Here is a 53,223-nt window from a genome sequence, read left to right on the forward strand (position 1 = left end):
AATTTTTTCCCCAACATTTTAGCCCTGCAAGGGCCTTTTATTGAGTCAAATAATATCAAAGATACACAAGCAAACATTATTACTCAATCAATAAATGAATTCAAACAATAATAATACGTAAACATTTCTCTCAAGTGAGGGAGAAAATAACCGTTGCTGCATTTTCCCCAATAAGTTTAGTTGAGTTGAGTAATCAAGAAATAAACTTGTCCTGGTTTGGCACCTTTTGCGATACACACCAAAGAGTTGAAATGCGGTGTAAGTTTGATCTTAGGTCAAAGGCAAAAGATGTATATGTTTTATATGATTTGTGTATATTTTTGGTGTGTCCGAGGGTGCGTCTGCATGTGCTTCACTGCATTCTAATATGTTGTTTTTGCGCGAATACATGATCTATGAATGAGTTTGTTCGGGCATTCAGAACCTATACGAGTGTCAATGACGCGAAAAAAGTGATCTTTGTTTTGTTGTTCTTCGTTTTGTTGTAAGTTGTTTTCTACCATGAAACCTGAAAAAGTGTATGACCCTTTTTCCCTTTTTTCTGTCGCAAATGTTTTTGTAAATATATTGCCACAAATGCCAATTTATCTTTAATGATTTATTATGTTTGTCGGAGAGCGGGGAGGGGGGTAATTTCTCATCAAATTAGTTTGCTTTCATGTGAGATAGTAGGGCCTATATCATATATTGTTTAGAGATGGGTGTAGTATAATTGACATATTGATATTTTCTGTAAAAAAGTAAAAAAAAAACTGTGGTTGCTTTCATTTTTGTGTTCTTTGTTAACTTTTGTCGACATGGCCAGTGGTTAGGGGTTGCACTGGGTTCATTGTCTATTGAAAAGTAAAATTGATTCATAGGAATATATACTACCTTGCTGTTTTATATATCATATACATCATATATATACATCATTGGCCGCATCGGCCAATCACAGCGCACGGTGCACGCTCCAGCGGGCACCAAGCACCAGCGCGAACCCTGATTGGCCAGCGGCTTCGGCCAATCACAGCGCGGCTCACGCCCGAGTGGAGCCAGACAATAGCTCCCGACGCTATATAACCCGTGCGCAGCAGCGTCTTTGCTCATTGCCTGACGAAGTCTAGCAGCTTGCAGACGAAACGTCGCTTTCACACTACGTTTGCTACATCGTGAGACAACTGGTTAATTTCTTCTACTCAATATACATCATGTATGGGTTTACATGTCAGTATTTGATAAATGCCTGAATTTTGTGAACGGGTTTGTTTAAAGAAATGTATGCTTGAAAACTGCCTTGCTGTTATAAACCATATACTCCATATTTGCTTTTACTCGTCAGTATTTGAAGAATGTCAAATTTTGCGAAGGGGTTTGTTTAAAAAAAAATACATGAATGTTTTAATTTTAACACGATTTATATACACTGTAAATTGTATGATAAGGCCGGGCCATAAATAACTTCATAAATCTTCTTATATTTTGCCCCGGTTTACATTAACCAAATTCATTAAGTGACAACCCGATTTATAACATTACTATACATCTATCAGTAGTATTGACTTTTTTAATCGGTGTCTCTGTAGAGTCCAGTGTAGAAAAAAATAAAGAAATTAACCTCTGTGATCGTTTTTTCGTTTCGCGAAGTTGTATTTTTTTATCGAGTATTACCTTGAGTGAATGAGATAGCATCTTTGTGATGAAACTACACATTATATTCATTATTTTGTGATGTAATATATTCCAATAAATTCTGATAAAATGTGCACTATGACACATGGCCCTGTGAAGCAGGGATGCTAGAGGTGATGAAACATCCCACGTTTTGCCTCAGGGGTGCTGCGTGTATTATTCTCCATAGGCAGCATCCCCCTGGAATTCTGGTTGGTGTTAGAAAAAGGAGAAATACGACCAAAATTGCCCTTATTTTTTAGTTTAACTTTTTTTTTTGCTGAAATTCATCTTGACCAGATGAAACCGTCATTGATCTGTTTTGAAAACTGTTTTTTTTTTCCTTTTCAAATTTACTTCGGCACCCCCAAGTAAAAAAATATTTCCTAGGGCACTGCTATGACACGTTATTCATCGTTTCCTCTCTCTCCGAATAGGGCATAACCGTGCTTTATGTTTGTTACAGTAAGAGGTTTACCTTTCGATATATTGCTCAAATTTGTTTAAAGGGAGGAAAAATTTTGTCATATTTTGTCTCAAATCGTTGTTGAAATTACAACTCCAATTGCTAACTTTTTGCCACATGAATCTCTACAGATATTGCCTTGTACGTCACACATTGAAAATAACATCAATCATTCTTTCATATTTCTTTAAGTGACGCATTACTTACTCCATCATGCAATGACTCACGACAGTTCGCCAAGAGTTTACTTTTGATAATTAATTCTCGGTAATTTCAGTGTTGATGAGGGCCGACAAGGTTTTTTAAGGTTCATTTAGGTCGACGGTATATTGTCTTTTGTTTGATACCGGCTACTGTACAGCAGGTAGAGGGAGGGTTATATGGTAGGGTGTCTTTAGTGCAAAACAACATGTGAAGTGTTTTGTCCCAAAATCCACTATTGATATTTTTCTGTAAATCAAGTTTTTTTTTAATTCACCACTTTCCCTTAACCACTGCTGTTTTATTTTGATATAGATGATATTACTACCATCTTAAATTAATCAAATCATGATTTCACAAATCTAGCATTCATTATCAATTTTTAAAGAATTTTTGAAATTTTATTTTTCATGGATTAAGCTCCTTTGTGAACAAAACCCTAGTAAAATGTCAATTTTTGCCAATTTATACATGCTTCATATTTGAAATTGTACTCGAAACACATAAATTTGGCTAGCAGAGTACATTTCACATCTTTTTTATGTTTATCCATTGAAAATTACAAAAATAAAAAAATACGATATTTTGTCAATTTTTCTATAAAGGACGGTGACTTTTCGATTTCTAATTTCAAAAGGAGCTAAATACAAAAATATTGATAAAAATTGTAAAATTCTATCATTTTTAACAGAATGTGCACGGATGGTGTGAACTTGTATCCAAAACATGTAAGTAAAAAATTGAATGCTTAACTTTATGTAAAATTTGAAAAAATAACCAACTTTAAGTAACCGCATAGTAGATTTAGCTCATTTTGGAACAAAACTCAAATTTGCAATCAATTTTTACCAAACTTTCCATTTTTTTTCTTCAAATGCGATATTTTGCATTTGATTCCCACGTCTATATTTGTATCAAAATATCAATTTTGGTCAAAAGTGGATTTAGCTCCTTTTGGAATCCAGCATTTCATGTATTATATATTAAACACAAATAAAATTCAAATCACGTACAACCAAATTCAATACTTTCCTATCTTTATATCGATTGATATTGCAAACAAAAATGCATGATTTTCAAATAATCATAACTAATTATTAATAACATTCCCTTGGGAAAACTGTGCACAGTATTGCAGTGCACAAGATACATGCTCATTAAAGGGAGACTTTGTGAATAAAATGCACAGAATCCTCGCTCTCTCTATTATCCCAATACATCATTCACGCTGATATATAAGCCTACTGCTGGTATGTCATTGAAAATACCTAATACATTATCTTGGTGGTGTGGGGCCCGTACTCAAAGCCTAACAAACGTCTCAGAATGAGCGTAATACAAAGTCATATGTAAGTGTTAAACACACACACACACACACACACACACACCATCACACACACACCCTCTCACACTCACCCTAACCTACACACAGGCACACAACCCCGGCCACACCATGAAGACATGAACGCACAATTCAACAGTTGAGTATGCTGTCACGTTGCGTGTATCGTTATGGGAAATGTGCAAATGTGTAATCAGATGTACATTTTGCATTTTTTGTTTTGATGTGAAAATGACTTTTTTCTAAATCGGTCTCTCTCACGCTTGTAAAAAAACTTAAAAAAACGATAGGACGTGAATGTTATTCCGTTAATCGTTCTGTGTTATATTTATCGAATATTGAAAACAAAATTGAAAAAACGTGACCCCCCAGTAACTAGTGTGAAAATTTGCTGAGCCCGGTAGATCTAGTTTGACGAGAATTTATTTTTATTTGAAATGACAATACATGCTTTAGGTCGAATAATCTTATGTAATTTTGGCGACGAGTCGAGGGTAGGGGGATCAATGGTTATGTGGATACGCCATTCGAATCGCGTGTGTTATGATTGCCCATTCTACATGTTTTAAACTAATGTCCAACCATACATATATATAAGTGACATGAAAAACGACTACCCCTATTTTGTACTCCAATTGGTTTGGAGGTAATGTCCATACTCGCTTAGGTTGTTATCTTCAATGAAACCTTCACTCTAAAGACACGCTTTTCGACCTACCATGTTAAAGATTTATTATAATAGGTGTATAAATGTGTATATATATATATATAGATTTATATATATGTTTATATTCTTTGGGGATGCAATTTTGAAATGAATCATTCAGCCTGGAATACAGAATAGGATACATTAAGGGCGCATCGACTTACTGTTAGCAGTAATATATATCATCAATTAACAGTATGAATCGACATGTCCATACATATCTGACGAAAACAATATTTTATAACCGCGTAAGCATAGACAATGTCATTTGATTAAACATCATTTTAGGAGTTAATTTGTATGACTGTTATACATGAAACATGCAACGTGATGTCAATAAAATATGAGAAAATAAATTATTAACTTTTATCTCTCCTGGGCCGGCGTGGGTATTAAGTTCAAGTGTCTATATAAATAATAGTGAGTCACAATGATAACGAACTATGATAACAACGATTGGAGTTTTGCATTTCACACATTTTAGTTTCTTTACATAAGAAAATATGAAATTATAATGTATTTATTTATTTCAGTTTTTTTACGAAGGGTAGCTCTTTCAGTTATACAGTGCGTATAAAAATAAAGTTTACACTTTGAAAAAGCCCTGGGAATAAAAAAATATACAATAGATGGGTAATTTATTCACATATAATCTTGGGTTGGGTCTCATCTATCCAATATAACATGAAAGTAAAAGTTTTGAAAGAATGTTACACTTGAGTGAGCACCATCCATTTTTGTAAAGCTCGCAGAAATCTGTTTGTGCAGAAATGCTGGTTTTCACGCTGTGTCAAGGGGAAAGGGTGAAATCAAACTTACCCTGCGAAACATTTCTCATAAAATTCCCTTGCACTTTTAGTCAATTGAAAGAAAACGGATACATTCAAGCATTTTGTAACAATTTTGCCACCCAAATTGAAATTTCAACACTAAGTAAGCACAACCTTTACCCTTTTTGTGCCAGCTGGATCTGAGGACTTAACTGAATCTGAACAAAACCTTATATCAGACATCTCCAGCATTTTATCACTAAGTTTTTATCATTTAGAATGGGTTTACATTTAATTTTTAATTTAATACTTGTTTCTCCACACTTCTCCCAAGCTTGACAATGATTAACAAAATGAAAATCAAGCCCAAGTCCTTTCATGTAAATCACAGCTCAGTGTAAAGCAAATATCGTCACGATGGCCTCGGTGGTTGGGGGAGTGGGATGGGGTGCAATGCACTCTTCGAAGTGTTTTGGGCAAGGAAACAAGTTAAAAAAGGTAAAAAGATATCTTCAAATCAATTTTACTAGCTAAATTCCACGTGTTCTTCATGATTAAGGTTACTTTTATTTGCATAACTATTTCAAAGTTCTGCGCAAATCATTTTTCACTAACTTTTCAAAAGTAAGTGGTGCTCACTCAAGCGGAAATATTTTTCGACAGTTATATCGTCATTTGCTTAAATGGATCTGTACTAATGTTAGAATGTGGAAAAATCTTCAGGATATTACAAGTGTAAAATTTTACAGGATTTTTTCTAAGTGTAAACTTTTTTTTGATACTCACTGTAGAACTGATTGACAAAGAGGCCCTGCAACGATAAAAAGAACATATACATATTCTACAATGGACATATAAATAAGATACAATCATACGATGAAATTAACATTAGGAAATGTATGCATGTAAAGTAAAAAAAAAACATTTTATAACAAAAAGTGGGATGTAAAATAAAGCTTGAACAGCGGAAAGAATTTACACTTAGTTTTGAATACTTGAAGGGATGTTGAATTTCTAAGATTAGGGGAAAACTTATTCCAGAGGATTTGATATTGAAAGGACTTTTTCATGATTTCAGTTTTGGGTTTGGGAATAAGTAGAGGAGACTTTAGGACGTATCTGGTTAGTATCAGGGGAGAACGAAATGATATAAGATTCAAAGGATATAATCATGACGATTGACGAATGCCTACCTAACCTAAAAAATCTAAACAGGGACTAGCATATATACCCTGGTTTATTTTTTAATACACCACCCCTTTTGGCGAATCATTTACTGCTAGTTTACAATAAAAAATAATGATAATGGACGAAAATTTAAAAAAGGTTTAGATTCCGATAGCCCCGAATGTACAGGGTATGCCTCTACATGTATTTTTTCCCCGTAGGGGATTGGTAAGGGTGTTGAACATTTTGTTATTTTTCATTTGTCTGCGAAGAAATATGTATTTTGAAAAAAGTCATACTGGAATATCTGTCCTAAATAATTATCTTCCTAGTCTTCGTGTTGAAAAAAAAAATCACAAATTGAAGTAAATGGGTTCGTCTTCCTTACATTATTACATTAAGTATAGGCCTACTGTTATTTTGAAGCGGTCTCGATATCATTACCCCCCCCCCCCACCCCCTTTCGACACACATCGCCCGAGGCCGGAATTGTGTGTCTACACCCATGGAGGCTTCACGTCCCATAGTCACGTAATAGGAGGCATACCTTTACCAGATGTATAGGCCAATATTTTATATACATTGTTCAATTGCAACATGCGCGCAGTGAATTAGCTCTAACTATTGTTCGCTATTTCACTTTCAGTGGTCAAGCCGGCCTAAGTTAGCCTCTTGTCGAGGCCCTGGCGGCTGCTTCCCGAGCGAAGCGAGGGATTCCCTAATTCGCGAAGCGAATTAGGCCTGGCGTGAGCCAGGGCCTCTTGACATCTGAACTGAATTATATATTCATGAGGAACGTCTTCCTAATGAATATACATGAGTCATGATATTACTGGTCACCTAGTAAACCAATGAAATGTCAGAGCTGTTTCGTTTTGGGTTCGGAATACTATATAGTATAGTAGTCCATTATTCTGCAGGGGATTCATTTAATTGCGGGACACTAAAGGGGATATAACCTGCAAAATGCTACAAGTAGTGGTACTACTACTACTCACTACTACTACTACTACTGGCCGTAACAGACCCATCACCGCCCCGAAACTTCCTGGGAGATACTGCTCAGCCGCTGGTCAGACTCGAGTCAACTCCCAGCAACTCCACCCCAGCTTCCCTCACTGCACTGCACAGCGGAGATCGATAACCGACGCCCCGGTTCGACCGGTGGAATCGCATGAAAGATAACATTTTTTTCCATATCCTGTGGGTAGATTTACAAAATCATCTCGTCCTTTCAGTGCAGAGTTAATTTTATCGACTTGCAAATCCTTAAATCGGTCAATATTCAGCATTTTAGAGTCATATTCAGCGCTCTTTGATATTTCGTCGTCACTTTTCGCCAAGAATCCAAGGGTCGCCATTCAAGATGAGCTCATGAATATTCAATATGACGTCATAGCAGCCCGCACTCTCATTGGATGATTTTCACCGACCAGTTTTTGGTCGGTGAATTGGTAAAAACAATAAAAAACAAAAGAAAGTCGGTGAAATTCGGGTCAGATGTCCAGAGGCCCTGTCTCGCGCCGCTCTGCTTCGCTCTCTCCCTTGCTTTGCCATGTTCGCTCGGAAAGCAGCCGACAGGGCCTCGACAAGAGGCTAGCCTAAGTCCACTCGGGGGTATGCACAAAGCAGTTTTCGGACTGAAGCCGGCTTGATGCCGGTGTCATAGGCAATTTGGACCGGGCAGGTGATCGGGGCCGGATGTACTAATCGACGGCTCTTTTACCCGCCGATTAGTTCCGAATTTTGTTGTGTGATGCTATTGTCATAGTCCATTTGTTCCGACCAGGCGATTTGTTCTGATACGCTGTTCATGCACCATTATCACCCCTACAGCAATAATGTGATATTCCAGTCGTCCTTTTCAACCAATTGGCTCCTCCATGTAAACCACACCCACAGAACAGATACAGTTGCCGATTTGAGAATCTCAAGTTAGTTAGGGAGTCGTATTTTTTTGCACTCTTCCAATTAATGAAACATCCGCGGACAGCTGCTGTGTGGAGCCATGAAGCCCTATTCAAGTAGAAATCAAAATGAATGTATCAATACAAGAAAACTAAGTCCAACAATAAGGCTGCCAAAAACACAGGGAACTCTCAGTGACACATCATTGAGACACACTACGCGCAATTTTTTTTTTTTTTTTGGGGGGGGGGTGGGGGCACGGGACCCGGGTAGTCGAAAAAGGAGGAAATATATGAAAATTAAAGGGAGAGAAAAAAACGTATGAAGAAGAGATCGCAAAACAATGGGGAAAAGTATATGAGAAAGGAAAAAAGGAAGAGGGAACAAGGGGGGAAGGAAAATGAAGGGGAAAAAGAGGGGGAGATGAAATAATAATATTAATAAAAGAGCGTGCATGGGCGCGCCCGCGATTTGAACTTTGACCTAGCTAGGAGCAGAAATGATGCTCGACCTTTGGGGTGCTAATTTGATGTTTGACCGGGAGCGCATTCATGTGTCACATGGGGGAGGGGGTGGGCAAATTGAACTTAAACTTAGGGGGCATCAACTTGACCCGTTATGAGGGGGCACCAAACTGACCTTAAGCTCGAGGGAGGGGGTGCTTTGGCGCGGATCCAGGGGGGTGGGCACACCCGGCTCATGCCTCCCACCCTTTTGAGAGCCACAAAAAGTGGTCGAAAGTACCGTATATGTGCAAGTGCTAAGCCTCTTTTTAATTTTTGCCTGTCAATTTTTTCTGGACAAAAGTGCCCCCCTGGAAATTCCTGGATCCGCACCTGGCTGGCATTTAATAACACACATGTAGGCCCTATATATATATTTTATTTAGAAGTGAATGAATGACTCAAACTTGGTCGTATAGCTTCTCATTGGCGGCTGAAGCCAAAAGAATTAGGGGGGGGTCTATACCTGGAATTTATGGTTGGACATAGGAAACAAAATTGACAAGCAAAACAAAAAAAAGGTGAACAAACAAAATTTTAGGGGGACCATAACGATTTTAAACAAATTTAGGGCGGTCCGCCTGAATTTAGGGGGGACGCAGGCTTTCAGCCTCTCCAAAGCGGACTTAGTCCGAGCCAGGATAAACACAAGGCAGGGGGTGAACACACAAATCGAGCCACTTTCGACGCCAGCTTCAGTATTACCACCCTATTTTTTTTAGGATTCTGTCTAGAGCTGGCGGCAGGAAGCAAGAGAACCTTTAATCAACGATTGCCAACACAACCTTCATTCCTTGCCTGATAAACTAAACACAAATATTATACTTAGATATACCGGCCGACACACATATTATGCAAACAATATGTTAACAAGATAAAAATTAAATCGACAGAGGATTGCCACTTCTGTATAAACAAGTACATCCATAGAAATGGCGGTTAGAATAATACACCTCACTTTGTGGATCATATCTGCATTTGTTCTCCACTTCTTTTCAGGTATGTAGTGATTTCTTTAGTTTTAGTATTCATACTATGAGCTTTGGGATGTCTGGTACAATGCTACGTATAAATCTGTAGTTTGGTTGGATTACCTTGTCAGGCTTACACCTACCCTTACCGATATAGCTTCAGGATGACTTATCAACATGTATCAAGGTGTATGTATTTAATTTTGCTTTTGGTTTTTTATTCGCCTTATATACCCTCGATTTGTTTTATTTAGTCCAAACTATTCAACAGATGGAGGAATAAGCTCATGGAATAGTGTGATTTGAAGAGCACACCATGTTAGCGTGTAGTAGCACAGTACACTGTTTTTCTTTATCCTGTGCCTTTAAAATGGAAGTTCACCCTGAAAATAGTTTGTTGTAAAAATATCAGAAAAAAAAATTGGTGAAGATTTGAGAAAAACAAATGAAAGATTAATAAAGTTATTAGAATTTAGAGTTTTTGATTTGTGACTTCATATACGAGCAGCTGTCCCATATTTCATGTGATCTAAAATGCATAAATTTCAATTCTCCGTAGATCATGATCACAATTTTTTTTCTTTCGGGCACGATAAGAATTAATTTGTTGATATAAGTAAATGTGCATTAAAAACCATTTTCATGTTTGAGAAGAGAGAATTTCATTGATTTTGTTTTTCTACAAGATATATGGGGAAGCTCCTCGCAAATGACGTCACAAATGAAAATACAAAATTCTAATAATTTTGGTAATCTTTGATAGACATTCTTTAAACCTTCACCAATATATTTTATTATTTTTGTCTGTCTTTCTACATTAAAATTTATTTGATATTTTCCTTTATTAATTGTTACCCGAAGCTTTGGTATAGTATAGATATATGAACTGCCATAAGAGGCACGGTTGTTTCCACAAGCTCAAATAGTCCAGGATAGAAGGGGTCGAACCTTGTTTTTTTTATATATACAATGTTTTTTTATGGTTTCTTGTCAATTCGAGGGTGCTGATTCCGAATCTGAATGATGCCACTCGTGTAACCTTGAGCATTTTCTGCAAATTGGCAAAATCCAATATGGCCGCCAAAATATTCAAATTACCCATGAAAATCATAAAATTGTCCACACATTGGCTTTAAAGTACATACAATTGTGCTGCCGGAGTGAAATAATATCTGAAAAAATGATTTTTGTCAAAATATTTATTTTCTTGATATCAAAATGGCCGCCATCATAGACCCCTGTACAATATGAATGGGGAAAATTAATTTTTACAAAATTGAGCACTGAAATGCAAGTAATTATGATCTATGAGTGAAGCAATGTCTGTAAACATGATTGCTAACGATATATATCATTTGTTATGTCAGTTATGTGATAAATCATGTATATATTCAAAATGGTCTTCAAAAGCCCTAACACTATTATGAACAATGTGAATGGTGACACAAAAAAATCACAAGAGTGAGCACTAGAATGCATTTTGTTGAGATAAACGAGTGGAATACTGACTAAAAACATTATTGTTAACGAAATTTATTATTTAACATGCCATGTATGTGATAAACCCTGTATTTTGATATTTAATATGACCGCCAAAGGCCCTAAAATTATGATCTACGATGTGAGAGAGGACAAAAACAATCACAAGGTGAGCACTAAAACGTATTTTTTTGTGGTAAATTAGTGGAATACTGTCTTCAAATATAATTTGCAACGAAATATATTATTCGGGTTTCATATTTGTGTTAAATATTGTATTTTGACTTTCAAAATGGCCGCCAAAAGACATTAACTGTATTATGTACAATCGATCTGGGAAACCAATTTTCACATGAGTCAGCACCATAACATGCATATAATTGTGATTTAAGAGTAAAATATTGTCTGAAAACATAATTCCTAACAAGATATATCATTCATTCTGCCAGGTAGGTGATAAATAATGTATTTTGAAAGTCAAAATGGCCGCTACAGGCCCTAACGGTAGGCCTATTATGTACTTTGTGAATGGGAACATATAATTTTAACAGAATTTGGCTTTGCTTGACTAAATGGTGTTGCATGTATGAGTGAAATATCGTCTGAAAATATGATTTTGTAACCAAATAGATCATTTCTTATGTTATTTAGGTGATAAATGCTATATTTAAATTTCAAAATGGCTGCAATATGTTTCTTTGTAGAAATTATATTTCCCCATTCAAATTTTACATATTAAGATAAGGCACTATGGCGGCCATTTTTCATTTTTAAAAGGCTGCATTCATCACCTTTATGACACAAGTTATGATATATTTCGTTAGAAATCATTGGGTTTAGACAATACTTAACACTTACATCAAAATTAAGCCATTTTCATAGTAAAAATTTTGTCAAAATTATCTGTCCCCAGTAACAATGTACTTTGGGCTATGGCAGCAATTTTGAATTTCAAAGTAAGGCCTTTCTTACCTTCTCAACCATTATATGATGTATTTAGTCAGAAATCATGTTCAAGACCAAATTTTACCTATACATCACATAGTTACGTGCGTTTTTGGTTCTCATTCTGGTGATGATTAGTTTCCCTATACGCATGTTACAGAATTTGTAGGGGCTTGTGCGGCCGTTTTGAAAGTCAAAATACAGTATTTATCACCTATGGGAGAGGAAATGTTATATTTCATTAAAAAAATCACGTTTTCAAACAATATTTTCCTTATACAACATAATTATATGGAGTTCATAGTCAGGCAAATTCTAATTCTTTCAAAAGTATTTGTCCCCATTTACATTGTAGATAATACTGTAAGGGCCCATAGGGGCCATTTTGAATTTTACAATACAGCATTTATCTCATGCATGAAAAATGAAATGATATGTTTCGCCAGAAATCATGTGTTTAGACAATATTTCACTCGTATAGATTACAATTACATTCATTTTATTGTTTTTACTCTTGTGAAAATTAGTTTCTTAATTCGCTTTGTTCATAATACAGATAGGGCCTATGGCAGCCATTTTGAATGTCAACATGCAGCATAATTACCGAAATTGCAAGGGAAATGATATGTTTCGTTAGAAATCCTTGTTGTCAGACAGTGTTACACCAATATTTCGCAGTTATTGGCATTTTAAAGTCAAACAAATTCAAAGGTTGTGAAAATTATTTGTCCCCTTTTATATATTGTACACAGTATAAGGGGTATATGACAGCCATTTTGAATATCATAATACAGCATTTATCACATTAGAAAGTATACAAATGACATAGTTTTGTTAATAGTCATGTTTTCAGACAGTAGTCCACTCGTAGGTCACAATCACATGCAATAATAGTGCTCTTGTTTGAAAAAAATATTTTCCCCATTCATATTCTACATAATAAAGAATACAGGGGTTATGGCGGCCATTTTCAATATATATCAAATAAATATTTTGTCAAATATCGCTTTTCCAATTGGTATTTCACTTCTGCACAACAACTACATGCATTTTATAGCTAATGTGTTGGCAATTTTATGATTTTCATGGGTAATTTGCATATTATGGCGGCCATATTGGATTTTGCCAATTTGCGGAAAATGCTCAAGGTAACAAGAGTGGCATCATTCAGATTCGGAATCAGCACCCTCGAATTGACAAGAAACCATCAAAAAACATTGTATATCTAAAAAAACAAGGTTCGACCCCTTGTCTATGGGGCCTATCCTGGACTAAAAGGGACTGTTGCGCAACTAAACCTTTTACCATTAATACAGGGGTCAAACGATAGAGCGAAATGAAATAAAACACATAATACTAAAACAAATTAGTGGCTTATAACAGTATAAACGTCTTCTGTGTCACTAAGGGATATATGGTGAGGTTCCTGATGACACTGTCTACACCGAGTTACACGAAGATGTTAGAATAGGAGAGAGTGTAGTCCTGACATGCCGGTTTCGAGGTTCACCATTGGCTGTCTATTGGAAGAAAGGTGATGACCCAAGAAGGGCACCAAACCTTATATCATGGATACCTACTGATAACGTCACTGGTAAATGTGAAGGTCAAAGGCCATGTGAGATCATGGAGATGAATGAGAATCGTTCCTTGGTCATTAAAGAGGTCAGTATGGCCGAACAAGGTCGATATATCTGCAGAGTTTCCAACTACAAGGGGTACTTAATACACAACTTCACAGACATCAGACTGTTTTGTAAGTACTTTGATTTCCAAGCTGATCGCTGATCATGTCCTCTGCGTTTTACTGTGTAGTAATAGATTAAAAAGTTTTATAAGTGCTTATAAATATAAGCGTAAACAGCCCCGTATTCAGAACCCTTCATTAGACCTCCACCAAGGACTAAACCTGAGGGGGGGGGGGGTATTCAGGGCTGGAAATCAAATGATTCGACCACATATAGTTGAATAACAAAAATGGGTTAAGAAGGTTAGGATATTTTGAACTCAAGCTGTGTTATTTGGATGAAACAGCCCTATGCATTTTTTATTTAAATAATTTTCACTCAAATGGTGTCATGTAGCAATATGAAAAAAGGATTGACTATACTAATTTAACATGTAAAATAACCATTGCGGCAATTTATTGTTGCATGGGAGATATTTCATATACACGTGTATGAAAATATGAAGTAATCAAGATTTAATGCAATAACATAGTAAAAGTTTAGAGGGGACACGGCATCATGGGCCTTTCTATTGCATATGAAGATATGAAATGAAATAAATAAATTCAATCCAATTCATATCCATGACAACGTGAATAAAACGGTTTTAACAAAAGATTACTAACCTTTAAAATTCAATGACTCTGCTATTAATTTCCATCAGATTTATTTTATATATGTATAGCTGAGCAATGAATAATACATTACAATCTCTTATATTGTAGCTCCTCCTATGGAACCCTACCCAATCATCAACCAGTGTCAGAGAAAGGAAAGTTCTATGAATTCTACTTCTCCTCCAAAGGGTTGCAGGATTGCAACCGACACGATTGTAAACATCACATGCTCAGTCTTCGGATTCTACCCATATATCAACCTCTTCTTCCTTCATGGGTTTTCAAAGGTAACCAACTTTAAGAGTATTGAGTGGGAAAATGAAGACGGTTCAAAGAATAAGACCATATTAATTGAAGCTAGAGTCAGTGACCTGCCATATGTATGCATTGCGTCAGATATACCTGGTTCAAAAGAGGAGAGAGCTGGTGAGATATTCATAGATCCAGTCCCTTCAGATGAGACAACCGCCGCCAATCCCGAGAAGGGTGATGAGAAAATTGGCACCAATCCCGCGAAGATTGGTAAGCATTAACTAATCAATATGGAAATGCATTATCATGTCTTATTCAATACAAAAACGTATGGTTTTTCTTCGAATCTCCAGGCACGTGCGTAACAAGTTGAGACAACATTATGACATCGTCAGAAACTATGCTCTCACAATCTCTAAAATGTTGATTGAATTCTGACTGCCTGTTCCAGCTATTAGCAAACATGACCATTATAGAGTTCGAATTTATTGAACATGTGAATGAAATAAAATGCAAATCATTGGCAAGTTTAATTGGCCGTTATATCACATTCATTGCACTGATTCTTACAAAAAATAAAGACCTGATGTTTAACTTATAATCTAGAACTCCTCGTGATTTTACCATTTTGAACGAGTATGACTGTGAATTCAAGTTTTTGAAGCATGATATTTAGATATACCGTACTAAATAAGGGCTAGTTATAAATATTATTATGTCCGAAACCTTTTTCCCATAGTGGTACCAATCCTACTGATACTTGCAGTCGCCACGATAGGCATGGTACTCTTGTGGCGGAGATCAAGGAAACGGCAGGCCAGACGTAACATTGGTATGCACTGTCATTTATTCTGCAAATTGCTGTAATCTCGGTTTATTACCACAATCTTTTAGTAGTCACGACTGTCATACGGATGGGAGGAGGGGATTCTGGCTTCCAAAATGCTCCATAACTTGGGGGGGGGGGGTAAGAAGGAAAGAAATGAAAGGAAATGGGTGAAATATGATTTGATCTGTTGAATATTATGTTAAAATATATCACAAGATTCGATTCCCATGTAAAAGAGGCAAATATTTCGCTTGCTGTTTTCACTCGACGTCTTAGAAAAATTTCTAACATTCAAGGTGTTGTGCCCAATGAAAATAATTGTCTCATGCCACCGGTAATCACTACATCATTGTGACATATTGGCTTGATACTGACGGGCTAGACTTTCCAAATAATACCAAAACATGAAAATGAATTTCATTATCTGAAAGTAATTCCATTCATCCATTATAATTTCACGACCACCGAATAATTTGTAGCAGTCAGAATAAATCAATTTGCAATTTTCTTCACTGTAGGTAAAAGTGATGTCGAGGAGTCAGAGCTATTGGTGCAAATAATGAAAGTACAAGGTTAGTGTAGCACGAAAACACATTCGCTATTTGAAGGAACCTCTTTTAATCACGATTCCACATCTCCATTATCTAAATAGATGGCACCACGCCGACACACTTGTTGTAAAGCACACATCGTAGTCCAAGAATTGTATAATTTCAAGAGGATATAACTTTAAATCGAAAAAAGTGTATCAAATTCACCACAATATTGCTCAAAGGTGACACATCTAACATGGCTTCCAAAAACGTAAAAAAAATACTTCTTTATCAAGTGTTCCGTAATGTACTGCGATACAAGAAACGAAAATGCACGTATTATCTTAATTGATGGGGGAAAAACGGTATTTAAAAACAAGCGCAGTGTAAATCATAACAAGTTTACAAGGTAGTAGTACATCATGTCTTTATTAAAGATCAAGCATAACAAAAACCAGGCCCGGCAACCTATCAGGTTGGCCGGCAGGTTAAATTTACATTATTACATGATACATAAATCAGAGTACATTATACATTACAATCATAATACATTATTATTACTGTTTGATACAGTAACATAACGATTATAACATTAACTATCTAAAATACAATACAAATAAATTCAAACAACGATGAATGCATTCACATGGTATACAGTAAGATAGAGAGATAGTGAGAGATAGAGAAAAATAGAGGGGAAAAGAAGTAACAGAGGGGAAGAGTGAGAGAAAGAAACAAAAAAGGCATTATATAGACGGGATCGAGGGAGAGAGAGGGGGAGAAGGGGAGGGAGTGGAAGAAATAGAAGAAAAAGCGGTAAAGGGAAAGAGAAGAGAGATCGGAATAATATATCATTTACTGATCAGTACAGTATACAACATTGTCATGAAATGGCAAAAATATGTGGATGTAGATCCAAACGGTCGTAACAATAAAGATTCAAACACGTGGCACTGGGGAGGTAGCATAAAGGGAGATCGGGAGGGGGAGAGAGATAGAGAGGGAGGGAAAGAGAGTGATACCCCTTTCATAAACTCAATAATACCCCTTTCATAAACCCAATAAAACACAATTATGCGGCTAATAGCAGCATAATTTGGTCGTAAAATCAGAGGAGGACAAGAGTTATCCGCATTATTCTGATGCTGCTATTATCCGCATAATAGCGGCATCGGGACAAGATTTTGAGTTTATGAACGTATTTCCAAATAATGCGGATAATTGCCATGGTGCGGTCACAAGGTCACCCTTTTCCAACACAACCGCATTGGAGGGGGCGTGTCCAGTTGTCATGACGATTATCCGCCTTTTTCAGGACGGGCACTCGTAAAAAATAATTTATGGAGTTTGTGAACGCAATTTTTATTGAATTATCCGCATTACTCTTAGGCGGCTAATTGGAGGATATGTTTTATTGGGTTTATGAAAGGGGTATAAAACACAATTATGCGGCTAATAGCAGCATAATTTGGTCGTAAAATAAGAGGAGGACAAGAGTTATCCGCATTATTCTGATGCTGCTATTATCCGCATAATAGCGGCATCGGGACAAGATTTTGAGTTTATGAACGTATTTCCAAATAATGCGGATAATTGCCATGGTGCGGTCACAAGGTCACCCTTTTCCAACACAACCGCATTGGAGGGGGCGTGTCCAGTTGTCATGACGATTATCCGCCTTTTTCAGGACGGGCGCTCGTAAAAATAATTTATGGAGTTTGTGAACGCAATTTTTATTGAATTATCCGCATTACTCTTAGGCGGCTAATTGGAGGATATGTTTTATTGGGTTTATGAAAGGGGTATGAGACTGAGTTTGGGTAGAAGTAAGGGGGGGGGGGGTAGAAAATGGAACAATACCACCGTAACTTGTATACGAACATGATGGTATGTTGGATTGAATAACAGATTTAAATATGCGTTTATATAATCAGATTGGCAAATTAAGAAACAGTAGATATATATTTAACTTTAAGTTATATAAAAATATATTATACTTTCATGTATTGGTCAATCTGCCATGTTGGCTCACGCCTGCCTTGAAATATTACGTAAGAATAAAAAAAAAACAGTCTTGTCTAATTGGTCCCTAAAATCTGGATATCTTTCTGAGTGGGTACTGAGATTGAGTATTTATTTTGGGGGGTTATTATACCACGTGAACCAATTTCAATGCATATGAGATTGCTCTTCTAACCTGTTGCCGTGATGTCGTGTACGAGTCCTGCGTAACTGTCTTCTTTACGTTGATGTGCGTTTTCAATATTTGTTTCGAATGGTACAGTAAGTTCGATGATGGTGATGGTTTTATTATTGTTGTCAAAGTAGCAAATATCAGGTTTTTGTTGGGTTGGTATTATGTGTGGTGGTACGGTGCCCCCGTTGATACTTTCCCCTTCGATGTCTGCATAAACTCTGTTGGTATTGCTTGTGGTGGGTTTTATGTTTTTAGTACGATGTGTATTATGTTGTTATGGCGCCAGGTATATCGGTCGAGCATCTTTTCGCAATTGTTGAGAACATGGTGTAAAGTACCAGTAGAGTTACAAAGATTAAATTTGTCTGAGATTCTTTTCCCCCAACGGTACAGATTTTTGTTTGTAGGGAGACTATCAATTGCTGCATTAACCATGAATTTCATAATACCCTGTGGTACATTATATATAATCGATTTCCATGTCACATCGGTAGTTTCCATATGAACAACCTTCATGAATTCTCCCTGTACCAGAAGTGGTTCGATCAACTTTATCCACTCTTCTCTACAGTCTTCTCTAATTGATTTTTTTATATGGGTCTTTGCCTGGTTCCAATTCAAAGAGTACGATACTTTAAGGTGAGTTTCATGTGCATCTACCGTGAAGGACATTTGCCTTGACCATTCACTTTCCCTCTCTAGTCTGCGGTCGAGGGCGTGGTTTACGATCTCATCACCTTTCATCCTGGATCTGCTATAAGCCAGGCAATGGCATATTCGGTAGAGGTCGGAAATGGTAGGTATGTTCAGTCCATCAGGATCGTGTACCACAGCTATATTTGCACCGCGATGAGGTATTCCGAACCATAATTTAAGATACTTATCTAATATTACATCGAGCGATTTAGATGTGTGGCATTAATGCCATGAACACTAAGCATATACCGAAGTGAGGGGAGTGCATATCTGGTAAGTATACAAACTTTATATTCGTTTCTGATATTACTTTTGCTAATGCTCTCAAGCATAACTTCTAGATTTTCCTTCATATAATCATATACTTCAGAAGCTTTCATCGAGAATATAATAAGCGAACCCAGGAATTTAACTCGTTGGCCATGAACCGATGATATTACTTCGGTTCCAATAGTAAAGTTTACAATATTTGGTTTACCGCTTGTTAGGGAAAGAGATGAACACTTTCTGGGCTTCAGTGTCAACCCCATACTTTCCAATCGTTCGTTAATGCCATTCATGAGCTTTTGATGTTGTAGCTTGTTCCCGGTTATTAAGTTAAAGTCATCCGCGAATGGTGTTGTGATAATTCTTCTGTCCCCCTTGCGTACCCGAACTGATCATGCTGATTCTGTTGTTCCGCGAGGTACTCCAAAATAGGGTTGAAGCATATAAGGAAGATTGTGGGCGAGAGGGGATCCTCCTGAAAAACCCCGCGTCTGAAAACAAAAGGAGTTGTTTGCCATCCGGGACCTCGTACGCTGCCGTTGAGCCGTGAGTATAGCGTTGCTATGTATCGTGCAACTGGCGTGGGTATTACGTAACGCTCCATTGAAGATGCAATCAGCTGGTGGCTTACGCTGCCAAAAGCGTCTGCCAAATCCAAAAATGTAACATGGAGCGATATTTTCTTACATTTTGCGTCCCTTAGTATTTCATGAAGAACAATATTATGTTCGATGCATCCGTTTACCCCGTCGATAAAGGCTTTCTGAATTGTTTTGTCGATTAGATTATTTTCGCTGAGATAGGACGTTGTTCTTTCGGCAATAATCTGATGGAATATTTTGCTGATACAGGAGGTTAACGAAATCATACGAAAGTTTTCTGGCTTACTAGTATCCCCAGACTTGTGGACCAGCTTTCGGGTGGGTCTCCAGAGTCGAGAATTTTATTATATAGGGTTGCCAAAAAGTGGTGCACAGAGTCCAAGTGTTTCAACATTCCATACATCAGACAATCATTCCCGGGGGCCGATGTAGCTTTTTTGCGTTTTAAAATTGCTTTTACGTCTCTCGGTGTAATTGGACTCATGTCGAAATCATAACGACCTGGGGAGTTAATATTCACAAATGGGAACCATTGCAGTGAACCTATGTCAATAACGTTGGGCGTACTATATTTGTCTCCAAAATATTTGTTGGCGATTTCTTCAGAAAATGTTGGCTTAAGTGTTGCCTCATGGAGCGATCCAGTGCAGGCAGCTTTCGAAAATTTGTAAAAGTTATTTCGACATCTCTTTTCCACGTGCGCTCTAGATTTATCATATTTATTCTGTTTATCCTATTTTCTCAAATATGATACCGTCTTAACAGCCTCTCTAAATGCTTTTCTGTCCTCGGCTGTTCCATTTTTTCCGAATGCCCTTTTCCGAAGGACATTCTTACACTTTCGGGCTTGGGTTAATGATTTCGGTTCATGCTCTATATACGTTTCGCTCAAATTCTTCTCAATGAATTCATCTTGATCGCTAAAGTAATCGGTCAGGGTACTTGTTAGGGATTCTGCTGCGGACTTAGGGGTAACAATGCCGGCGCCAAGATCATGATGTAGCGATGTTAAACGGTTTTTTTTATCTCAGCATTGTGGGGTTGCCATTCCGTGGGGCTCATTTGTGGGATGTTGAATCTCAAGCAATTTGCCCGGAATGGAAAGCATAGTAGTAACGCTCCAATAACCACGTACGAATGCATTACGATAGTAACTTGATTCGCCGCCGGTAGAAGTAGGGTAGGAAAAACGAGAGTTCCGATAAAGTACAGATGAATATACTTGCAAGAGACGTACCTTTTTTTCTAATTTGAATCCCTGTTTACGGAAAAAGTCCACGAAACGTATGATGAGTAACCACAATAACTACAGATGCCAGATGATACACATATGAAAAATAACACAAATAACGATGTTGTAGACATAATGTATTGAACTACTATTTTACACATTTCCTATTGACAGGGGTTGTCTCTTTTTATGAACTGTGGCTACTGGCCTATGACACTCCGAAAGATAAGATGGCGAATGTATATACTGCTCTTGTTAAGCTGGGTATTACCAATATCAAGAGACAACTGGATAGCGGACTTGTGTATGATGCTCTTTGTGAATGGAAAGAGAGATCATATGTACGTGACCAACCACAGATGTTAAGAGATGCCTTAGAGGTCGTGGGCCTTGAGACTAGATGGCAAGAGATTTATGGTATGTATTTACCTTTCTTCCATTCAATATTAACAAAAAACATTTTAATTTTCCAAACAACATGCCCTTTACCAAGGGGTTTTACACCCGGACAAGTAAGGGGTGTCCAAATATTCCCTTTACTTCGACGCATTTTCATCGTTTCATCATTTAAATGCATTATTTGGGCTTCAACAATGTTCTATGTATTACTTTCGATATTTCCCCCTATATAGACCAAGTACGACATGTCAGTGATTCTAACAAAGTACCAGAAGGAACATTCGAACAAATCCTGCTTGACTTGAAAGGCAAAAAAGCAATAAAAAAGTTCATAAATAACTTGTTTCCACGAGAAAGTATAGTTACAGAAACTGTGACAACCATTTCAACTCATGACAGTGAAGAGGACAAGGAAAAGACTGCGAGTCAAGAGGACAAGATGGACATGGAAGACTCAGCTTCCGCCAAAGAAATCACGCAAGGAGAAGTCGCCAAGACAACGTTAGGTGCTGAATACATTGAAGGCATGCGAAAGTTGAAGGAATTGAATAAATGCCCTTTCAAACAGAATCCGTTTGTTCTAGTTAGTCGTGCTCTCGAGAGAGCAGGGTATCTCCATATTTCAAAGAGCTTTTTTGATGGTGAGTCGCTATTTCACATATCTGATACAACTAAAACGGTGCACTGAAACTGTGATGTGATGAACTGAGTTTTCGTTTGCGATCATAAAGAATACCCCCCAAAGATAATATTTTGTGATTTGGGGGAAACGCTTCCCTTAACAAAAAGAAATAAGCTAGGTTTAACTTCAACAGTAGCGTCTTCGTGATTATAGTGGTTTCAGGACTACACTTTGTAGTGTCTTCATGTTTTATTCCTCTTTAATAGTAAGAGGGGTTTATTGTATATGGTGATTTTAGGGGAGCAACATTTAATATAGTGGATTGTATTGATTTGAAGGTTCAACAGAATAGTACGTTGTGATGATTGATAAGTACACATACAACCTAACTGACAGAACAAGCCTACATAATCTACCGTTTTAATAATACTTTATGGGTCATATTGTACATAGGCATAATAAAGGGGTGTCTAAGGAAGGCATTATTTTATTACCCCTTGTTTGCCAATATAAGACATAAATAAAATATATTTCGTAATGTTGTCCTTCAATATGAATGTACTTATAACCCATTCCAATGCAGGCCCTGTATCATATTATGAGCTTAGATCATTAATGTACGATGTAAACACAGCTAGCCTAGAGAAGTTAAGACAAACAATTTGCAAGCTGGGACCCGATGAGACGAATACACTTGAATTTGGACCACAACAAATCTATGACTCACTATGTCAATGGAAAGAGGGCCACCCTCATGTAGACCAAGGAAAGATATTACATGATGCGCTTTTAAGAGCCGGGCATGATAAGGCATGGTTGAAAATCCTTGGTAAGTTATCTTTTTCTGGGGAATTTTTTTTTTTCAAATTAAATACCTGTACTTTCGGAAACGACCCATACACATTCTTTTAATGCTTTAATTTCCATGTATATTAAAGCCCAACAATAAAGAAGTATTATTCCATCGACTCCAAAATAACCCTATACTCCAAATAAACGAAATGAAAATATTGAAAGTGATAAATCAGGAAAAAAGAAAGAAATATAATATAAAAAGAAGCTCCATGAAATGGAACAACCAGATGGACCGTAGCCCCATGTGTGATTTTAATGATTGAAATTTTTAACAGCCCGTAGTCCTCCTAAAATATATTATTATTTCTACCATGAAAAAAATCTTTAGTGCAGATTTTGTGCATATTTTGAAATTTCTTTTCGCATTTAATACAACAGCAATGAATTGAACAATAAAAATTGTTGGATATGTACATATCTCGTTTTACCCTAATAGAGCAGATAACGCAATTAACTTCTCATAAATTTTCCCTTATAAGAGCAAAGAAAGGATAATTCAGATGTATCTGAAAGTACATTCAAGCAGATACTCCGTGATGTCAAAGATCCAGCAAAGATCAAACAGCTCCTGCAAAAGCTAGACCCAGACTTAGCTAAAGATGTTGTTCCCTCCAATAGAATTATATTGCTAAGCCGTGCCTTGGAGAATGCTAACTGCAAGCCAGTTGACAGGACATTTTTCTACGGTAAGAAGTGTTTGACCCAACATTCTTTCAACCATTGTTCTCTAAAAGTATACGTGGGAAATTAAAATAAGTTTTCTATATAATACCTTACGGGTATGCAAGTCTTTCTCTGGATAACTAAAAAAAACATGACACTGGGCGACTGGCTAATAAATATGAACATTCATTATTCCATCAATTTCACATAAATTTCATATTTTTAATTTATATTCCATTTCATATTCCGCATTAGTTTATACAAAAAAAGATTAATCTCTGCAATATTCATTTTTATTCAAATCAGAAAAAATTTCCTACTTAGAACTATGGTCAATAGTTCATTTCGACTATGATACTGGTGCGATAACGTTACCATTACGTGAGGCTTTAAAGGCAATGGGAATACTAGGTATCGGAGAGACAATTAGCCAGTATGAGCTTTATCATCTTCTTTGCAAATGGAAGGAAGAACACTCTAATTGCGACCAACGTCTGGTGTTCAAAGTTCATTTGCTTAACGAAGGACTTCAAAAAGAATGGGAAAATCTCAGTGGTAAGTGAAATGGATCTATTGTAGTTCGAATAAAAAAACATAAATATATATAATATATATATATATATATATATATATATATATATTTACATTTTTAAAGGAATGTATTCTAATAACGGCACGGAAGAGGGTAGGGGAATGACAGATAAGAAATTATAGGTAAAAAGTTAATTCTCCCACCACGCACATCGTCGGTTCTCTAATTAGTAATAAAAGCCAGGTCTAAGTGGAATTTGCGTAACGCGCGTGTGTGTGTATGTTGATTATGTGGAAGGTTCCATGACATTTGCTCAGGCGACAATTTCTCCGCTTTATATTCCCCATACTATTCAAATGGCCAATTTCAACCCTATGTTTAACACTTTCCCCTACCCTAACCCTAACCGTAAACATAACATAATACCATATTGCAAACCTAACCCTATAACTTTAACTAAAATAATTTGAAGCCTTGAGCAATTGTCGCATAAACAAATGTCGTGTCACCGTGCGGAAAGGGGATAGGCGGTACAGTTTTTAATTAGACTACTTTTGTAATTTTGTCAACTCTGTAATGAAATAGGCTGAATATTTATGCATGACATGGAGACCCCCTCCTCAATATTACAGATCTAAGGTGTGGAACAGACCGGATCATTGCTAATGATACACTGGAACAAATATTGTGGCACTTGAAATCTCCAGGAAAGATCAACGACTTTCTTTATAAGCTGACTAATACCGACCAAGAAACAATACCTGAAGATTCAAATCCTTTCGATAACATCAGGATTGCTCTAGCTAGATTAGAGCTATGGAAGAAGGGCCCCATTACTAAACATCCTGTGATTTTGTTGAGCGACGCGCTGGAATCAGCAGAGTGCTCTAACCTTGCCATGGCTTTCTTTCAGGGTAATTATATGAAGAACGAAGGATCAGTCTTGTCTATTTATTCAACCATATAATGATATCAGATATTGAAGTGAATTTATTACCAAATATCGCTGTCAGGTACAATTAGAAGGAATAGTACATCACATATAAACAAAACATTTGGTAATTGGGGCTAACATAATATCAAGATGCTAATCGAGGTTAGCCCCAAATAATGTCATTTTCATAGTTTAAACAATAAATTTAACTAAATCTCAATATTGTACATCAAATTCAGTACTAATTCTACTTATTACTGTTGCAGAAAATATCGCATTCGTAAATTAAAAAAAATACAAAAAACGCCTACAGGAGGAGTGTTCCAAAAAATATTACATATGAAAAGATTTCAGAAAGTTAAATGAGCAACAAATTCCTTTTTCTTTCACCATTCCAAAAATAAAGAGAGAAGTAACTGAAAAATAACAATTGATCGTTATAACATCAATAACATGAGAGAGAGAGAGAGAGAAAAAGAAACTTTACACCTCACCTGTTCAGAGAGTTTTCTTAAAAACACATTAAATGAATTTACAGTTTATTTCGTTAAATGGGGCGAGGGTGTCAATAGTTGAGTTAACCAGGTAAATCAAATAAAAGGTAAAAATATAACAAATAGAGCCAATAGAGACACAACACGAGAATTGTATATAGTGAGTCGGTGAAAATGGTTTTGTGCTTGTGTACAGTCTTGCAAGCAGTATATTTAATATATATATAAGACGTTTGTCTTAAAATCACCTTAGAATCTTAGAGTATCAGTAGAAAATATTTTTATCTGACATCTTATTAAACAATTGCAAAGTGACCTTTCCACTTTAGAACATTCACTGGTAGATCCAGGGGTTTGGGGCAAAGCCCAGGGACCTATCCACGGAGGATTAGTCTATTGTTACCGGGGGTGCTGAGCATTGTCACAGCACCCCCAGTAACAATAGATTATCATCCGTGGATAGGTCTTGGCAAAGCCGGCCCGTGCCCCCCCCCCCTTTGAGAGCCATAATTAAAATCTGCAATGTAAAAATGCCGTTAAATTAGGCATGTATCTCCCCCCCCCCCCCTTTGTGGAAGTGAAGACTTTACAAAGTAAAGTAAAGTAAATTTACAACTTTTACATGAACAGATGGACCGATGGACTTTCACGGGCAAGGCTTTTATTGTAATATCTTTACATTGACATTATCGAAATAAACTATATATTAAGTCCTTATCCCCCTTTAGTACCAGTTCATCTCCAAAAGTCTATTGGGGATGAAGAAGTAAGTGAATTCGTCCGCAGACTTACAGGCAGGCATCGCAAGCGATTGGCAAACGAGACACCACTGACTGAAGACAAGAAAATATCAAACTTTGCAGAGGAAAACAATGAACAGTTGTTTGATGCAAAATCTATGGTTCGAGACTGGATTGAAAGTGAACAATGCAGTAATTATGACAGGAGATGTAAACTGGATGACATGCTGATCAAAATTGGTCGACATGATATGACAGGTAAAGATACCATCAGAAATATTGTGATTGACCTATCACATCTATATTTGTATTACTTTTGAATAGTCTGTACTTAAAAAAGAAGGGCCATAATTTCATTCAACAGTAGCTATTTCTCACCGCGATTGCATATATATTAATAAATATAATATAAAAAATAAATAATGATGATGCCAATGACGATGACGACGACGATCATAATAATAATAGTGATAATAATGATAGTAATATTATTTGAAAATATAGCGCAACTATTTGCATATATTTTATTGCGCTGTAAGAGTTCCCTTGATGCTATACAATAAATAGGTTTTAATTTAGAGTACATGGATAATTTATCGCCCTCATTTCATGATATGAAAATGAAATGCAAATTGCTGTTTGTATTTCTGAAAACTCTTGTTATCGGTAGATTTTTTCGGCACAATTCAGTTTCGGCGAAATACAGATCCCGAACTATCGGCAAAAGTGCATCCGGAGTCAAAAGTATTCCGTAAGTGTTTATTCAATATCTTTCTTTATAATAATTATATTCAGTTTTAGATAAGGCAACTGTAGGACGATAAACATTTGAAAGACTTTAATCAGAACTGTTATCATGTCTAAGATATATTATATATATATATTTTTTTAATCGTGATGCAGGATTCTCTCTTTATTAGTTTTATAACAGAAAGGGCTACCCTAAGTAAAATTGAAAGGAATAAATACATATTATTGTTTAATTACTCAACCTTCTTACTCACTTTGTAGAACATATATATCACGTCTATGACAATAATGCAGTATGTCTAACAATCTTATACTTTGTCTTTTGAAATGGCTGCAAAAAGAAAGATGAAACATGATTTTGGGGAGAAAGTTTTAATGTTTGAGAAACCAATTGAACTCACTTCATACGACGTCAAGTGGATATTAAAGTAATGAAAATTAGGTTTTGCAGGAATTAATTAGGGTTTCAGCATGGACTATATTTCCGACCTTTTGGGTGACAGGCTGAAATTATAAAGTCATTGAGCTATCAATATATTTAAACCTCCTCTCCAAGAATCATGAGTTTGTTATGTAACACCCCGTTAAAACTTTTAATTTCTTAATTATAATGTTAAAACTTTTGATTTCTTAATTATAATGTGGAAACAACTGTGGATCTAATATATCTGCATTATTATAGATCTTGCGACGATTTTTGACGATGATTTGATCCGATTAAGAATGCTAATGACTTGCCTTGACGAAGACATGATGGAAAGGATGTGCGAGAAAGTAGGTTTACCTCCAGATGTAGAAGGATCGAACAAGCATAGTTTCGACATTATGTATATTCGACGATGGAGAGACAGTCACCTGCAGTATACAGTAAGAGAAGTCTTCTCAGAAATAACTGGATTCATGACGAATAAAACGAAAGGTAACGACCGAAGGGAGTCAGGTGGATGGCAGCTCCAGACTCTTTTTTGTGTGTGGATAAGTCTGTTTCAAGATATCAAAATTGAGTGGTGTGTACAAGCAGCCAAGTAAACATATGTATTTTATGCTTAAGGAGGCAAAACATGTTTAAATTATTAATGGTATCCATAGTCTAAATTGTTGGAACATTTTTTTTATTGTATATATATAAATGTGAAGAACTGTGCTTATAACCTTCATTCGCAGATAAATACCTGATTAGATGAACCCTCTTTTAATACGATTAAGATAAGAAAATAAAAATGAAAACAATACAAATCACATTGCACATCTATTGTACAAGTGATACAATTAGCTTTCTTAACGACCTAAATATGAAAATTGAAAAGATAGTAATATCGCATATCAATCAAAATTCACATTTTCAGTAAACTTTGTAACGGATGAAGAACTTGATTGGCTGGCGTTTCAAGTGACAACCGACGTCAAGGTGGAGAAATGTGCCTGGAAAAGATCAAAGATGTTTGCAAAAAAACTAAGGGGTGAGCTAATACATAGCCAATGATTTTCTTTTTTTTGACGGGGAAATGGAGAATGGCTTAATATTATGATAAAGACAGTATAGAAATGAACATTCCCATTATGACATTAACTATCATCTACACTTTAAAGTGAGTCTCATACACATATCACCATATATTTTACAATAAAATCCAATTCTAGTAACAATTTATATGAATTATTGCCCGAAAGAAGATATTTTCGATCGATTTGTGAAAATCGATGTTCTGTTTCATGTTGAATGCAAGATGTCATGACTAATTTATCTACTAAATGTATATCAGTATATTCTAACAAGTCTTTTACATCGAAGTATCATGATTATTATTAAATGAAGCTACACACAGCTTATTGTCTGAAGAGCAGAATGGAGAGTCTCAACCTAAGTTTGAGCGATTACACTCACAAGAAGGAGCAGTCGAAGAAACAGCAGGTTCCCACAAAGAATCGCAGGAAGAAGATACATCATCGGATGCTCTGCTGCAACAACTGAAGTTATGGAGAAACAAGCATAAAGAGAAGAAATGTCGAAAGTCATTGAGATCAGCTTTGAAGCATGTAGGGCTAGAAGGTAAAAGCGATTTGAAGTTACATTAGAAACATCCTTTCTCTTTTTTTTTTCTTCAAAGGCTGCACACTCACGCGTTTCCTTGTTGTAATAATAGGACACCGGATTCCATGAAAAATGAAACCATCAAAATGTGAACAAAAATAATATTTTTAATGTACGGTATTTCAGAGTTTGAATAGATTGAATGTTTGTTATGTTCAGCCCTAATTGTTTGTAGTTCCACTTCATTTACCACCATATCATTTATTCATATTTTGTTTGACACACGCTTTCCTTGTCATTCATATTATTCATTGGCTTTTAGTAACATGAATCCTGAGATTGATATGATTGTTATTATAAGTTTAAATAAAATCCTATAATTAGTAAAAAATAATAATTTCAAGTACGATTTTTTTGGTTAGGAGTATTATACAAATAATGATCATCTATGCACATTTGATTGATCCCAATAGAATGCATCGTAAAAAAGACGCCACGGGAAAAGGTGTATGAAGTAGAGATTGTACGAGCAGCCTTTCACATATTGATGAGAGACGTTTACCCCGTCATAGAAGCTCTGAATATAAACCAAAAGACGATTTCGAAGTACATGAGCCAGTGTTCTGTTCTAGACAAAGGATCAATGGATCTTCTGTTCAAGATTTGCAAAGGGACGGACAAATCGGGAAGCTACAATCGTCTTGATTTCTGTGTAAAGCTCACAAATATGGGTTATGTCGATGTTGCAAGATCTATATATTTAGGTATGATATCACTGACACAGGGACTTAGGGGGGGGGGGTCACATTCCCCCCCCCCCCCAAAAAAAAATAAAAAAAATGACAAGCACAGCAAAGAGGTTTCACTAAAAATGATGGTTTTCGTCCCACGAAAAATTTGACAAGCACACTTGTATATGTGTGACATATTGACATTTAAAATATTGGGGGGGGGGGGGTTACGGGTGGGATGGATCTACCACTGCTCCCCAAGGAGTGGGAAATGGATAAATTTTGTACGGCCATGGATGTAGTAATCATAATGTAAAGCGGTTATAATCATTAAGTGCTATATGAGAAAAAATGCTATTGTTACTGTTGTTATTATTCTTATCATTATCATTAGTATTGCTTGTATTATTTGTTAGTATCATTATCATCAAAGTTGTTTTGCCTATTTAATAAAGAACCTCTTCTTTTCAAAATATCAATATAGATCACGAGATGAGTAAAAGTGAGTTAGCTAGTATTGCCTCCGTACTGCACAGACGGGACCAAACAAAGTTTGAGCCTCTTATTCATAAATTGGATTTGAGACCTGGTGAACTTCCAGAAGATCATGGAGCACAGTTTGAGACATACTGTTTAGAAGTGCTAAGGACTTGGAAGGAGAAGATCAGACCCGTTCTTTATCACTACAGACGGCACATCGTTGAGGGTCTCCAAGCAGTTGAATGTTCTGATCTTGCTGATGAAGTTCTGACAGGTAGGCCTTCACATTTCATTCAGTCATTCAGAGTTGTCAGGGACCTTCTATCGGGGAGGGGCAGTAATCAATTTTTTTTATATGCAAAAAATTACCTTAGTTCTAAGGTCACATTTAGCTTGGCTGAATCTTATAAAATGAAAATGCTTGATCTGCAATGGGACATAAGTATTGTTTCAATGGGAAACACATTACTTTTTGAAAGTTTTTTTTAATATGGTTAACTTTATTTTGCTCAGTTTTAATGCACTAATTTGAATTGTCATTATGTCATTTTAAATAGGAATAAATGGACTGAACTGAAGACTTTCGCAACACCCATAAACTATGGATTTGTCCCTTAATTTTATTGACTGGATTTATTCTTTTTCATTTAAATTCAACAACAACGTAATATACATAAATGAAAAAAGGGAACCCTCTGAATGACAAGGCTGTTTAATGTGGCTTCCCTGCAATATCGATTAAATATTTTTGTTCAATTTCTATCAAGCAAAATATATTTTTTGATTCCTAATTGTTGTATCTAATTCAATTTTTTATCTTCACGTCCGTTCGGTGATAAGTGTCTATGGATGACAATGGGAGCGTGAAATTGCTGAATATTCAGAGTTATAATTTTGAAAGGTGTTATAATTTGAGACGTGATGTACCCACATTTGCTTCGATAATTAAATTGTTTCATATATCGAATACACCCCCTCCCTCCCCACAAATACTCACACACAAGAAGCAGAAGAAAATAAATCATGAATTGTTTTCAATAGATTAGACGAATTCTCACATCCTGGGCTTTATAACCTGGAACTAATAGTTTTGGCTATTTCTTTCACCAATGCTAATAATTTGCTTGAAATCATTGTTTCATACTTTCAAAGGCCTTTATCGACATGAATATCCCGACGAAGATGTCATTGAAGATATCTGCAGTAGACTTGATGACGGTCAGATACGAAATCTTGTTCGAATCCTGAAACTTAAGCCTGATCATGATGAACAAGATCGGAAAAAATCTACCAAATTGATTGTCCGCTGGGCGGATAAGTGGATGAGAAAGTATGATTCCTCGGCTATATCATTTAAAGAGAGAAGATCATTAAACGATGAGCTTGTTAGAGAGGGGTTTTACGAGTTAGCCCATGAAATAATGATACTAGAATATTCCAAGTTCTAATATAGGAATATCATGCTCAGTTTATTGTCTTTATTGTTAGCTATTGATTGGTTCTGTTTCATCTGTTTATAATGTGAAATCTACATTTGATGCATGAATTTGATAATTTCGTCCGTGTTTTATTTGTTATCATTCAACAAGTGTTAGCTCGCGTTTCCGTGTTCAAAATGTAGAATTGACGCCATTGTACAATTGCGTGTTGACATGAAAATATGTTCGTTCTTTATAAACTTTTTAAAGAAATTTGATTAGTCTTATGTTTCATGAAAGCAAGAATATAATGAAAAACATGAATTGATCACTGATCAAATGATGAGTCCAGTACCCCTCCAGGTAACGTTAATTTCTCGATCCATTTGAGCATGAGTATTAATAATAATTTTATGACAGCTTTTTAATAACTACCTTAAACCATGTAAATAGCGTTCGAAAATTAACCAAAAGAGTGATAAAACTAAGTTGCATTATTTGCACTTAGTTGTAATCCCAGTTTTAACCGCAGCCAATGCAAGAATGTGATGGGAATGAGGACGGAAAGATAAGTTGTAGCAGCAGTAGTAGTAGCTAAGTAGCGGATACAATAACATGTGCTTTTATAAGAGAATGGTGTTTAAGTATGAATGTGTCATCAAAGTTGTTGCTGCAGCTTTCATAAATGAATGCAATACAACTAAATCGCATTAATCATTCGAATGTTTAGATTAAGGGTAGGCGCAATATGATTTCAATCAGTAAGACTTCACCATTGTTGATTTATTCCCACCACTTTCTTGCCTTATTTTCTGTATACATATTGTGCGAAAGACGGTGAGCAATGATGACTGTGTAATGTAAGAATATGTTTTGTGCATACAAAATATCCGTAATTTTATTTTAAAACAGGCAATTGTGTATCTCTAAAATAGTGAAAAGGCTGCTTCTTTAACTAAACGTATATTCTACGATTAAAAAGTAGGTAAAGAGGTTAGATTAAAATTTTCTCACCATAATAATAGAGCAAGCCCATGGGATCACTTATTCTAAACAGTTTTTTTTTCAAACTGTTCGATTATTTTCCATTGTGGTTAAACCAACTAGAATTCCAGTTTCTTCTTTACAGACATTTGGAATCTAATACGGGATTCCGTCTCAGATAATACAAATGCCTACTCTTTGAGCGATGGTTAAGGCATGGTCTAAGTCTGTGCATAAATTATGGAAGGCAAAACATGTCAAAACTTTGCAGATTGTTTCTTCTCATGATGAATGAGGAAGAAAATAAATGTGATTGCATTTTTTTTCACAATACGTTTATTGGCGAATTCGCTGAGTAAAAAAGAAATAAACTTATCCTGGTTGGGCATCTTTTTGCTATACACACCAAAGAGTTAGACTGCGGTGTAAGATTGACCTCAGGTCAAAAGCACAAGATATATACCTGTTTGTTGTACATTGTTGGTGTGTGTGGGGTGCGTCTGCATGTGTGTTTCACTTCATTTTGATAGGCCCTGGATGCATGTTATTTTAATTTCAATGAATTTCTAAATATTACGTTGTATTAACTTCGTGATTTGCAAAGATTGCAGAATCATATATATTGCAAAATAGTTATGGGAGGATATTTTACAAAATCGATCAAAATCAATTTGGTAATATAAGAAATTTGTCTCCACGTCATCTTATCGGATTACTACATGCTTTATACGGTAACGCTGAAAAGCCTCTCTCTGTATCTACAAGTTTATTGACTGATATTCTCGAAAGCTTTTGATTGAATCAATTATAATTTGCTCGTCAATAAATTATTAAACCTTCATGTTCGACCATGTGTATAAAGGAAGCATGTTCCCATTAGCAAACCCTGAAAAATATCAGACCAAAATGAATAAAAACAAGGAAGTTACGGCCATTTTACGATTTTCCTACTTTGCATTTCAATAAATATGAATTTGTTTTAATGTAGACTATTTCGGATTTGAATAAATCTGTTTGGTAATTGATTTCCTTGATAGTCGTCATCAGGTTGTAAAGTATAAAGGCCAATTATCTGATCTTAAACATAATGGTGTAGGTGTGCCACAAGGGACTAAACTTGGCCCGATTCTGTTTCTTGTTATGATAAACGATGCCTGTAGAAATTCTAGTATGTCATATTTCAAATATGTAGACGATATGACGCTAGTAGAATGTAGATTAAGATCGCACACACCACAGTTGCAAGTTCAGTTACAATGTCTTCATTCATGGACCTTGGCAAATAGTATGAAATTAACCCCATTGAAAAGCTGTTCAATGTCATTTTCTTTCTCTAAGTAACCTTTACAACCATAGGTTTTTTCGTATTGATGGCATCCCATTACCTTCTGTTAATGTAGTCAAGATACTTGGCGTCATGGTCCAAGCAGACCTAAAAAGGAATGCTTATGTAAAAGAAACCGTCAAAAAATGTAACAAAAAACTATTCAATTCAATTTCAATTTCAATTTTTCAATTCAAAAAGTCATGTTACGTAAATTAAAAAAATCTACAACCTTCCTGTTTGTGATCTAGTCACCGTTTATATTGGCTACGTAAGACCAACCTTGGAGTACTGTGTACCTCTTTTTACGTCGGGTCTTACTAGCAGACAGATTAATGATTTGGAATCTATACAAAAAAGAGCTTGTCGAATTATTTTTGGATCATCTAAATACAGTTCATATGATGATGCATTGGTTGAGTTAGGATTAACAACTCTATTATCCCGATGAGAAAAACTTACTCAAGATTTTGCTATTTGTTTTGAAAAAAAATTACTTATGTCAGTCTTGGTTACCTCCTCAAATAAATAATATTTTCCTTCGAAATGCAAACAAATATACAAAATTCAAATACAAGACAAACAGATTTGAAAACTGGGCCATCCCTATTCTTGTACGTGTGCTTAACAAATGTTACAAATCATAACTGAAATAATTAGAAAATTCTTAAGTGTTTGATATAAATACATGCTTAGAAATTGTGAATTATTTTTGATAACCATTGACGTATTGTGTTTTATTAAAAGTTTTATTATGAATGCTTTTATCAATCTATCATATATCCATCTTTATAAATAAATTATTGTGCAAATGTATGTGAATAATTTTGAATGTCTGTATTTTTTACCATGTATTTTCAATTGATACCCTGTAAAGCATGTGTAGTTCAGTTTTTACTGCGAAACATGTCTATTGAATAAACCATTAAATGAATGAATGAACATACTGTATGATAAGGTCATGGCATAATTAATTGGTGACGTGATGATTCAAATACTTTTTGAGTTGACATTTACCGCAGTGATTGCATGTCAGTCTGCTCTAAAATATTAATATACGTCTATCAGTAATATTCATCAATTATCAATGTCTTTGTAAAGTTTAGTGTTGAAACACAATAAAGAGAAATTCATGCAGTATCATTTTGTTTCAAGAAGTTGTAATTTTATTGCCTTGTGTGAATAAGATTGCATCTTTGGGATGAATATACCGAATGCAAATTTTAGATGCAACATACTCAAATTCTTGTAAATGGCATTATGACACGTGATTTATCGTCTGGTCTCCCTAATAGCGACTAATCGTGCACCTTCGTTATAGTTCAATAAGGTAGTTGACCACTTTACTTTCGGCTAAAATTAATTGCAAAGGAAGAAATGATTTTGTAAAATTTTGTATCAAATTGTGAATCAAATCATAATTCTCTATCAATATTGTGATCGGCATATTAGAAGTAACTGTTAGCATTCATGCTTTTTAAAGTGACGCATTAATTACCCTAACATGTAGTAATGAAGCATAAGCTCACAACAGTGCGCCACGAGGGGATTCGTTAATTTTGGGAATTCTTTCTAGATATTTCCATTGTTGATGAGGCCTATTATCGATTGGTCTAATGCCAACTCGTCATTTGGTCTACCATCAGTTTGTCAAATATTCACATGGTATAAGTGCCATTTCGTCCACTCACCGTTTTGTATAATAACCAGTTGGTCCAATAGCCATTTGGTCTAATTAATTGGACTAAGTGTTACTTGGGCGAAATGAAATGGATATTAGACCGATTGGTTATGAGACGAAATGGTCACAGACGAAATGATAAGTGGACCAAATGTTTATTGGACCATATGGCTGTAGGACGAATTAAAAAGAAGGTAGACCGTGTAATGAGTGGACGATTTAGCAATAGACGAATTGGCAATTCACCTTGATAAGGGGCCGATGGGGTTTTTCAAAGGTTCATTGAGGTTGAGGTTATGGTCTTTACATTTTTTTTTATAGAGGAAGGCAACTGCTCTCCGTAGATGGCATTATATGGCGGCAGAGTGTCATTAGTGCAACAAAATATATATTTGTACTAGGAAGAATGGGCCTATAAAAATCCGTTTAAATACTTTTGTTATAGGAGAACAATGTTAGTCAATTGAAAATAATTTGATCTAACATGTTAAAACAAGAATCAATTGCAATTCAATTCAGAGCCATTAAAAGCAAATTGCAATACATCATCGTGAATGATGCATTGATGTCATAAAGATAAAGCGAAGTTCCTGTGCAATGCTATATTGTGCGAAGTTTCCAAGCCAAACATAATTCGTAGTTATTTATGATTATTCGGTACTCACGCATTTTATTTGCATTAAAAATCAACTCTTATCAAAATATGGTAATACAAACATTGATCTTGGTTCTGTATACATGATTTATAGATATTTGTGTTTGCTTCCTATTACAAACACTAATGGCACGCTACCTTATCATAATGCTATCTACGGATAGCAGTTGCCTTCCTCTAAAAACATATTAGACGTATAGAACAGAACACCATAACTCATACCTCAATGAACCTTAAATAGAACTCATCGGCCCTCATCAAAGTAAATTGCCAGTTCATCTATTGCCAACTCGTCCACTCATCACACTGTCTACCGTTATCAAATGCCATTTCTTTTGAAAATGTTATCTAAGCTGTGCTAGATATTGGGTCAAATGCATAAAAAGTAGCAATTGCTGGAAATAAATTGCTTCAAGCACAAGCCATTGGCTAGCCAAGCAAAATATCAGGCCTTAGCAATTGCTTTTTTTTTTCGTATATGTAACCATTTGTTGGTACTTAAAAACCTTACTTGCCTTCAGAAAGCAATTGCTAGCGGTTCGAGCAATAGCGACGTCACGCTGGTGCGAACGCGACTCGCACACTTTTAACGTTTTTTAATTAATGAATTTATAAAGTTTGCATTCGGTTTGCACTTCTTCAGAAGAAAAAAAATGTTGCTGTAGGCTACTGCACACCTTGGTCAGAGTTATCTTTTATGAGCATAAACATAATCATAAAACGAGAACGCCATGATCAAGCAATCGCTCAAGCTGCTCTGCTCTGAAAAAACCCTAAGCAAATACTTAAACTCACAAGCAAAATATTCACTTTATGTACTACGCTTTTTAGAAATAGCTTTATCGTCAAGCAAGTGCTACCAACCTGTTAGCGATTACTTGAGCATACTACTTGAGCAAAACCATTTGATCGTTCATTTTTATGCATACTGAATCAAAGCAAAAGCAACTGCTAATTTGTATGCATCTAAACCAAGGAGTACATTTTATTTTAGTAATATTTATTAATCAATTTATATATATAATTATAATTTTATAAATATAATTTTAGTAATATTTAATAATCAAGAAATAATTAATGAAGACTTACCCTCCCCCAAATAAGAGTATGGGGGGGGGGGGTTCTCCAGACTTCACATATCTTGCCAGACAAGAAAAAAAAAAAAGTATAGGGGGTCTACATGTATTGGGCTACTTTTCAGAATCTATTGGCCACATCTGCCTCATTCTTGGGGAAGTTTTAACATTGAATAGGGAGTTGCCCGCCCGGGGCTCTTTTTAAAATTTCTTACGGGCAGATTGCACAATAGGTTCTTTGCAAGGGCAGTCTATTTGTGTCGTTGATATGTAATGCTGTGCCGTATGATTCACATTTTTAATATCCATCACATATAAATATAAAAAGATATACATGTAAGCCTAAATACATCTATTTTTTAGATTCAATGTGTAGGTCTACTATGCCGGGGGGGGGGGGTACTGAAAGGGGTAGAATACCTGAACAAGAACCAGACTTCAGACAGGATAGTTTTAGAGTCAAACCATAACATAAAAGGCTTTTCCAAAAGTTCCACTCCCCTCCCCTACATGTATCAATCAGTCCTCAGTAATATATATGAAAGCTTCAAGTGCAAACAATAATATGTGTATGCCTGTAAACCCTTACACTCTCCCCCATTAAAATAACCCTATGGGTTTATTTTTATTTTTATTTTTCTTTAACTAATTAGTAACCACAATTAATTAAATGCAATACATACAATATCATGTCTTGTCATTAGTACATGCAACGATACTCCACTTATAAGTTCAATAAAACATTCATATATGAACTTGGCGATAGTAATGTAACAAATATTTTTACCCTTTGTTTCTTCAGCGTAAAATACTCATTTGACTGAATAAACACAATGGACTAAATGCAATACATTAACATGTCCTATCAATAATTCATGTGACAAGACTCCACCAATAAATCAGATATAACATGCATGTATAGTATGAAACTGCAAACAGCAATTTAACAAGTCTGGAGATGTCATATCCTTAAGACCGTCCAAAAGCTAACAAACATTAATAGGCAATAAAACTCCTTAAAACATCCCAGCGCAGCTGGAGGATGAGACAGCAAAATAACATTTAACACCAATCAGAATTTATCCAAACAAACTGGAAACAAAACTGCTGGCTAATAACAAAATATCAACAACAAACAGTATCAACATAATTTTTTTACATGGTAATAATGTAGCTTCGCAGTGACATATTTGTACATCTACTCAGTTTTCAAAACTTTAGTATCTAAATTCTAATGAAGTATGCAGTTGGAAATATTAAAAAGATTTCCATGAAGTATTTTCAACTTGAAACAATTTATGGTAAAATGCTTACAATCATACTTTCAACACAATATACACATTTTTTGGGGGGTTGTTTGATGTTTTGATGAGATCAGGAATGGTTTTCAATTAGTTGAAACCATATGTTTGGTACATGATGTAATCATACAGTAAACACAGTTAAATATGCATGCAAGTTTATTTGGTAAATTTGATGAAGATCTAGTTCATGCCGAATTTTTTTGGTTTAGTATAATGCCTTTATTTCATAACTGAGTTCTCAGGAATAACTCGACCAATGATGCACAATAGTTTTCACAATGTTCAGAGTCCATTGTCAATGAAGTCATGGGCACAGTTTTAGCTGGTCCACATGGACAATGCGATTTTTTTCCTTATTCTTTTCATTCACAATCTCAAAGTTTACAGGAGTCAGTTGCTTTTTAAAAACCGCTTGCTCGCTACGCTGTCTCGCTTAGAAAACCTAAATCAAAATATCTATCTTATCAATTAGAAATCACTTAAAAAAAAGGCTTTGCTCAACTTAATTTCTACAAAACACACATCTACTTCACGCAGTTGATAATCTCACTTTGAAAATACATGTATCTGTTTGTACCAAAATGTCCATTTTGATATATAAGTGCCTTTTTGGCTTTGACCCCCCCCCCCCCATAGAAATAGGATCTGCCGCCCCTGTCTCAGGGAGTGTAGAAAAACATACGTTGAGAATGGGCATGTCAGGATCAGACTACCGTGGTAATAATAATTATTGCAATTATGTAAATCGCCTAGAAAAATTGTGTATTAAATGTCCAAAGGTAACTATATTATTATTTTAATATCATGTCTAAATCTATCATGAAATTATTTTTGTTTTGAATGTACAAGGGCGAAAATATATTCTCGCTCAGTCCGCTCGCTCACATACATTTTGCCATGTGTGATGTCTGCCACCTAAGCATTGTTAGCTCATTGTTCTGTATATTGTAAGTTTGAAATGCCTTGGCCTTGAAGTTTTCAGGCCTTGGCATTGGTCTTGGTCTTCCATGCCTTGGCCTTGGCCTTGGAGGTTTGAGCCTTGACCACAACACTGCTTAACATCGTGCCTGAGTTTCAGGTTACATGATCAAGTTCAAATGTTATTATTTTAAGGTAAACGAACTTTTGACATGTTAGGGTTATTTGTTGAATGGCCATCATAAATTTAAATACAGTAGTGCGATGGAATGTACTTATGATTAGTGCTCTCGAATTATAAGAATTGCAGAGCCTGGCCCAGTGGTCCAGCACTAACAAGAGATCTAAAAGCAAACATTGTACATGTACGTACTTTGAGTAAATGAGACACTGGCGCATATTATGTGTAATGGCTATGTATCTGTTTTTATTTCAACTTTTCTGTCGTTTTATCAAGGATCGTAAACGCAACCTTTAATCTTGAAGTGATTGAATAAACAGAAAATCATACATACATAATTCAAACGCTATGTTAACAAGAAAGAAATGAACTCGACAGAGGATGGCTTAGTACAAGACAAGTACAGCGATACAAATGGCGGCCAAACGAATGCATCTCTCTCTGTGGGTCGTATATGCTTTTGTTTTCTACTTCTTTTTAGGTATGTAGTGATTTATTTATTTGCAGTGATTTATTATTTGCAGTATTTTGGGGATGTCTAGTGACCGAGGCGTGACTAGGCTGAACGATGTTACGTATAAGCCTAAAGCAGACACATTCATATCAAGGAAGTTTGGCAAAATTTACGTTGTCACGCCCCACCCATTATATACCTATAAAGCCTCGTTTTGCCTCTATCAAATTCGAAAGGGGAGGGGAGAGGGGGGTCTTTTCTAGGTTAATGTATTTACTTGTGCTTCTTTTTTCGTCTTGTCCTATAATTTTTATTTCGCTCCAACTGTCAAAGCATGCACGCTAAAGAGTATGAACTAAAAAAAGTTTTGAAATCTGAATTTGAACGATAACTTCTCCATTTTTTGTGTGGATATTAATGTATGATTAATACAAATGAATAGACCATTTAATTTTCTTTAAAATGATGCCCTACTTCATTGATATTGTTTTTCCTACAAGATATATAGGGGATGTACTCGCATGTGACGTCACAAATGAAAAGACAAAATTATCGTAATCTAAGTATTATCTCTGATTCATTTTCCTAAAAATCTCCAATATAGTTCATGATTTTTCTGCTAATTTCTACAATAAAGTCTAGGTGACCTTTCCCTTTAAAGTTTCCCTGGCGCTTTTGGTAAATATAATAGATATAACAGGCATTGTTGTTTCTAGAGGCTCTAAAGAATCGCAACTCAACTTAACATTTTACTTACCATTACTACATGCCTTAACTGATATAGTGAAATGAACTGAAACACATAATACTGAAAAAACAGTAGCTTATAAACGTTTCCTGTGTCATTTAGGGATACGTGGTGACGTTCCTGATGATACTGTCTACACCGAGTTGCACAAAGATGTTAGAATAGGAGACAGTGCAGTATTGACATGCCATTTTCGAGGTTCACCGTTGGCTGTCTATTGGAAGAAAGGTGATGACCCAAGAAGCGCACCAAACCTTGTATCATGGATTCCTTCTGATGACGTCACCGGTTTATGTGAAGGTCAAAGACCATGTGAGATCATGGAGATGAATGAAAATCGCTCCTTGGTCATCAAAGAAGTCAGTATGGCCGAACAAGGTCGATACATCTGCAGAGTTTCTAACTACAAGGGAATTCTAATACACAACTTCACAGATATCAGACTGTTTTGTAAGTATTTTGATTTCCGACCTGATCATGTCCTCTGCGTTTTACTGCGTAACATCTTAGATTTAAACATTTTTAACGAGTGCTTTCATATAAGAGTAAACAGTCCCGAATTCAGAACCCTTAGACCCCCACTAAGAACTTAACATGAAGGGGGGGGGGGTCACTCAGGTCTGGAAATAAAATGATTTGACCAGATACAGTTGAATAAGAAATACGAGTCAAGAAGATTATGATATTTTAAGAACTCAATCTGTGTTTTTGGATGAAACAGCACTGGTTAATGTTGTTGAATTAATTTTCATTCAAATGGTATCCTGCAGCAATGTGAAAATAGGATTGACTATACTGATTTAGCATGTAAGATAACCATTGCTGCAATTTAGCAGTGCATGGGAGATTTATCATATACACGTGTGTGAAAATATAAAGTAATCAAGATTTAATGCAGTAACGTAGTAAACTTTTAGAGGGGACATGGTATCATGGGCCTTTCTATTGCATAGATATGAAATGAGAGAAATAAATTGAATTGAATTCATCTCCATGACAGCGTGAATAAAACGGTTTAAACAAAAGATTGCTAACCTTTAAAATTTAATGACTCTACTATTAATTTTGATCAGATTCATTTTATATATGTATAGCTGAGCAATGAATAATACATTACAATCTCTTCTATTGTAGCTCCTCCTGTAGAACCCTACCCAATCATCAACCAGTGTCAGAGAAAGGAAGGTTCTATGAAATCTACTTCTCCTTCAAAGGGTTGCAGGATTTCAACCGACACGCCTGTAAACATCACATGCTCAGTCTTCGGATTCTACCCGGATATCAACCTGTTCTTCCTTCATGGGTCTTCAAAGGTAACCAATTTTAAGAGTATTGAGTGGGAAAATGAAGACGGTTCTAAGAACCAAACCATATTGATAGAAGCTAGAGTCAGTGACCGGCCATATGTATGCATTGCGTCAGATGTACCTGGTTCAACAGAGGAGAGAGCCTGGGAGATATTCCTAGATCGAGTCCCTTCAGATGAGACAACGTCAGCCAATCCCGAGAAAGGTGATATAAGTAGTGCCACAAATCCCGCGAAGATTGGTAAGCAAGCATTAATTAATCGGTATAGAAATGCATTCTTATGTTTTTATTCATTATAGAAACGTTGCATGTAATTTTAGCAATGATTTTTCCCCATTCAAATTATAACTTTTTAAAAGCCCCCTAATGTGATACAAACTCAGGCACTGACGTTTAAGATGAGATAATATTATTATGACATCAACAAAAACTTTGCTCTCACAATCTCTGAAATCGGTGTGAATCGGGTTCCAACTGCTAATTTCAGGTTTAAGATGAATTTGCCAGTAGAGTTTGAATTTGATTAAAATGTTTCAATGGTTAACAGATATAACATGATTACCTGCAAATCAAAACAAGTGAATATACCTTGTAAGCAATGTGACTACACAAGATAAATAGTGTTTAGATGAAACACTAATCTGATAATCACATTATTTAGTAATGATATAAATATACATGAATATAAAACTAAATATAGAATAATCTGAATTATTAACCGAACATGTGAATAAAAAAACACGAATCCTTGCACTGAATCTAATAACTGACGGTTGTAGGTAGACCCGATGTCAACTCTGTAAATGCAAAGGAGCTAATCTGGTCAGTAATCGTTTATTTTCTGTATTATGCATTCATATTGAATATATTTTGTTTATTTTCAACTTATCATTTGATTACAATTCGTAATTATTTGTATAAACTTACCTTTTTTGTCTTATCACCTGTTAATAATTACGATTATTATGTTTTATGTGTAATTCATGTATACTAAAATTGGGTGTCTTTTACTTTGTTCATTTTATTCACGACACGGCCCCAATGCAAATCAGACTCTGTATCTGTTTGGGTTTTTTACCGTGTGAAAATAAAATTTATCTATCAATCTTCTCAGAGTGAGATAAGGGACCAGTCCTGTTGGAATGAAATTTCAATATCTCAAATGTAAATTGTAAAAAGATGCACACTTTCTTTAAACTCTCTGTTGAAAGATTGAAATCTCATTCGATCATGACTAGTCCTTTATCTCACTCTGAAAGGAGTGTGACTATGGACCAGATTAGCTCAACAGCATCTAGAGAATACCTTTAAATCTAGAACTCTTTACCGCTTTAGAACGAGCTAGGTCTATATGTCATATATACAGTGCGTCCCAGAAAACCGAAACCGAGATTTATCGATTATTTAGCATTACTTAATCACAAAAACAATAGACAAGTGACCTATTATTGTAAAGCTTAAAATCTCCTCTTTCATCTGAAATTACTTACCTTAGTTTTCATTCACTCATGAGTGAGCAAAAACAATTTGAAAAAGGGATACCAAAAAGTCACTTGGCGGGCTGTATCTGGGTTTCGAAGGGAAAACCACATGTTTAAAAAGTTCAATATCTGCTCCTTAATTTGATACCTCAATTACAGAAAATGATAGAGAAATAAAAAAGTTCTGGTTACTTGAAATAAGGCTTCAATTTCATAAAATGAAGAGGTTTTTACGGGCTAGCGTTCAGACTCACTAGACACACCGTTTTGTTGACGATAAGCCATGCATTAAGTATTTTGTTAACCCGTGCGATAGCTTCTGTGGGAAACCGATGAAAACACGTTTATTTAATGAAATTATGGAAATACAAGCATTGTTTCGATGAAACAGAACTTTTTTACTTCTCGACCATTTTCTGTGATTAAGGTATCAAATACAAGAGCAGATATTGAACTTTTTAGGCAAGTGATTTTCTTTTTGAAATTCAGATACCCCCTTCAAATGAGTTTTTGGTTTCCTTTCTACAAATGTTTTTTGCTCACTCATGCGTGAATAAGAAATAATCTTAGTAATTTCAATTGAAAGAGGAGATTCTAAGCTTTACAATGGTAGGTCACTTGTCTATTGTATTTGTGATTAAGTTATGATAAATCATCGATAAGTCTCGGTTTCTGGGACGCACTGTATTTATATATACTGTATATATGTGTGTGTGTGTGTGTGTGTGTGTGAGGGTGTGAGGGTGTGTGTGTGTGTGTGTGTGATTTGGTGTGCGGGTGTGTGTATACACATTTGTAAGGAGTAGAGTAGAATTAAGGATGGATCAAAGTATACACTATGTTGTAAAACTTTTCGGCCCTGGCCTTCTTCATGTTTTATTTGCTAAACAAAGCAAATAAAGCAAACCATAGAATAAACAACAGAACGAACATAATGGTAAATAATACCAAATTAAAGGAAAACCAAAACACATATGAGAAATGTTAAGGTAATAACACGAAATAAGGATCATACTCAACAGAAAGAAAAAGTAAAGTGAACTAGTATATATATACACACACATACATATATATATAATCCTTCAATTGTTCAAGTTCTAGGAGTAAATTATATTCCGACATTCATCATACATGTAACCAAATAAGAGCTGTAATAAAGATATTATAAAGTTCAAAACCTATTTTACCCACACAGTGGTACCAATCCTACTGATACTTGCAGTCGCCACGGCATGCATGGTATTCTTGTGGCGGAGATCAAGGAAACGGCAGGCCAGACGTCACATAGGTAAGAATTGTAATTCATTCTGCACATTTATGTAATCTCGGTTTATTGTTATGTAGTATGTATTTAACTCCCTGTTATCCTTTCAGTCATTCCCCTTCACTTGTTTATAAACTCCCCCAATGTCATCTAAGAATCCCAAAACCCCCAATACCATTTAACTCCTAAACCTTGACCATAAAAATACCAACCCCCATTGACGTCAGCTAACTTCAAGGAACAAAAATTCTAAGAAGTATGACTCACACTTCCAGCCCCAGTCACTTGCACAGAGCATCACCACACCCCTTTTACCAGAGAAAGTTTGATAGACAGTTACCTGTAGACCCAGAACAAGTTTAGATCACTCCCACCTTAAATTGTTATACCCCCAAAACTAATGTAAGACTTTTGATTAGAAGGAGAGAGAGAGAATACTAGATCCACACTCATCGATGTATAGACTGACTGACTTCAAGACTTAGACGGCCATCAAATATTATCTTAACTTCACAATCTCAATCTTATACTTCGAAATTAATCATATTCATCGTCTCCTATAATATCTGAATCTTCATGTACATCGAACTGTAGCTGAATATTGATGATTAAATACCCAGTGATTTTGAACTGTATAACTTTCTCCAAAGTTTCTTCACTACGCTTCCCTTTTAAATTATTATTACCGATCCCAACACGACATTATTACCACAATCGTTTAGTAGTCACCACTTGCATACGGATGGGGAAGGGGATTCTGGCTTCCAAAATGCTCTATAACATAGGGGGGGGGGGGTTACAATTAATATGTTGCCTATTATGTGAAAATCTGTAACAGAATTCATTTTCCATATAAAAGACGCAAATATTTCGCTTGCTCTTTGCACTCGCTCACGACATGTTTGAAAATATATATTATTCAGGGTGTTGCGCCGTTTAAAAATATTTGTTATATTATGCAACCGGTACCACTACATCATTGTAATCAATTGGTTTGATACTGATTGGCTAGACTTCCAATATAACACCAGACTATGGAAATAAATTGTAATATCTGAAAAGGATTCAATTCAGAATAAATCAATTTGCCATGTTTTACACTGTAGGTAGACGTGATGTCGAGGAGTCAGAGTTATTGGTGCAGAAAATGAAGGTACAAGGTAAGTGAAGCACGAAAACACATTAGCTAAGCATTAAATACGACAGGGAAGGAACTTGTCTTAAAGGACAAGTCCACCCCAACAAAAACTTGATTTGAATAAAAAGAGAAAAATTCAACAAGCATAACACTGAAAATTTCATCAAAATCGGATGTAAAATAAGAAAGTTATGACATTTTAAAGTTTCGCTTCATTTCACAAAACAGTTATATGCACATCTTGGTCGGTATGTAAATGAGGGAACTGATGACATCACTCACTCACTATTTCTTTTGTATTTTATTATATGAAATATGAAATATTTTGATTTTCTCGTCATTGTCATGTGAAATAAAGTTTCATTCCTCCCTGAATACGTGGAATTCTATTATTTTAAAATGTTGTGCTTCAGGCAAGGAGGTCATAATTGTCAAATTCGTAAAAAATCAAATATTGTATAATTCAAACAATAAAAAACAAAAGAAATAGTGAGTGAGTGACATCATCAACTCTTTCATTTGGATGTATCTGGCTCGTTCATATAACTATTTTGTTAAAAATAAGCGAATCTTTGAAATGTCATAACTTTCTTATTTTACATCCGATTTTGATGAAATTTTCAGCATTGTGCTTGTCTGATTTTTCTCTATTGATTCAAATCAACATTTTTCTGAAGTGGACTTGACCTTTAAACCTGATTCTTCATCACCATATTATCCAAATATATGGCACCACGCCGACGCGCTTGGTGTAAAACAAACAACGTAATCAAATAATAAAAAAAATATAGTGGAAATAACTTAAAACAAAAAAGGGTATTAAGTTCGACAAAATAGCTTAATTATCATATATCTGTCCAAGCGTTCAAAAAGACAACAGGCCCTTTTTTACACGTTCAGTAATGAACTGCGATAAAAGGAACGAAAATGCATGTTCTATCTTAATTGATAGGGAATTATTGTATGAAAATCAAGCGCAGTATAAATCATAGCAAGTTAATGTTTTGAACTAGTTTTTTTTTACACATTTCCCATTAACAGGGGTTGTCTCTTTTTATGAACTGTGGCTACTGGCTTATGACACTCCGAATGATGAGATGGCAAAGGTATACGCTGCTCTTGTTAAGCTTGGTATTACCAATATCAAGGGACAAATGGGTAGAGGATTTGTGTATGATGCTCTTTGTGAATGGAAAGAGAGATCATATGCACCTGACCAACCACAGATGTTAAGAGATGCCTTAGAGGAAGTGGGCCTTGAGAGTACATGGCAAGTTATTTATGGTATGTATTTTCATTTCTTCCATTCAATATTAACAAACATAGTTCTTATTCCTATTTACTTGCCATTTTCCTTTGGGTTTTACACCATAGTCTGAATGGGGTTTCCAAAGTTTCCCTTTACATCTACACATTCCCCCCGAATTACCATTTTAACACCATTATTTAGACATTATTAACACATGTTCTTTCATGGTTCCTTTCCTACTTTTTTCACAATACAGACCAAGTGCGACAGGTCAATTATTCTACCAAAGTACCAGAAGGAACATTCGAACAAATCCTGCTTGACCTAAAAGAAAAAAAAGCAATTAAAAAATTCCTTAATAACTTGTGTCAACGAGAAAATGTAGTCACAGAAATTGAGACAATCAATGACTCAAATGACTCTGAAGAGGGCAATATGGACGTGGAAAAGTCAGCTCCCGCCAAAGCAATCAGTGCTACCCACGACGGTCAAGAAAACAGAGAAAACACAGCTCCCGCCAAAGCAATCAGTGACACGCATGACGGTAAAGAAAACAAGGAAAACATAGCTCCCGCCAAAGAAGTCAGTGATATCCATGACGTTGACCAGAACAAGGAAAAGTCAGCTTCCGGCATGCGAAAGTTAAAGGAATGGAATAAAGGTCCTTTCAAACAGAATCCGTTTGTTCTAGTCAGTCTTGCTCTAGAGAGAGCAGGTTATGTCCATATCTCCAAGACCTTCTTTGACGGTGGGTATCTTTCTATTTGACATAACTGTTACACCAGAACGGTTTACTGACATCATTGTGATTGATGTGATGACTTGAGAATGAGTTTTCACAATTATGGTACTTCACTTTAATAAGTTGGTTAGTTTACACCTGCGGTCCTTTAAAAAAAAAACCTCAAAAATAGTACTTTGTGATTGAGGAAAAAGAACGTTTAAAAAGAATAACTTAAGCCCCGTAACAAAAAGGTTAGCGATGAATCGCTAATTTGAAAGTACAATTTCGATTTGTTCCTCGTCAGTCTAATCAGCAAAATGCGCATGCAACGATGATCTTGATAGGCCGTTTCATTTAACAATTCTTCGCTAATCTTTGTGTTACGGGGCCAAGGTTTATCTTCATCAATAGCGTCTCATTATTTTCATGACTGCAGTATTAGTGTTTGCATATTTATGCCATTTTACTACCAGAAAAGATTTACGGTATCTGATGATTTTTCGGGAGCACCAAAATATGGCAGGATATATTTGCTTGATCATGTTGAAGGTACAGCAGAATAACACCTTTTGATAATTTGAAAGTGCAATGCTACCTAATGGTCAGAAAAAAAGGTATACAATCTATCGTTTTAATAATACTATATGAGTCATGTTGTATATATGCATTTGTGATGAGTAAACAAGGTAAAATGTATTGAATTACGTTTGTCATTATTCGACTGTGAATTACACACTTTAGACATAAATAAATGTATATTTAATTTTGTTATTTTTTGTTAAATGTATTGATAAATCTACAAAAGAGGCGCAGATATTAACAATCGTCCAAAACATTCCCTTGCAGGCCCTGTATCCTATTACGAGCTTAGATCATTGATGCACGACCTACATACACCTAGCCTAGAGAAGTTAAGAAAAACAATTTGCGAGCTAGGAATCGACGAGACAAGTGCAAATAACTTTGGTCCGCAACAAATCTACGACTATCTGTGTCAGTGGAAAGACGGACACCCCCAGGTAGATCAAGGAAAATTATTACATGACGCGCTTTTAAGAGCCGGTCATGAGGAAGCCTGGTCGAAAGTCTTAGGTAAGTAAAGTAGCAATATTTCGTTTTAACTAATTGAACGTTACATGAACACGAAAATCTCATATGCCTAAATAATAATGATAATTCTAATAATAATGATAATAATTATTATTATTATATACCTAAATCTATATTTTACAATTGTACAAGATACCAGTTTAGTATGCTGCCCTTTCCATATGCAAACTTGAAAACGCAATGTTGACCAAATTACTCCATCATGAGAGAAGGTTTCATTACTAAAATTCCATCTACTCCCCCTCAAAAAAAAAATTAAAATAAAACATGAAGAAAACAAAACAGGCAAGTATAATGCAAATAAAACAACAAGTTTTGATCATGATCCAGGTGCCGTTTTAACGAACGAAACAGTTTAATACGCCATTATGTTACAACTGACCTTCTAGCATGTTAATAACGATGGTTGTCATTACTTGCACGCTGTACATGCTGTAAGCAATCTTTTACATTTGCACAACGCATTTTACCATTACAACAATGCACCCTGGAATACACCAGACGGTGCCCTGTACTCTTTCTAGAAGAGTAAGAAGTAATAATGAAAATGATAATAATACTAAAAAACGTATTATTACTTTCATACAAAATGACGATCTACATAAAGACATAAATTATGTTGTTTCCCAAATAGAGATTCGTTTTGTTACAAATATATAAAACAAAAAGTGAATTTACTATGTGTTGAACCTTCCCCCTTAAGAACAAAGGAAGAAAAAATCAGATGTATGTGAAAGTACGTTCAAGAAGATACTCTGTAACGTCACAGCCCCAGCAGTGATACAGCAGCTCCTGAAAAGGCTAGACCCAGACATAGCTAAAGATTTGGATACCTCACTTGAGACAGATTTTACGCCAAAAGCCTTGGAAGCAATGAAGGAATGGAATGAAAGACCTCTCAATGAAAATAGAATGATCTTGTTAAGCCGTGCCTTGGAGAAAGCTAAATGCAGGCCGATTGACATGACTTTTCTCTACGGTAAGAGGTGGAGTGAATTTTCTTACACCCATTTTATTTTCGTCTCGCCGGCATAGCAGGTCGTGACATAGGCGCCGCTTTTCCGACGACGGCGGCGGCGTCGTCGACATTGAAATCTTAACCTGACGTTTTTGAAATGTCATCTTAAATTAAAAGGTATAAGGACCCATTTCATGAAACATAAACGTAGTGGTAATCAAGTATTACTGAACATCCTGCTTAGCTTTCAGGTAACATGATCAATGTCAAAGGACATTTAGGGTCAATGGACCATAAATGACATTTGACCATGTTTGGGTATTTGTTGAATAATCATAACTTTGAAAGTCACAAGATATGGATCTAGTTCATGACAATTGGCCATACTTGTAAGAGTAATAAAGTATCCCTGAAAACTCTGTGCGAGTTTCAGGTCAGATGACGAATGTTAAATTATTGTTTATGGTTAATGAACTTAAATTATATGGGAGGATTAAAAAACAAATCTTAACAGAGGTTAAGTTTTTTTAAATGTCATAACTTTGAAAATATATGAATGTAGTACCTGAACTTTAGACACTAGACCAATCAACTATCAGCAAATACCCTGCATGAGTTTCAAGTCACATGACCAAGGTCAAACCGTCAAAGGTCATTTAGGGTCAGTGAACTTAGACCATGTTGGGAAAACATTACAATTTTAACCTAAGGTCAAGTTTTTGAAATGTCTTAACAGAAGGGTATACATTCTTCATGAAACTTTGGCATAACTGCAATCAAGCATTACTAAAAATCCTGCCCAAATCTTAGGTCTCATAGTCAAGGTCAAAAGTCATTAAGGGTCAATAAACATAGCATTTTTATTATCATATGAATGGTGCTTTTGTGAATATGTCGTTTCCAGAGTCAGCACTGCTTTTATTTTGAATTCCCGAATACAGTCAAGACTGCCGTAGGCGTTCCACTTGTTTTAATAAGGATGGCCTTATACAGTTTACAATTAATAATTTAGCTTATCATGTACGATATTTTTTCTTGATAAATGGAATAACGTCCTTACACCACCTGGAGACTGGCAAATGATAAATATGAACATTCATCATTTCATCAATTTCAAAGATTTGATCTATATTGCATTTTACCACGTTTACATTGCACATTCGTTGATATATATAAAACCTGAAATCTAAAATGGTTAATCCCTGAAATCTATATTTTCACTTTCTCCAAATCAGAAACTATGTCATATTTTGAGCTGTGGTCAATGGTTCATTTCGACTTTGATACTAATGTGATAATGTTACCATTACGTGATGCTTTGAAGGCGATGGGAGTACTAGGTATAGATGAGACAATTAGTCGGCATGAGCTTTATCATCTTCTTTGTAAATGGAAGGAAGAACACTCTAATTGCGACCAACGTCTGGTGTTCAAAGTTCACTTGCTTAACGAAGGACTTCACAAAGAATGGGAAAATCTCAGTGGTAAGTGAAATGGATTTATTTCAATTCTAATGAAGAAAACATAAATATTTTTTTATACATTCTTTAAAGGAATTTATTCTAATAACGGCAGGGAGGAGGGTGGGAGGTACGAAAGATAAGAAATTATAGGTGTAAAGTTAATTTTCCCACCACGCACATCGTCGGTGCTCTAATTAGTAATAGACACCAGGTCTTAGTGGAATTTGCGTAACGCGCGCGTGTGTTTATGGTGATTATGTGGAAGGTTCCATGACATTTGTTCAGGCGACAATTTCTCTGTTCTATATTCCCCACACTATTCAAATGGCGAACTTTTAATCTATGTTTAACACTTTATCCTACCCTAACCCTAAACATAACATAAAACCATATTGCAACCCTAACCCTACATCTTTGACGAAATTAATGTAAAGCCTTGAGCAATTGTCCCATAAACAAATGTGTCACCGTGGGGAAAGGGGATAGGCGGTAGTCCCCTTTCCCCACGGTGACCGCGTTACATTTTTTTTAATTAGACTTCTTTTATAATTTGTGTCTATTCTGTAATTGAAATCGGCTGAAGATTTATGAATGACATGGACGCCACCTCCTTATTTCAGATCTGAGGCTTGGAACAGACCGGATCATTTCTGATGAAACACTGGAACATATTTTGTGGCACTTGAAAACTCCAGGAAAGATCCAACATTTTATTCATAAGCTGACCAATACCGACCAAGAATCAATACCTGAAGATTCAAATCTACCAGAGAGCATCAGGATTGCTCTGACTAGATTGGAGTTGTGGAAGAAGGGCCCCATCAATATACATCCTGTGATTCTATTAAGCGAAGCGCTGGAATCAGCAAAATGCTCTAACGTTGCCATGACCTTCTTTCAAGGTAATTATATGAAAGAACGAAGGTTCAGTCTTGTCTTTTTATTCAAGCATGCATAGATGATATCAGATATCACATTTGCAAAAAACAAACAAACACAAAAAACGCCTACCGGAGGTGTGGTCAAGGAATATTATATATGAAAAAAAATATCAGAAAGTTAAATGAGCAACTAGACCAAAAGCTTCAGTCTCTGTATTTTGGTTGTTCCGCTGAACTGCGTTGGCTTCTCTCTCCAGTACATAGACTGAAGTATTGTTGGCTCATACGTAAAGACAACGTTTTATCAGTAACGTTAGATCTGAAATTCGGCGGAAACCCGATTTTCGGATCGTTTTTTGTACATCTACATAAAATTTCACATTAAAAAAAATAATTTCATCCAACCAAGAAAATATATAAAATTAAGAAATGTTTGTACCTTAGACCGCATTTACCGCAAATTCCTTTCAAATGCTGATCAAAACATAATCATCCTCAGTGGCGGATCCAGGGGGGTGGCGCAGGGGGCGCGCCCCCCCCCCTAATATTTGAGCGGCGCCGAAGATACACAAACACAAAACCGTTTTCCCTGACTCACTCCAATTCTTGTGTT

At 35.7% G+C, this 53,223-nt stretch overlaps 2 protein-coding genes across 2 annotated transcripts; both read left to right on the forward strand.

The window, feature by feature from the left end:
• Nucleotides 1-9,362: 9,362 nt before the first annotated feature.
• On the forward strand, nt 9,363-34,158 carry LOC135155021 (uncharacterized). Its single transcript, XM_064103349.1, has 19 exons — nt 9,363-9,712; nt 13,517-13,864; nt 14,561-14,974; nt 15,444-15,536; nt 16,052-16,105; nt 21,234-21,476; nt 21,692-22,099; nt 22,664-22,909; nt 23,415-23,621; nt 23,905-24,153; nt 24,763-25,044; nt 26,287-26,556; nt 26,969-27,049; nt 27,731-27,967; nt 28,395-28,508; nt 28,865-29,098; nt 29,554-29,844; nt 30,296-30,565; nt 31,444-34,158. The coding sequence occupies exons 1-19, from the start codon at nt 9,646-9,648 to the stop codon at nt 31,737-31,739; spliced, it is 4,404 nt and encodes a 1,467-aa protein (XP_063959419.1). The 5' UTR covers nt 9,363-9,645; the 3' UTR covers nt 31,740-34,158.
• Nucleotides 34,159-40,007: 5,849 nt separating this feature from the next.
• LOC135154841 (uncharacterized) lies at nt 40,008-52,753 on the forward strand. The gene is made up of 11 exons (XM_064103032.1): nt 40,008-40,313; nt 41,137-41,484; nt 42,169-42,582; nt 45,019-45,111; nt 46,194-46,247; nt 47,267-47,509; nt 47,731-48,222; nt 49,045-49,290; nt 50,012-50,287; nt 51,502-51,750; nt 52,350-52,753. The coding sequence occupies exons 1-11, from the start codon at nt 40,247-40,249 to the stop codon at nt 52,685-52,687; spliced, it is 2,820 nt and encodes a 939-aa protein (XP_063959102.1). The 5' UTR covers nt 40,008-40,246; the 3' UTR covers nt 52,688-52,753.
• The last annotated feature ends 470 nt before the right edge of the window (nt 52,754-53,223 follow it).

This window comes from Lytechinus pictus, chromosome 8, assembly GCF_037042905.1.
Source record: "Lytechinus pictus isolate F3 Inbred chromosome 8, Lp3.0, whole genome shotgun sequence".
Classification (NCBI taxonomy): domain Eukaryota; kingdom Metazoa; phylum Echinodermata; class Echinoidea; order Temnopleuroida; family Toxopneustidae; genus Lytechinus; species Lytechinus pictus.

Coding starts and splice junctions, on each gene's coding strand:
- LOC135155021 (XM_064103349.1), top strand. CDS start 9,646: ATGGCGGTTAGAATAATACACCTCACTTTGTGGATCATATCTGCATTT. Junction 22,100..22,663: donor TTCAAAGAGCTTTTTTGATG/GTGAGTCGCTAT, acceptor ATTCCAATGCAG/GCCCTGTATCATATTATGAG. Junction 25,045..26,286: donor TGCCATGGCTTTCTTTCAGG/GTAATTATATGA, acceptor ATCCCCCTTTAG/TACCAGTTCATCTCCAAAAG.
- LOC135154841 (XM_064103032.1), top strand. CDS start 40,247: ATGGCGGCCAAACGAATGCATCTCTCTCTGTGGGTCGTATATGCTTTT. Junction 40,314..41,136: donor TGTTTTCTACTTCTTTTTAG/GTATGTAGTGAT, acceptor TGTGTCATTTAG/GGATACGTGGTGACGTTCCT. Junction 45,112..46,193: donor GCAGGCCAGACGTCACATAG/GTAAGAATTGTA, acceptor TTTACACTGTAG/GTAGACGTGATGTCGAGGAG.